Below are 72,089 nucleotides of genomic sequence, written 5' to 3'. Positions count from 1 at the left end.
ACACCATATAACCCGACGAGTCTTTCACGATCTGCACAATATGTAGAAGAGAAAATAACTTTTTGCGAATTAGAAGCCGCACTCAAGCATGCAAAAGGCAAAACTCCTGGTATCGATTGGATATCTTATCCTATGCTTTCTAATCTAACGGTTCTAGCCAAACATAGGCTACTTTCTCTCTATAACTCTATTTTCTCCAAGAGCACGTATCCGCATGTTTGGCGCACAGCCACAGTGATTCCAATAGCCAAACCAAGTACGCCCATCAATTTACCCTCGTCATTCCGTCCCATTTCTTTACTGTCTTGTCTCACCAAAGCGTTTGAAAAATTTTTGGCTAAAAGGTTGATGTGGTTTGTTACTAAAAACAATCTTATCAAACATAACCAAACCGCCTTTAAAAACAATCACAGCACAATGGACTCACTTATTCAACTCCAGCACTTTATTTCTGACTCTCTTTCTACAAAAAACCATGCCTCAATTTTAGCTACCGACTTCGAGAAAGCTTTCGACCGCGTGGGTGTTCATGCAGTTCTAAGCCAACTCGCGTCCTGGAAAATTGGTCCAAAAGCTTTCCAAATAATAAAAGCTTTCATGGCTCACCGACAATTTAGGGTACGCGTCAATAACGTCTTTTCAGATACACACCAACTCAAAAACGGTATACCTCAAGGCTCGCCAATTTCTGCACAAAAAGCAGCGAAAAGGATTTTGACGCGATTGAATTATGAACACCCCGGTTTTGGACAGACCAGGGTCATTTTTTTGAAGCGCCATTGCACAAAGGAGTTTGACACGATTGAATTATGAACACCCCGGTCTTTGACCGACCAGGGTTGAATTTGGGTATATGCTGTTTTCACGAAATTTTAACCCTTAATATAATTTTTTTGAAGGGTGGCCGACGGCTAAATCCACTGAAATTGTATTTCACAGACTCCCTTCACATACCATCTGCAACCCCAACCCCCTCCGAAGTGGGGGTCATTAAGTACATAATTACCTTTAAATATATGAAATAAATATACAATATATGGTATATATAGCTCTTAGCAATTATATGTGTAAAGAATATGTATATACGAATATATGTATGTACGTAATATGAATGTATATGTATGAAAGCATATATATTTTTGCACTAAGGTATGCATATATGTTTGTATGTTTTGTTTTATTTATTAATTTATTTTTTTGTTGAATTTTGTATATTTAAATTACGATGGTAAGCGTATATAAGCAAAAAATGTTATATACAATATATGTATGTGGATACATATATAATTAAAAGTTTATTTAAAGATAAACTGTATTTTCCGGACAAACATATGTATGAGCTCAAATAAATAAAAGTGAAATGAATACGCTCACTTTGAATCTGTGGGGTATTTTTTGGAGGGTGTATGTGTGTATGTTGCCTTTGTGCCTTTTGCGTTTTGTTCCTATTCCTGTGCTCCAGCTGGCTACCTCCTTGTGCTGTTTGTTTATCCGCGCTTTCTGTTTAAAAATTCGCGCCCGTTTGTTTTGTTTTTATTTATGTTATTGTGTATACTGTGTTTTTAAGTTTCGCGCCCGTTTATTGCTTTTGTCTCTTGGTTTCGGGCCCGATTGTGTTGTTTTTTATTTGTCTAAAATGTTTAGCAAATTTTGCACTGTATATTTATGTATTTGTTATTTTCACCGAACTTATTTTCTTACATATGCGTTTGCATATAATGGTAGGTTTGTGTGTTCCCAATTGTTATTTACTGTCACCTTATTTTTTCGGTTTGCACATTTTTTGATATATTATTGTAATCTATGTTTTAGTTATGTATACATATGTACGTATGTATGTATTATATGTATGCATATATTTTTCCGTGTCACTGCACTTTTTGGTGTTTTAGCTCACTGCTCTCTTCCGATTTATATAGGTATTTGTATGTATTTTAATGGACCTGCACAGAACTTTTGTGTTTTGTCACCACACTTTTGTTTGTTTTTGTCACCACAATTATATTATATTCCATATAATTATTTTTTATATTTCTTAGTAATTTTTATTTTTTTTTATAAAAATCCAGAGGTGCCTTTCAGTAAGGCTCGAAGGACCATGAATAAAAATATACCCACTTATTGGGAGCACGAAATTTATTTTCACTAGCTTTAAATAGGATTATAAAGAAAGCACTCGAATTATTAGTTTTATAATTGAACTCCGTTCAAACCAGCAAACCATCTGATTGTGCGAAAATGATGTCCGAACAATGAAGGTTTGAGTTATCGACGCGCTGTACCGCTGAGAAGTCTAGTTAGCGTGTAGGATCACTATTTAATCGAATGTGTATAAGCGAAAGTTGATGTGGCGCTCAGGCTCGTAGACGATAAGCGAATGTAAAGATGGTATGTTGTGTTGTCCCGTGTGGTGTCATCTGATGTGGTGTATTGGTGAGTATGTGGTGGGCATTATTAGGGGGCGTCAGTTTTTCCCGAGTAGAGTGGTGTACTTGGAGGAGGGAGTTTAACTCATTTAAACAGGTATTTATTATAATAATTGTTTGCGGTTTTTCCTTCTTTTTTCTCCAGGTAATTGGATCGGTTGACTTATTGTTGTTATCGACGGTTGGCAAGAAGCATAATCTAACAAGCGGTCGGGTTAGCGTTCTGTTTTGCTTACTTATACCAACCATCCTGATATGACCGCCGGTTCCATCTAGCCATAATTCTTGTGTCGAGATTTTTGCATGTATCATATATAGCAAAAACTATCCTGTGGGGTCTCGATTAAACTCAGTAGTGTATGAAAAATAAATCGGGATACAACTTTGCACGATCACTGACTTTAAAGTGTGCCAGGTTATAACTAAAAATTATCCATATCGAATCAAGATTGTTCAAGCCTCCAAGTACCAAATATTTGGACCCCACTTCCTAATAATAGTATATCTCTGTGCATGAAATGAAAAAAATCGAGTGAAAAATTGCCCTAGCCGCCGTATAACTAATATCAGGAGATTATTTTGACTTTATCCCGCATATATTGGTGATGGTAGGTGAGGTACTTTATGAAACTCAGAGATCATCTTTTTCTGTGGTGTTGGCAAAAATGGATAAAACCAGTTCAATAATAGTCCTATCTCTCATATACCAAATATAAAATTTTCAAAGTTCTGATGGTAGATTATACCGTTTATATTGGTCAATATGTAAGATATCTTAACAAAACTAGCTGAACGGATAATACTAGACATACTATATTTTAATGCGGAAATTATGTGATATTGGTCTACGAATTACCCAAATTTTTTCCTGAAATTGAAGGCTTTAATGACCATAGTTAGAATGATCCGATTTAGGTCAAATATGCGCCGGTTTGTTCGATAACGTTTTGACCTTTTAAAGGGTAATTTCATTATGCTTCTCTCATAGAAGCCTTCGTTCCTACTAGTAAAAAATTGAGACAGTCGATTTTCACAAGCCTCTCTTGAAGCGAATTTTTCACCAGCAAAATTGTTCGCCCTGGTCAGGAACAGATGGTAATCACCAGGTCCGGATTTGAACCGCATAAGGACCTCCCAACGAAGCTCAAGGAACTTCTGGCGAGTCACTATCGATGATCGATGTGTGTGGCCTGGCGTTATCCTGATGGAACACAATTCCGCTCCTATTGGCCAGAGCTGGCCGCTTCTGGGCCATTGCTTCCTTTAGACGGTCCAATTGTTGAAATTACAGCTTCAAGTTAAGAGTTTTGCCGTATGGGAGCAGCTTATAGAAGATAATTCCCTGCCAATCCCTTAAAACACACACCAAAATCTTCCTGGCCGTCAATCCTGACCACCGTTTCCGCCGGCTCACCGTATTTCGACCACGACCGTTTTCGCTTGACGTGGTCACAAGTGATCCATGATTTTACCGACATTTTCGGCAATCAAAAAAAAAACTGTAAAAAACGTCAAATTGTCATCTTTCTTACGCCGTCTAGCTGAACCCGATCTATCTTATACAACGTGAGATACAGATAAATAACGCCATCTATTGGAAAAATAATTGATTTCTTTTTACTTAAGTGGTTACAAACCACTACAAAAATCGATGCGGTTCGGTTCAGTGATTCGAACCACTCGGAAAATTCTTATACCGGTTTAAAAACCGGTTTATGAGCATCTCTGAACCAAGATTCATTCGGTTCAATTGGTTCAGTTTTTATACTAATTGATATCAAAAAACGCACACAAGTATGTATATATAAAAATAAAAGGCTTCGTGATGAGGTCAAATTCGTCTAAAATATTTATTAAAACTTTGATTACGAAACTCAATACATTTACCACACCTACAAGTAGTATGGAAGATACTAATAGTTATTATAATGTACATATAGTATGTATAGTATGTAGCATGGCAAAATGTAGACTGGCAATGAAAGAAACTTTAATGTAGAGCCCTTCGGGAATTTTTTCTCAGAAATTTCGCCGAAACGTCGGCGTGTTTTTTTGTATGTCTCTCACTAATTTTGCCGATAGTATGCATAGCTTATCATAGGGGTTCATGTTTAAGTACGTTTTCATTTTGAACCGAACCGAACAATTTTTTCGAGTCGTTTCCGGTTCGGTTTCCCATTCTAAAACAAAACTGGCTGGGTTCGTGGTTCGGTTCAAGGCCAGTTAAAAGAGGTGGTTCGGTTTGAAAACCGGTTCGGTTCAAAGTCGGTTTGCAGCCCTGATAGAATGAACTAATTGAAGGAATTTTCCGTAGATTTGATCCTTGCAATTTGCAAGAGTATGAAATGTTTTTTAATAAGTTTAAGAATTTTTTTCAACACCTGAAGGTATGGCTTTGAACCTTGCAAGTTGCAAGAGTATAAAATGTTCGGTTTCACCCGAACTTAGGCGTTCCTCACGTGTTCATTATTGTTGGTTTTTGCCAAGATAAGGTCGTAACAGAAAAATGCACCTTAAGGCACAGGCATTCATAATAAACTATGTAACATGAAAAAGTAGCGGAATACGGGATTCAAATAGGTATGTACGTATAAAGGAGATTGCCTAGATTAAGAAAAAAAAAAATATATAGTTGCCGCAGACTTATGGTTTTTGAGATATTTGCATTAAACTTTCGAAAATTCAACCAATCAAAGTTCATGTTTCTTCGATTTATAATGAATTATACACTTATTTTTTTAACTTTAATATCCACTAACATTTCACTTATTTGTTTCTACACATTTATTTTATAATAAATAGTGAAAAATAACTTTAGTTCCACATTTAATATTTGTTCAATTCTTTTTATTCACACAATAACAAAAGGAATGTGTTCTAACAAATAATAAGTATTACCTTATCTACACATTTTACAAAGAAACCACAAGTAATAAAGAAGACATATAATACCCCAATGGCAGGAAATAAATATCACATTATTAGTCTTTCGCGCAGGAATCCCTTCTGCATTGGTGGCCTCTGGCTGCGCTTCAAAAAAACATAATCCCGGTCGATCCAACTCCGGGCTGTCTTCACTTCTTTCGTGTAGAACTCCTTTTTCAGTTGGCGGCCGCGTTTCCAAAACCGTGATTTATCAAGAGAACGGAAATTATTTTTGATTATCAATTTTGTATTGATGGTACAATCCTTTATTTTATTAATTTTTCTTCGTTTCCAAAATATGGTAACATCTATTTTTTGTTTTGCATGCAACTATTTTGTTATTGTATAAATAAATGGACTTAAACAAAAGTTAAATACTGAATTAAAGTTATTTTGCACTATTTAATACAAAACAAACTTGTAGAAGCGACATAACGATGTGTTAATGGATATAAAAGTTAAAAATATAAGTGTAAAATTCATTATAAATCAAAGAAATTTAAAAAGGGGGCGTGGCCCCGCCCTCTAAAAGGTTAAATGTACATATCTATAAAACCATTGAAGCTAACTCAACCAAACTTAATGAGAAGAAGTCTTTTAGGTATTTCTTTACACTGCGAAAATCGAGAAAATCAATTATAATATTAGCTACGCCTACACCCCTTTGAAGCGATTTAGTGACGTGTTAATGGACATAAAAGTTAAAATTATAAGTGTAAAATTCATTATAAATAAACACGCACCTTAAATAGTAGAATGTTTTAACTTTAAATGCAAATATCTCAAAAACCATAAGTCAGAGGCATCTATATATACATATATATTCTAAATCTAGAGAACATTCTCTATCCATACATACCCTTCGCTTTACATTAGCCAATGAGACTAACACATGTTGAAACAATCTTATGGCGCAGTATATAAACACTTTGATTGGTTGATGGCGTTGTGGATGTTGACGAAATCACATTTTAGATACAACAGTTATTGCCAGACGATTTGATGTATTTTAAATCAATGGCTTAATTAAAATTAAAGCTTTAAATTTCCAATTGTACATATTTCTGTATTCTCTAGATATACCTGAAATGCTGTCATATAATCTTCGGTTTAGGTTCACCCATTATTCTTCAGCGTAATTTCAATCCACCTCTATTATGCAACGGTACACGTTTGGTAATACAAAAAATAACATGCAATATTTATATATCAGCTATTTAATGAAGAAATGCCTACGTTTTAAAATGATAATATCAGAATAAACGATATGAATTGAAAAAAAATTAAATTTTAAAATGTTTATAATTATAAACGATGTATATTATTGTTGAAAATTAGGAATGATCTACCCTCTTTCATTATTTCAAATGTAATCAACTAACAAATTTGAAAAATACTAATTTGTTACAAACTTGAATATAAAATTAATAAAAAAAACAACATTACATATTTTATGTTTATATAACAAATCGGAGAAATTAGTATCAATCGTTTTCAAATTTGGTAGCAACCCACTGGGATATTCTTACACCGGAAATAACGTTTTCGTTTTTATTCATAGATACAAATTTACTGTATTCAATAGTTTACAATTAATGTATAACTTAGCTACAGCAACGCGTGGACGTGGTACTCTAGTATATTAATAAAACTAAGTGAGTACATGACTTTCAATATAAATTTATAAGATACTAAATTTGATTGTTATTCATTAACAAATGTGTCGAACAATGAATGTTGAATTCTTTGGCCAAATTTTTATACTCTTGCAACATGTTGCTACAGAGTATAATAGTTTTGTTCACCAAACGGCTGTTTGTATCACCTAAAACTAATTGGGATACATAGATATGGATTTATATATGTATATATAAATAGTCACGTTTTGAAGGTGAGGACTCCTTATAAACTATTTCTATATTTTACTTCCCGTCAGCGAAAACTATACTAAAATCATTTGGGCAGGGGAATGGAAAGGCTGATTGCATTAATTTTTGACATTGAATACTGGAATATTTGAACTCATTTTCAAGCAATTTTATCAATATAAACATATCCATGGAGTAAAGTCAGCCGGACGTTTCAAATCGTAAATATCCGTTATATGGGGCCTAAGGTGAATTTCCGCCCGATTTTATCCATTAACTGTTACACTGTTATTAGAAAAACACACTCTCTCAATTTCGTTATAATAACTCACACATTTTTCGATATAACATATGTGGTCATAAAGTCCACTGAAAGTTCGAAGATATTTACATTAGGTTTGTTGGTGTCTAAAGAAAGTATTAACTCGATTCAACCAATCTTTGACACAAGGGTATATTATAATCAAAAGTATTTCCCGGTATATAATATATTTCACAGAATGGTCTATATTTTTGCTAAAACGGCAGCCATACGGACCGACGGACTGACACGAATTTCAACTCGTCTCGTCATCCTGATCGTTTGTATATGTACACTATATCTAACTAAATTATTTTTAGGTGAACAAAACTATTATAAAGAGTGATACATTTCGAGGTTCCCTATTTTTTTAAACGAAAAATCACAGAAAATTCAAATTTAATGGGGAACGTTTATTATCATTCGAAGGAACATTATTTGGCATTCAATTTTTAAAGATTATCTCTTTCAAATATTGGCCGCGGCTACGTCTCAGATGGTCCATCCGTTGAGTCCAATTTTCGATGACCGGTTCGACATTTCGACTGGTAATTGGCGAATGACACGTGTGATGTTTTACTCCAAGGCCTGAATCGAAGCGGGATTGTTCGCATATATTTTAGACTTTACATATCCCCACAGAAAAAAGTCTAACAGAATGATATATCAAGATTTTGGTGGCCAATCGACCGGGCCAAAAGCTGAAATTATCTTCTCACCGAAATGTACTCTCAATAAATCCATTGATTGAGTTCCAAATTTGAAAATATACTTTATTGAATCAATGCAACAAATATTGAAATAAACGTGTTTTCCGTTCCACCTGGTGCGTCGATAAAGAAGACTCCATCTTTGTCGGATTCTATTCTACGTAAAACTTGATGGAAAACATGAACTTGGTCTGGAGGTAATAAAATAATTAATTTTTCTACTTGTTGCTGCAATGCTATGAAATCATAAATTAGCTCTCAAGCAATTTCATTGTTAAAATCATTCTCATTATCTCTTCGCGGGATTTGCATCCCAAAATCATCTAATTTTTTTCCAATCATTGAAAAATCTTGTTTTAAATTACAGCGTTTTACAAGCATACGAATATATTGAAGTCCCATTTACTATTGCAGACTCAATCTATGGCTCTACCTTTTTCTAGGCAACAGGATTCCACAGAATTCATGTACTTATTGGTACAACATTCCTTCTTGTGTGTTTAATTCGCCACCTAAATAATCATTTCTCAAAAACCAATCATTTTGGATTTGAAGCTGCTGCATAATACATGATACGGGCGCCCGGCAGAGGGCGCTGCAGTCTCAATTTGGTACTTTATCTATACTGCAACTAAACGGCTTGGTGAACTACAGAATATAATAGTTTTGTTCTCCTAACAGCTGTGTGTATCACCTAAAACTAATCGACCTATGGTAGCTGTACAAGGTGCGTTCCAAAGTAAACAGGACTTTTAAAAAAAAGACAGAACAAATAGTTTTATCGGCAAAATCAATTAATTTTATTCAAAATAGTCTTCTTCTGCTTTAATACAGCTTTTTGCACGGTCCAAAAGCGTGTCGAACGAGTGTTTTGGCTTGTTTCCCGGTATGGTCGCCAGTATGCCGGTGCAAGCCTTCTGAATGGCCTCCACGTCTGCATAACGCTTTCCTTTCATCGGCAAATGCATTTTTCCGAAAAGGTAGAAGTCGCACGGTGCCATATCAGGTAAATACGAGGAGTGGTTGATTGTTAGAATGTGATTTTTGGTCAAATAATCGGCCACAAGCGTCGATCGATGAGACGGCGCATTATCGTGCAACAAACGCCAACTTCCATCTTCGCGATATTCGGGCCGAACACGTCGAATACGGCGCATCAAACGCATCAAAACTCCAAGGTTGAATACTGCATTAACGTTTTGGCTGGATGGAACAAATTCTTTGTGGACAATACTTTTGGAATCATAAAAACAAATCAGCATTGTCTTCACTTTTGACTTCTCCAGGCGCGATTTGTTGGATTTCATGTTCATCGTCATTTAAGTCCACTTTGAAAACGTTGAAACCACTCGTGCACTCTGCTACGGGATAGGCAATCATCGCCATAAGCTTGTTTCATCAATTGAAACGTTTCGGTAAAAGTTTTATCAATTTTAAAACAAAATTTAATGTTGGCACTTTGCTCGAAGCTCATTTTTCCACCGATGAAAAAACATACTGAACACTTAAAACGCAATAACTTCACTTCCAATAGATGAAATGTCATGAAATTTTTACTGGAAGTCGATAAAGGATATCAGATTCTAACGCATTATATAAATGACGCCACTAGAGTTTACTTTGTTACTTTTTTACTGTTTACTTAGGAACGCACCTTGTAGAGTCCTAATATTTTATATAAGAGATTGACGACTACTGCCATGCCCGTAAAACATTAGCCCAAAACCTATAAATTGCCATAATTAAGCAAAAAATTAAAATACAAAACTGTAATTTGGTAAAAAGAATAAAATTAAGGAGGGTCACTTGGGGTTTTCAAAGGGTTAAAAAAGTGGGCGAGTCCCCGCCCCCCATTAGGTTTTAAAAATAGATATTCCTATATGACCCAAATTCGCACACGCTAAATACATTTGACCCTTTTACGACAGTGTGAAAATAGTTGAAATTTCATTATCATAACTTGAAAATGGGAGAAACCGAACTACAACCAAGCTTACTTCCCATAAAGACCAATTTAAAATTTCATCTGATTCTTCGCTTTCCAATATACGAATCAAACACCAATGGTATAACATCTCAAATCTAAAAATCTCAAAATCAGATCATATCTGCTCAAGCGCGCAGTTGGGGACTTCGGTGCCTGGTCTAAACTTTTTACCGGAAATAACGGTCAATCTGTGAGACGTATTATTGCAATTCAGAGAGAATCTTTCTGGTAATAGTTTGCCTGCTTGTCAAAAATGGTTGAATCGGGTCAATACTTCCCTTAGCGCCCATATATGTAAACGAAATATTTTGGAAATAGTTTTCTTAAAATTATGCGGCTTATCGCTAAAATTGGGCTAGACTTTGCTCTAAACCTTACATGCCTAATATAAAGAATTCCGATCACATCAACTCATTTTTTTACCATACTCTTGCAACATGTAGTAATATAGTTTTGTTCACCTAACAGTTGTTTGTATCACCTAGAACTAATCGAGATAGATATCGGGTTATGTATACCTGTATATATATGATCAGATAAGACGAGTTGAATTCCGAGTGACTGCCTGTACGTCCGTCCTTTGGTGTCTGTGCAAGCTGTAACGAGAGTAAAAATGGAGATATCGCAATTAATGGTACACGTGTTACTTAGTAAAAAAGTGTGGACGAGTTCGCAGATGCGCGTAATCGGACAAACCCTCTCCCACAAAACACCATTAATCGAAAATTTATAATGTGCCATAACTAAGCACTTAATTATGATATCGAACTTTAATTTAGCAGAAGAGACCGCAGTAGCAAGGGGCAGCTGTGGTATAAAAACTTAAAGAAATGGCTGTGGCACTGCCCTCTAAGAGGTTTAATGTACATATATCCTAAACCATTATATTTATAATAACCACATTCGCTCAGTATAAATCGCTTAAGGACCAGTACTGACACTGTACAAATGGATGAACTTCGCCAACTCCCTATACAACAGAAGTTAGAAACTACTAAAAGCGCGACAAATCTATAAATAAATACGCTAGAGAAATAAAATTTTACATCAGGTACGAGAGGAGTTTTTAGAAACCGGGGTCAAAATTATACGATGGGCGTGGCACCGAGTACATTTAGCTGGAAACTATATCACGGGGCCCGCTCACCGATTTTAACCAAATTCGGTAAGTGGTATTATTCTGACATTCTTATGTCGCAGTGTGAAAATGGGTGATATCGGACTACAACCACGCGAACTTCCCATATTACACAATTGGAAATTCCATCTGTCTCGTTCACTTTCCAGTATATAAATTAAGCACCAATGAATGTATCGAGATAAAATTTTGTACGAATACTGACTTTGGAGTGTGCCAGCTTATGACTAAAATTATCTAAATTGAAACAAAACTGTTCAAGCCCGTAGGTGGCGAATATATGGACCTGAATTTCTATTGCGAACCTATTATCCAAAATATCTGTCACTCTGAGAGATATATTATATCTATATATTATATTATATGATATTATCCCGCATATACTCGTATTTGTGATGGTATGTGAAGTATCTTAATGAGACTCAGAGATCATCTTTTTCTGTGGTAATAGTAAAAATGGATAAAAGCGGTTTAATACTATCCCTACCTCGCACATACCAAATGTAACATTTTCATACTTCTGATTGACATTTTACAGTATGCTGAAAGGATAATCTTTGACATATTATAGTTTAATGCCGAATAAATGTGATACTGGTCTACGAATTACCCAAACCCTTATATACCACATATAATGTTTTTCGTTATTCTAACAAACCCAATGCTCAATATCTCGGTCAGTGTATGAGATATATATTCATAATATTTCCAACACCTGAACATAATAGTGTATTTTTGTGTCTAAAATGGAAAAAATAGCTCCATATAACTAATATCAGGATTTTCAAACATCCGGCTGACTTTACTCCATATCACTAGTGATAGAATGTGAGGTACGTGGATGAAACCGTGGAAGCATTTTAATAGTCTGTGGCATGTTAATAGTATGTGGTATTGGCATAAATAAGTAAAATGGAGTCAATACTATTCCCAACTCCTATATACTGCATATAATGATTTTATTTTTTCTAATAAGTTTCATCCTGAGGATGTCTTCTAGTGTGTGAGTTATATATTTAAAAAATTGCTTGAAACTATGTTCTCAAGTATACCTGAGCAATGTCCAAATCAATGCAATTAGCCTTTCTCTTCCTCCAATATAATACATATAATGATTTCAGATTTTCCACGTGACTAAAAAAAATCGTACAGACTGGCCAAAATGTGACATTTTAATGAAGTTTTCTTAAAAAAATTGTGGTTTAGCGCTGAATTAGAATATATACCTTGGCTAAGCCTCATATCCTTAATACAATGATTTCCGATCCTTTGTTTGACGTTTTTCAAACCAACTCAATATACGTATTAAATTTAGCCTTTTCGGTCGAGTTAATATCAGATGCATACATATACTCATTTGAAGGTATTTTTAATATAATTTTAATTACGCCAACTAAGATATAGCAATAAAACTAAGTTTATGGCCTACAGTATAAGTCAAGAAAATACCAAATTTGATTATAATTTATTCATCGAATATTGAATATTAAATGGTTTCGCAACATTTTTTAATGTAAAGTTTGACAGCACCTAAAGGATTTTCTAGGGCTTTGATTCTTGCAAGTTGCAAGAGTACAAAATGTCCGGTTACATCCTAACATAGCCCTTCCTTACTTTATTTATATAAAGTGTTGCCAACACCAGAATATATTTCCCCGGCTTTGATATTTGCAAGTAACAAGAGTATAAAATGTTCGGTTCCACCCGAACTTAGCCCTTCCTTACTTATGGTGTATGCATTCATTCATTCGTTAATTTTATTTATTTTGTTGTTTCATTTGTTTGTTTGTGTATTCATTTAATACATAGAATTTGTTATGATATTATATGTATCGCATTTGCGTAACAATTGGGCGATTTAGGATTTCGTTAATTTTTCGACATTTTAATTTGTGTGTATTATATTAAGTAAGTCTTTTGATATTTCAGGTATTGCATTTTTGTTAATATTATATGTATATCCTCGTGGACGAGCAAGAAATATTGGTGGATGGACTCCGAATTCACAATTAGACCAGATCTGTCGGATAAATGTTTTGGCAGAAGATCGATTGACGGACAATGAAATTTTGAGAAACAAGGATGCAATCACACGTACTAATGAAAATCAAATTGAGACAAAGACTGGCCTGTTAACGAGTCACCGACACATTCAGAACACGTCAACAACAGCGTTTGCTGTGCGGCGAAATGTCAGTATATAATGTCTTAACACAAATATACGATCCATTGGCATTATCATTCTCCGAGCAGCTGCTCAACATTGGAACAATACCATTGCTGGGAGACACACAATGCATCAAATTTCCAAACAATTTCTACAACATGGCTAATACGAAAAATGCTTTGGTTGAAAGCTTATTTCCAGATTTACACGTTAATAATATTAATCATGCGTGGCTTCGTGAACGAGCTTATCCTCGATAGAAAACTTTCCTGGAGGCCAAACATTGAGGAGAGAGTTAAAAAGGCATTGGTCACTTTAGAGACATGTGGATGGGAAGAAGCCGCTGGAGAAGAGGCGCCGTTCCCACGACAGTCGGGTCTACGTAACCGGAACGGACCCAGCGGCATTTTGTCGCTACAACAACAACAACAACAGGCGCGGTGAGCTTTTTCACGGATGGATCGAGGCTAGGAGGGAAGGTTGGAGGGGGGTTTTCTGCAAGGAGCTCTCCGTCAGTCTTAACTTCATGCTACCGGACCACTGTAGTGGTTTTCAGGCGGAAGTGGCTGCTATCAAGGTGGCGGTCGAAATACTGCTGCGTAGTGCAGCCTCGTATATAGAAGTGAGCATCTACTCCGATAATAGGGCGGCAATAATAGCTTTGAGCGCGCGAACCGTGCAATCAAAGCTAGCCACGGATTGCTGTTCTCACTAGAGATAGCATCTGGCTATTTCAACATCAGGCTCGTTTGGGTGCCTGGTCACAGCGGAATCGCTGGAAACTGCAAAGCCGATGAGCCAGCTAGGGGGGCACCCTTGCCCCGCTCACATCGGAATGGGATCGAGTTGGATCTCCGTTAACGTCTTGCGTTCTAGCTTTGGATCAATGGACCTCGCGTGCACTCAGCAGACGCTGGTCGACGATCAACTCCTGTGCGACCGCGTCATCCTTCTGGCCAAGAGTGAAGCGCAGGAGATCGGGGGAACTTCTCGCCCTGAGCAAAGTGCATCTCGCCGCTATGGTAGGAGTGCTCACTGGACACTGTCCAATGGGCACTCATGCGGTACGGCTTAGAGTACTACCCGATGCTAGTTGCCAAAGTTGCATGGAGAAGGGCGAGGTGGAATCATCCCGGCACTTTCTCCTCCAATGTCCGGCTTTCGCTATGCTGAGATTAAAATATCTCGACAATCATACTTTTGGCGGACCTGAATACTGAGCCACAATATATATTGGCCGTCTTAACAAGTTTGTTGGAAGCACAAAGCGTTTCGTCGACTTCTAAGGGTCTTTTGATCCAGATTATAAGAGTTTTTTAGGTATCACAACGGACCGGCGTCTTAAGCTGTTCAAGTGGGATCCTTCTTGGGATCGACCTCCTCACCTAACCTAACCTCCAGGTATTCTGGAATAGCCGAATGAAATATGTTGTTTGGCTTCTCGTGACTGGATCGTCAATCTAATGTATCAATTTAGTACTTCCATTGAGTACAGAATCTTCAAGCAGTATCCAAACATGGTTATTTTTGCCTTAAAGAACCTCAACAGTTTTGAAAGTAAGGGTTTGCTTACATTTCCAGTTGTCTTATTAAGAAAATCGAAGAAACTGACCGAACTGTAGTCGTCAGAGAACGCAATTGTTAATTTGCAAAAAAATAAAAACATGTTTCCAGGAACTGAGCGCGCAAAGTAATTCTTTAAACGTACTGTATATCTTAAATTCTGAAGTAAGTACATTCAGTAGGATACCAATACATAAAATGAATCACCCACTATCAAGACTCCCAAAAAATTTCCAAATCTGTAACATATTCTTCGGCATGGGCAGCAAATTATCTTTCAATTCGTTTAATGCTTTTGAAATTTAGTGGTAGTCTAGCTCTCTATACAATACAGTACTTCCCAGGGTTTAAAAATTTCGCATTATTTCATGTTATTAACTAATAATTACTTCATAAAGATAGCACAAAGCACTAAACTATTAATTTTAATTTTCAAAAATCAATAAATCTAGTGCTCAAAGCACTACGTTGGGAATTGTGACCTAATGTAGGGATTTTAAAACTTCCAATCGTCTTTATATAATATAATAAAGTAAAGATAATAATTTGTCCTTGTGTCAAAAATGGGTAAAATTGGGTAAAAACTTCCCCTAGCCCCAATATACTGACCATACAGATGTTCAAATTTTCGGTTTGCTTTATAAGGGATATGTCGGTGATATATAAAATGTTTAGCAAAATTAAGTAAACGTATAATTTCGGATAAATTATCGTTTAATGCCAAAAATGTGTGAGATCGGTCCATAAATTTCCATTCCGTTATACTTGTAGTAGCAGATTTTATGCCCAATACTTCGGTCAGTTTGAAATGCGATAATGTTAAATTTAAGAATTATTCTCTATTGGATTCATTTAAAACATCTTTTATAAGTGTTGAATGTTTTAATTTTAGGCACTCCACATGATATTTATTTGAAATATTTTTTTTAATGCAAAGATTTTTAAGGTCATTAAACTTTTTTGTTAAAATGTAACAATTTTTTATCGAAATATTCATATATTAGAAAAATTAAAAAAAGTTGTTTTTTCACTTGTAGCAATTCGAAGCTTTTTAAGTTTAATTTAATGTTTTTTGGAATTTATAGCTCTGTGAATTTCTTCCAAATTTGAAAACCTTTATGATTCATTTCCACATAGCAGTTTCCCGATGGATTGGTGCGGGCACTGCGTATAATTGTGGACCATTCACTTGGAGGCCAAATGGTTCCATTGCGCACAAGTGATTCAAATGTACTATGTACCGAATCTACGGGAATCATGCTATGACTCGGAAGCAAAAAGCAACATTTTTTTTTTTGTATAAAATGGTAGAAAAACAATAAGAACATGCAAAAATATACAGTTCGATAATACTCAGAATCAAACTGTAAATTATGGGACGTATGTTGTAGAACACAGCACAATAATATTAATATGTTCATTCCTTTATACATTACACATATGTAAATATTTCATCATAGTGAGCATAATTTTGTATGGCACATACGATAATATTGCTGCCAAAGAAAATTACACACGCTAAATTGTAACTCTTCATATCTTCCCTACTACAAAGAATATCGTTATAATACTTTACTCTCAATTTAGTCTCAATTTCATAAAAATTGGCACATACGATCATTTCGCAAAAAGGGGACGATATAATGATTTCCTTTGCTCTGGTTGACCTTTTCCAATATATTAAAGTTAGCATCTGCTGGTAAAATTCATATATCACAAAGATCTCATTCCAGTAAATTAGATTGATTAAACGCAAAAAAATGTAGTAACCTGAAAGAATTTCCCCGGTATTGCCCTTGCAATTTGCTAGAGTATAAAATGTTGAAACACAGCCCGAAATTTAATTCGGCTGCATCCGAAAGAAGCACTAGCTTTTTCAGCCCATGGCTTTAATTATAAGAGTCTTAAATAATAAATTTTTGTTTATATGCAATAACAAGTAAGGAAGTTCGGGAAGTTTGAAAATATTCATATTAGGTATAAGAGCATGCATATGGGATCCACTTATTTGGTATCTGGGTCCTTGAAAAGTTATAGTCCAATTTCGACAATTTTTGGGCGTAATGAATAACCTTGAGGACATTTATTTGGTTGAAACCATGTGATTGTCTCACAAAATTTGGTTGAAATTGGTCAAATACGTTGTTCCTGTGATATAGGCATCTCCTAAAGGTGGGCGCCACGGCTTTTACCCAATTTTTACACCTGAACCTATAAAGGCCATCTCTACCATCTTGCATGTGAAATTTATTGCTTTTAGCGAATTTAGTTATCGATTTCCTGCACTTTTAGTAGTTTACAACATAGCCGTTAAATGGGGAGTGAGCGTGGTAATCATATGATTTTACCCATTTTCACAGTGTATGAAGAAAGAGAGTTCTTTTCAGCAAGTTTGGTTGAATTAGCTTTACCGCGTTGGAAGATACGAACATTAAACCATTTAGGGGCGGGGCCACGCCCACTGTTGAACAATTCTTAACCCACATGTGTCTCTCGCTACTTCAATTCCCTGTATCAACGTACAGTTGTACGTGTGGGCCTATTACGCCCATCTGCAATGGCAATCTCCCTTGAGTGCCAAGGAACATATGTATATCTTAATTTTTACTCAAGTTATTGCTCGCAGGGGCAGAAGGACGAACAGACAATCACTCAGATTATACAATACATAAAACTCCATATTTATTTCGATTAGTTTCAGGTGATACAAACAACTGTTGGGCGAACAAAACTATTATACTACTAGCTGACCCGACAGACTTCGTCCTGTCAAAAAGATTTGTAATTTGGCATTTTTTTCGCCTACGTATTTTAAAAAATTCTCCTGAACAGAACCGTCACCCTGGTGATAGGGCGTTGTGAATAAAAAATAATTAAATAAAACATATATAAGGATTTAAAAATAAGTAATCGCTTTATTGTTAATCATGTGAATCATAATTATTATTATTATCATTGTAGTGCCTTGTGGTATACGATGTTTTTTGTTTGATTACCTGGCGCATAGATAAACAAATCTGATGGTTTTCCAACACGGGAACAGGCAACATACAATTGACCATGTGAGAAACATGGGTTTTCTAGATTAATACCACAAACACTTAATGATTGCCCCTGGGACTTGTTTATAGTCATAGCAAAAGCAAGCCGCACTGGAAACTGTAGTCGTTTAAACTCAAATGGCACATCAGTCGGAATCATTGGGATGCGCGGTATAAGAACATCTTCTCCTTTATACTTTCCTTTGAGTATAGTTGCTTCTATCACATTGTTTAGTAATTTTTTTATCGCTAACCGTGTACCGTTGCAAAGACGCGGTTGGTTGATATTTCGCAACATTATAACCACCGATCCAACCTTTAATTGAAGATTGTGAGGTGGCAATCCTGGCAAATCCAGCGAGTTTAAAAATTCCGGTGGATAGTTGACTACATCATCTTGATTAGTAGCCGAATCAACTGATTTATATATCCTCAATTCGCCTGTAATTTGTTCTTGAATTTTGAAATTTAATTCATTTACATCTATGTTTTTTGCAGCCAGTATAGCTCGTTCGCTCAACCAATCATGGTTTCTGTAATTTTGAGAAACATCTGGAAACACCTTCTGAATAAGTTCATCTTTTGATCGAGTTAACTGACAAAAACTTTGAGGAAAGTTAATGCAGCCAGTCAACATGTCTATAGGAAATTTGCCATTACCAATGTCAATGAGTTGTTTAGAGAATATGTTTCCAGATTGGTCATTTTGCAATTCGACACGCATATTCTTACTTAAATGAAGTACTTTGACATGTTTCCACAAATTGGAGGACTTTAGACATGCATTGAGTTCATCAGCTGGCGTTGATCGTGGAATCACTGGCAATGTTTGACGAAAATCTCCTGCTAATAAAATCATTGCACCACCAAATCGGTTATTATTGCTCCGTAGATCTTTTAAGGTTCTGTCTAAAGCCTCCAAAGATTTTTTATGTGCCATCGTGCATTCATCCCAAACAATCAATTTACATTGCTGCAAAACCTTTGCCATTGCAGAGTTCTTCGAAACGTTGCAGGTTGGAGTTTCATTGCTTTGCATATTTAATGGCAATTTTAGTGCTGAATGGGCTGTTCGACCACCTTCAAGCAAAGTTGCTGCGATTCCCGACGAAGCGAGTGCAAGTGCAATTTTATTTTGTGAGCGAATTGTTGCTAATATTAATGAAATCAAAAAAGTTTTTCCTGTACCACCAGGTGCATGTAAGAAGTAAATGCCTCCAGTTTCATCATTTGTTACTTTCATAAGAGTTTCAAATACATACTTCTGTTGTTCATTTAACAGTGGAAGATTTGTTTGAATTAATTCTTTCAAAGAGTTGAGATCATACAGTTTTTCTCGATGCAGCTCTTGGTTAAAAGCGTCATGCATTGGACGATTGGGCGCGGTCAGGCCTAATTGAATTAATAGTTTGTTTGACATTATCAAGCACATGTCCTCAATTGAAATCAATACTTCATTGTAAATTTCTTCACTGATTTGTATATTTGGATTTCCCATTCTATTCCGTATTTGATACAAAATATCATCACACATATAATCTTTGTACTTGATCCACAAATCAATTGGGTTTGATGGGAAGCATGTAGATATGATTATAGAAAACAATGTTCGTATTTGGTGAGCGTGTGATGATATTACAGCATCATTGAGAGTTTGATCCCAATGAGCGTCATTTTCAAGCAATTGCAAACGTTGACAGGCTTCTCTGTAGGATCCACACAATTCACCATCAACAGTTCGTAACTGTTGGAATGATGTTGGGCCACGTACATTGACTAATAGCAGTCGTAAGTAAAAACATTCATCATTGCTTGGATGTACTGAATAAATCCGGCCAATCGCATCGGTGGAATATACATCTGTATATCCTGGAACTGGTTTTCCTTGTTTCCGTCGTATAAATCTCCTTGAGGATTGATTCCAGGTATAATATTTTGGCATTTCAGAATATAGCAATGTTTGTGCGAAATAATCGTTTTGGCATGTCTCAAAAAAACTGGTTAATGTAGTAGATGGTGGCTGAGCAGCTCTTTGTACTGCGTTCTGTGCTGTAAAATACACTCTTTGTCCATTTTCTAAATGCACAGCTAAGTGAACAACAGAAGGGTGTCTCTCATGAATAGGAAAAGAAAATATTCGCCAAACTGCTTCATTACTACTGACGTAGCGGCCCATTTGGTATTGGGTAACTTCATCATTGGAATTCTCTGCACCAATTCCAATCACAGCCATATCACTCCCTTTGGTTACATATTTGCAAATGTATTTAATAGATTTCACTGAATGGCAAGATTCAACGTTGATGTGTGCTTTGAATGTCTTTGATAAAATGGGTGAATATGGAACAATCCAACGATTATCTATTTCAATATCTTGTTGATTTAATTTGACAATTGTTGATTTTCCATTGTCTGCTGTCGATCTGCGACGATACAATGGATAACCGTCATTACCAGTAATTGTTTCCGATATTAATGTCCGTGGATATCGTTTTGAACATTTACCATCCATCATACACGGTGAATTTTGATTAAGAGTTCCACAGGGACCATGTATCATGTTTTTGATAACTACCTCATGCAATCCAGGATCTACTTGTACATTAGGGATTTCAGCTGATATCACTGCATCAACTTCATTTGGCCTTATCTTTTCAACCAACCAAATCAAAATGTGTGCATGTGGCAATCCTCGTTTCTGCCACTCCACAGAATACATCCAGCAGCGTGTCTCACCAAACACATTATGTTTTACGATGAAATCCATTAAAGATTTCAACTTTTGTCTAAAGACTCTGGCTGTAATATCATGACGATCAATGGGTGATTGCCCAGGGAATAACTCCTGCTTGATTTCTATCCATTGTGGATTGCATGTAAATGTGATGAACAAATCTGCTGTACCATAATGACGAACATACGACATGGCATCTTGAGCATATTCGTGCATATGCCGAGGGCTTTCGATGTATGTTGCTGGAAGAATAGTCATCCGACCGACATTCTGTGCATTTCAACAACATATTTGTGATATAATCGCCGACATTTCAATATGTGATTATCTTCATTTTCCCGAATCATTAGGCGGTATGAATAATAGTTCATTGAACTGACTTTTTTGTTGGTTTCAGAACCTGTAAATAGATTTTATTTTAATAACATTCAAAATACATAATATAATGACTGAGATATTTTAGTTACCTGTAATGGGATTTATCATTTTTATTGAGAAATCGTAGCCATCTTCACCTTGCCAAAATATAATGGGATATTGCAGTGCATCATATGAGCGGTGTGTTTCCTTTATACGTTGTAATTGATCATTCCGACGATGTAAAACAATATCACGGGATTCCAAGTTTTCTCCAACTACAACGATAGCAACTTCATCAATAGTTGGTGCATTAAAACGTCTTGTATGTTGACCTGCAGGTGTTTTATCAGCTCTGATTACAATTTTGTGATTATCGGATGGCATCAGATCCAAGGCAGTTTTAAACAATATAATCAATTGATTGTGTTGATGAAATAAAGTTTGTAATTGTTCTACAATAGACCTCTTTACTAAATTGTTATGTGCACAACGCAGATCAATTTCTTGTGGTGAATTGCCCATAAAATAAATTTGCAGGAATTTGTTGTCGTTATCTGACACTGGTAACAGTGAACCTGCTCTGTGATATATTTGCCCTTGTATCTGTAAATAAAAAAAAAATATTATGGTGTGGTATAAATTAATGGATTGGATGTATATATTTAGTTTTAACTAATATCTATTAAATATAAAATATAATAAAAGTGTCACTGAAACTAAATCCCCATATAATATGATGACTAAGTGATATATAAGTGATTAAGAAATTGAAGATTAGTGACACATCTTAACTTTGGTGCCAAAAAATTTTGTTCGCTAAAATAATTATGAGTAACTGCTATAATACATACCTTGAAAGTTGGCATAAAATTTTCCCGAACTACATTTGTTGCCCCAAATGAAGTCATTTGAAAGCAATTGTTATATTGTTGGATATGTGTCAAAAAGTGTATAGAATCTGTTCCTATTCCTGAAACCAATGAGTACAATGGTTCTGGTGGTGGATCCAATGGTATCAATTTCACTTTACCATTTGCGCAACACAATCCATTGGCTTCGTTTTTGTATTTTAATGCCTTACAGTGTGAGCAAACCGAGTTCATAGAACCAATAACAACACATTGGTAGTTACTGTAGTCAATTGACACATCGTAACTGAAAGCAGCTCGATTCAAACTTGCGCGATTATTAGTTGAATGTCGCGCTCGCGCTTCACGCGTTTGTGATATCCGAATTCTTTCACGTTCATTTCCGTCGTCACGTTCTTGTGCAGTACGATTAGATCGGTAATTAGCTTGGTTTGTAGCATTTCTGGTTCTTCTACCTAAATTGCTTCGTCTTATAGGAGGCATATCAAATATAAATTATTTTTTCACTAATCACGAACTAAACAAACACTAACTAAGTAAACACTCTGCACAAAAAACTATATACGAATTTTTTTCGTGTATCAGTCGTCAAAAGCAAACTCAGTAGATTAGGTAACAGACAACTTTTTTCTTTTTAAATTTTATATGACTTGAAGTCAAATCCTTTTAAGCCGTACTTAAAATTTGGATATTAAAAATAATAAAACACTGTTGGTCCGCGAGTTTCGGAACGCCACATTAAACTCCTCCAACTATATATTCTGAGCTCCAACGCACACACGCACATTGTTTTGATAGATATGATCTTTGACGTTAGGAACACACCTACATTGCTTAGACAACAGTGAGTGCTTGTAATTTAATATGAACTTTATACCATAGCAATAAAGCTCAAATTGACTACGTTTTAGTTACAAATCATTTGTATGGGAAAAAGAAAAGGGCTATTTTTAGGGTTTTTCCAGCAATAATTCTAATTTTTATCGCCGTAAAAACCATCCTTGAACTTCAACGAAAATTTAAAAAAAATATTTAGCTAAATTGGTCCAGGCGTTGTTGAGTTATGCGCTTACCAACACATTTTGCGATTCATTTTTATATTATAGGTATACTATGTAGCAACATGTTGTGAGAGTATAAAAAGTTAATGTTCTAAATAGATTTAGAAAAGGAAAGACTAACTTTAATAAATGCTTTTTACTTTGTACGAGATAAAAATTCACAAATCTTAGTAATATTTACAATAGGTGTTATTTTTAACAGATCAAAAGTCTTATAGTTCTGAAAATTAATGGTTCTTGCTGAGTTGAAGTAAGGACATTCATCTAGTAGTTGGATTAGCGATAAGGTCGCGAGTTGGAATTTGGAAAAGGTTGTATTCAGTATCTATTTAATAAATGAGAATGTGCTATTGATGTATAGCCTAGGCGAAGGCGAACAAAAGCAGTAATAACATGTCATGGCAACGACCTGAGGATGGTTAACAGTTTTTTGCCCATCCTAATTGCAGATAGCATAGTGGCTTTGCAAATTTTTCCAAACATTATCTTTGATGATTTTTCGCTGTGAAGCAGCAAGCACATTGAGTCATACCTTACTTTACAGCTTGTGTTCTTTGCAGATTAACATATCTAATAAGTTCAATCCATGAATATGCCGAGGCCTACATCCCTATATGTGCCAATTTACATAAGCTCGGCTTATGATCAGATTTCACCGCAGCAGAATATAACTATAATCGAAGAAATGTAAGTACATCCTATAATACTAACCGGTACTAACTGTATTTCTGTTGCGAATGACATTGAGTATTAAATTATACTTAGCAGCGAGCTATATAAGCCATATCTATAGTCTGCAAATCAAGGTACTTTATAATCGTTGAACTCCACTTGGTTGTCGAGAATTCAATTAAATCGTTAGTTGTTAAAATCTCCGTTAGGTTTAAGGTCAACTTGTGGTTTATGTATACCTTTTTTCTATTGTTTCATAGTTGGTTCAGGTTAAATGTATTTGCATAAGAAATGTAGCTCATTAGGCAAGAAGCACGACTAGCAGTGGACTAATTTTTTGAAGTTTATCTTGTTCTTATCAACTCTAATTTATTTATTTTTATAACTAATGGTATGTTTAATTTTGCGGTACTCTTATATCCTGAAAGCTAACAAACAATTGCTTTTCAAATGAACTATGTTTAATAACTCTATCTAACAACTATTAGGGTATTCACAAAATGTCATATCGTCATATTGTCTTATTTTTTTATGACTGTCATATCAACACTGTTGTTGTTTCCCATGCAAAATTGAAATACGACAAATACGAAATGGCGAGGTATGTTTTTTGAGTGTGCTATCAGCTGTATATCATTATTTTTTTTTTTGTTGTTGACGTTTAAGTATCTAAAATTAATAAATTAACTAATTTCATACCTTTCTTTAATAATATGGAAGGAAACAAGGGATATGTCGGTGATATATAAAATGTTTAGCAAAATTAAGTAAACGTATAATTTCGGATAAATTATCGTTTAATGCCAAAAATGTGTGAGATCGGTCCATAAATTTCCATTCCGTTATACTTGTAGTAGCAGATTTTATGCGCAATACTTCGGTCAGTTTGAAATGCGATAATGTTAAATTTAAGAATTATTCTCTATTGGATTCATTTAAAACATCTTTTATAAGTGTTGAATGTTTTAATTTTAGGCACTCCACATGATATTTATTTGAAATATTTTTTTTAATGCAAAGATTTTTAAGGTCATTAAACTTTTTTGTTAAAATGTAACAATTTTTTATCGAAATATTCATATATTAGAAAAATTAAAAAAAGTTGTTTTTTCACTTGTAGCAATTCGAAGCTTTTTAAGTTTAATTTAATGTTTTTTGGAATTTATAGCTCTGTGAATTTCTTCCAAATTTGAAAACCTTTATGATTCATTTCCACATAGCAGTTTCCCGATGGATTGGTGCGGGCACTGCGTATAATTGTGGACCATTCACTTGGAGGCCAAATGGTTCCATTGCGCACAAGTGATTCAAATGTACTATGTACCGAATCTACGGGAATCATGCTATGACTCGGAAGCAAAAAGCAACATTTTTTTTTTGTATAAAATGGTAGAAAAACAATAAGAACATGCAAAAATATACAGTTCGATAATACTCAGAATCAAACTGTAAATTATGGGACGTATGTTTGTAGAACACAGCACAATAATATTAATATGTTCATTCCTTTATACATTACACATATGTAAATATTTCATCATAGTGAGCATAATTTTGTATGGCACATACGATAATATTGCTGCCAAAGAAAATTACACACGCTAAATTGTAACTCTTCATATCTTCCCTACTACAAAGAATATCGTTATAATACTTTACTCTCAATTTAGTCTCAATTTCATAAAAATTGGCACATACGATCATATCTTCCCTACTACAAAGAATATCGTTATAATACTTTACTCTCAATTTAGTCTCAATTTCATAAAAATTGGCACATACGATCATTTCGCAAAAAGGGGACGATATAATGATTTCCTTTGCTCTGGTTGACCTTTTCCAATATATTAAAGTTAGCATCTGCTGGTAAAATTCATATATCACAAAGATCTCATTCCAGTAAATTAGATTGATTAAACGCAAAAAAATGTAGTAACCTGAAAGAATTTCCCCGGTATTGCCCTTGCAATTTGCTAGAGTATAAAATGTTGAAACACAGCCCGAAATTTAATTCGGCTGCATCCGAAAGAAGCACTAGCTTTTTCAGCCCATGGCTTTAATTATAAGAGTCTTAAATAATAAATTTTTGTTTATATGCAATAACAAGTAAGGAAGTTCGGGAAGTTTGAAAATATTCATATTAGGTATAAGAGCATGCATATGGGATCCACTTATTTGGTATCTGGGTCCTTGAAAAGTTATAGTCCAATTTCGACAATTTTTGGGCGTAATGAATAACCTTGAGGACATTTATTTGGTTGAAACCATGTGATTGTCTCACAAAATTTGGTTGAAATTGGTCAAATACGTTGTTCCTGTGATATAGGCATCTCCTAAAGGTGGGCGCCACGGCTTTTACCCAATTTTTACACCTGAACCTATAAAGGCCATCTCTACCATCTTGCATGTGAAATTTATTGCTTTTAGCGAATTTAGTTATCGATTTCCTGCACTTTTAGTAGTTTACAACATAGCCGTTAAATGGGGAGTGAGCGTGGTAATCATATGATTTTACCCATTTTCACAGTGTATGAAGAAAGAGAGTTCTTTTCAGCAAGTTTGGTTGAATTAGCTTTACCGCGTTGGAAGATACGAACATTAAACCATTTAGGGGCGGGGCCACGCCCACTGTTGAACAATTCTTAACCCACATGTGTCTCTCGCTACTTCAATTCCCTGTATCAACTTACAGTTGTACGTGTGGGCCTATTACGCCCATCTGCAATGGCAATCTCCCTTGAGTGCCAAGGAACATATGTATATCTTAATTTTTACTCAAGTTATTGCTCGCAGGGGCAGAAGGACGAACAGACAATCACTCAGATTATACAATACATAAAACTCCATATTTATTTCGATTAGTTTCAGGTGATACAAACAACTGTTAGGCGAACAAAACTATTATACTATGTAGCAACATGTTGTGAGAGTATAAAAAGTTAATGTTCTAAATAGATTTAGAAAAGGAAAGACTAACTTTAATAAATGCTTTTTACTTTGTACGAGATAAAAATTCACAAATCTTAGTAATATTTACAATAGGTGTTATTTTTAACAGATCAAAAGTCTTATAGTTCTGAAAATTAATGGTTCTTGCTGAGTTGAAGTAAGGACATTCATCTAGTAGTTGGATTAGCGATAAGGTCGCGAGTTGGAATTTGGAAAAGGTTGTATTCAGTATCTATTTAATAAATGAGAATGTGCTATTGATGTATAGCCTAGGCGAAGGCGAACAAAAGCAGTAATAACATGTCATGGCAACGACCTGAGGATGGTTAACAGTTTTTTGCCCATCCTAATTGCAGATAGCATAGTGGCTTTGCAAATTTTTCCAAACATTATCTTTGATGATTTTTCGCTGTGAAGCGATTAAACGGATTGTATCCTTTTTTCGATATAGTCGAAAGCAATCAAGGGCTGTTTTGAAGCCAGCTTAGCATTCTGATCGGCCTATTCATTTCTTGTAATGCCAGCGGGTTCCACATAATTTTTATGCTTATGTTACCAATTAGTAAATAAATAATGAAAAGCGTAGTAAAGCCATCGGTTAAAGAGGGCACCTTTTCCGTAAATATAATGTCTTCTATCATTTTGCCTCTATGCTGAGTACATGTAGAGCCCAAAAATTGAAATCGTCAATTATAATTACGAGTGTTTGGATTGATAGAATTATATCGCGAAATTCTTTGATATTGAAGTTTTGATGTGGGAATATATACTGTTTATTACTTAAAATCGGGAAAACCCATCTCTGTAAGTAACTGTACGACACCCATAGATAAATATATCAATGTGATCTATGTAATATTTTACTATTAACAAAAAACAGAACCTTAATCTTCACTACCTTTATTATTATCAAGCACATTGAGTCATACCTTACTTTACAGCTTGTGTTCTTTGCAGATTAACATATCTAATAAGTTCAATCCATGAATATGCCGAGGCCTACATCCCTATATGTGCCAATTTACATAAGCTCGGCTTATGATCAGATTTCACCGCAGCAGAATATAACTATAATCGAAGAAATGTAAGTACATCCTATAATACTAACCGGTACTAACTGTATTTCTGTTGCGAATGACATTGAGTATTAAATTATACTTAGCAGCGAGCTATATAAGCCATATCTATAGTCTGCAAATCAAGGTACTTTATAATCGTTGAACTCCACTTGGTTGTCGAGAATTCAATTAAATCGTTAGTTAGCCAGTTAGGATCAATTCATGTTTATATTATATAAAATTGTAAAAATCTCCGTTAGGTTTAAGGTCAACTTGTGGTTTATGTATACCTTTTTTCTATTGTTTCATAGTTGGTTCAGGTTAAATGTATTTGCATAAGAAATGTAGCTCATTAGGCAAGAAGCACGACTAGCAGTGGACTAATTTTTTGAAGTTTATCTTGTTCTTATTACCTCTAATTTATTTATTTTTATAACTAATGGTATGTTTAATTTTGCGGTACTCTTATATCCTGAAAGCTAACAAACAATTGCTTTTCAAATGAACTATGTTTAATAACTCTATCTAACAACTATTAGGGTATTCACAAGATGTCATATCGTCATATTGTCTTATTTTTTTATGACTGTCATATCAACACTGTTGTTGTTTCCCATGCAAAATTGAAATACGACAAATACGAAATGGCGAGGTATGTTTTTTGAGTGTGCTATCAGCTGTATATCATTATTTTTTTTTTTGTTGTTGACGTTTAAGTATCTAAAATTAATAAATTAACTAATTTCATACCTTTCTTTAATAATATGGAAGGAAACAACGATATTCCAGTAAATTAAGTTAAAGAAAAGTAAAAACCAAAACGCCACCATTTTAACTTAATTTTTCACTACCAGCTGGTGAAGTGTAGAAATATTACACAATATGACATACAACAATTAAGGGGTGCGCACAAGTGTCGTATTTTGTAAGATTATTGAAATACGACATAAGACAAAGCTTGCCTAAATGTAACTGAATGTTGTAATGATGGATTATATCGGGAAATTGATTTGAATATTCCTTTTACTAATTAATAATTAGATATTACTGATCTATTACTTAAAATATTGCTAATAGTCATTTAGCATCGCTTACATAAATATTTTGCACAACATCTTGCATGTATAAATTGAACATTTTTTGAACAATGAGAGGCTGAATAAAACTAATTTTCATGTGTTTACTTATTACTCTACCCTTGTTGAACAAAAGTGATATTTTATATAACCGTTATTTAGTGACCAAAAAAAACTTTTTTTTGGCTTTTTTGAGAATTCGTTATATACTTTTCGCTGAACGGGTGGTCACTAGTAATTCTTGTCTAGCCACAATATATTTCATTTCGTTTGTTACTATCTTACTGAGGATATCCAATAAGCGTGAAAATAAGGAACAGCTGAAAACATAATTATCTTGCACCCTCACAATGAAGGAAAAACGAGAAAAAATATTGTTATGGTATGTTTAACCGATGTTGACAAACGATAGAAAATGTAATTAAGCCCACGGCACTGGCAGTGGTCGGCCAAAGTTTTTGACAGAGAAGGAGAACGCAAAATAACTATTACAAGAAAACCGCAAAAACCCCCATCAGCACCAAAAATTAACAAATATGAAAACTCAAGACAACACTATAAATCAAGGTGTCTATTGAGATTGATGCTAAGGTGTACCAATATGCACAGTCGCGTACTACTCAAGAAACCACTTATTTCAACTGTAAATAAAATATATATAGTTTAAAAAAGCAGGGAAGGCCTAAGTTCGGGTGTAACGGAAATTTTATACTTTTGCAACTTGCAAGGTGAATACTTAGACACTCTCACTAAGTATTGTAAACAAAAACGCCCCTTTAATTTGTATACATAAGCTTAATAAATTTTTATTTGTTAACGCTTAGGTTTAAATTAATTATAAAATATTTATAATGCTTTTGCAAACGCTGTACGCGTAGAAATACGGATCGAAAACACGGAACGTTGAAAACTGAAGCCGTTGAATCCGATTAGGCGCAAAGATGAGCCAAACTGAGATCGATGTGGTGCTCAGGCGCGTTGACGAAAGGAATTAGATGTAGCGCGCAGGATTGTGGTTGGCGGAAAAACGAATAAAGACAGCAAGCAGAAACCGTGTTGACTGACGTGTATATTCGAATGATGTGTGTGCGATGATCCCGTCCTTTTTGTTAAGTTGCTGTGTGGTGTGTCATCATGTGTAGTGTTCTCAAAAGTTGAGTGTGGTGTGGTGCGTCTGTGAGTGTTTTCAGGTGTGGTGCGTTACATTAGGGTGCGCCAATTTTTTGCGGAGTGTGGTGTGTTTATTTACTGAGGCTTAGCTCATTTAAACATCCTGGGCCCCCTGGAAAATATTTTGCCTAGTATTACCCATATTGGCTGTAAATGTTGGAAGTATTTCGGCATGCTGCTGGTAGAGTAGCCGAGGGCGCAGAATATTAAGTGTAAGATTTTGGTTTAAATCAATTTTAAAGTACCACTAGCTGATACCCGCGACTTCGTCTGCGTTGTTGCAAATCCTTGAATAATCTCTCCAAAATTCGTGACATTCATATTTAGTACGTGTCAATTTCAATACAAATGATGCATAATCGTTCGTAAAACTATTACCTATAGCTGAAACCCGCGACTTTGTCCGAGTTAGAACTATCCAATTTTTATGAATAAATTATGATTTAATAGTTTAAATGAACAATTAACGATATGTACTACCTTGTAATAATAAAGAAAAATTCTATGTGTATTCATCAATGGTACGCATTTTGTTTTTTATTATGAATAAATTAAACAATTAAGTATAAGTTAAAACGTGTTTTTTAGAGATACGTATTGTTTTTAAAAAAGTTAAAAAAATGGTTTTTTTATAGCTCATATAATTTTTTTAATTACACAACAAATAATCTATACAATTTACAAAATAAAATATAAATTTTTTCACTTTCAATTAAATCTATATGCTATTTAAATAAAAACATAAAAACAATAAAAATAAAAACAAATAGATAGGATATATATATTTATAAACTTATAAAAACTTCAAAAATGATTATAATAAACTTATTATAATGCCTCCTTATAAACAATATTAGGTGTACAGTTATCATTTGTTAACATAACAATATTTGAGGCTTCACTTACACGTGAACATGCAACATATAATTGTCCATGACTAAAGCATCCTTGACTCAAATCAATACCAGTTTTCTTTAAAGTTTGACCTTGCGATTTATTAATTGTCATTGCAAAGCTAACATTAATTGGAAATTGTAATCTTTTGAATTGAAATGGATAATTTGATGGAATGATAGGTATTCTAGGTATAAATACTGTTTCGCCTTTACCATAACCAGTCATAACTACTGCTTCGATGATATTTTTTTGTAGAGAAATTACTCGTAATCTCGTTCCATTGCAGAGTTTTGGTGGATTTAAATTTCGCAGTAGCATAATAGGAATACCAATTTTCAAATCTATTTGATGTTGTGGAAGACCAGGTGCGTTTATGCTATTTAAAAATTCTACCGAGTAATGCACGGCTTGTTCTGATTGACATATTGTGTTTATAGATAAATATGTTGTTGAATTGCCAGGAATCTTTTCCATTATAAGCGTATTAAGTAACGATACTCGATCATTTCTTGGTGCTAATATAGATCTCTCGCACAACCACGAATCTTCTTTGGAGATTAGATTGTGAATATCGTCATAAATATCTGATATTAAAGTTTGAGTATCGGCAACGACATGACAGAGAGCAGATGGGATTTCAATGGCGTGGTTAGAATTTATTTCTGGATATTTTCCTTCGCCAATATCTAGGAGAATTTTACAAAATTCTGCGCCACTGGATTGTGCTCTCATATTTTCTTTTAGATGAAGCTTCTCGATATTATTCCATAGTACTGAACGTTTCAAACATGCATTAACCTCATCTGCTCGTGTGCCTTTAGCTATAACAGGTAATGTTTGTCTAAAATCTCCTGCAAATAAAAATACTACTCCACCAAATAATTTATTATTATTTCTTAAGTCTTTCATTGTTCTATTCACTGCTTCAATAGATACTTTGTTGGCCATAGTGCATTCATCCCACACAACAAAAACACAATCTTGTAAAACTTTGGCTTTATAACTATTTTTTGATATACCACAGACTGGATTTTGGATAACTTCTATAGGAATCTTGAACATAGAATGGGCTGTTTTCCCTCCGGGAAGAAGAGTTGCAGCTATTCCTGATGATGCTACCGCTATAGCAATTTTCTTCTCTGAGCGTATTTTTGCTAATATAAGGTTAATCAAAAATGTTTTACCAGTACCACCTGGAGCATCTAAAAAATATACACCTCCATCATTTGTATTTACTTTTTCGATAATAAGTTGATAGATTTGATTTTGTTCATTATTTAATTTTGGTTCATTATTATTTATCGTATGTTGAAGTTCAATTGGATTGAAATTAGTTTGCTCAATATATTCTCTATTTAATGTATTAATAGATTCGTCAACTAAATATGGAGATGGTAAACCATAATGATCAATGGTGTTTCCACCTATTGACAGTACTACGTTTTGTAATGCAAGAAGTGCACGATTAGTTATATCATCAATATAAGAATTTATATCAGCATCTGGGTATTGACGTTCAAGATTTCTTCTAAAATCATCTATAAAGTGACTTTTGAACTTATTCCATAATTCTAGTGGATAAGAAGTATTGCAAAAAACCAATATGATAGCGAATAATTCGCGCAGCTTAGACGCACTGCTGCTTATCGTGGCATCTGCTAATGTATCGTGCCAGTGATTATCATTTTCTAATAAACCAAGAGCTAAACATGCTGCTTGATATGTTGGATATACGATACCGTTTACTCTTCTTAATTTTTCAAATGAAGTTGGACCTCTGACAATATACAATAACATTCGTAGATAATAGCATTCTTGATTGTTTGGGTGTACTGTATAAACTCTTCCAAGAGTATGCTTATGAAAAATACCAGGATAATTATTGACAGGAGTACCACGGCGTCGCCGTTGAAACGTTCCATTGTTCTTGTTAAATGTATAGTAAGCTGGTAGCTCTTCATAAAGTAAGGTAGTTGCGAATTCGTCGCTCTGACATAACTTGAAAAATGCCATCAATGTTGTATTTTTTGGATTGTCCATTGCTTCTTGGATATTACTTGGATCAAAGTAAACTCTTTGACCATTTTCCAAATGTACATCTAAGTGTGTAACTGGTGGAAAGCGTTCATGAATAGAAAACGATAGCATACGCCATACTGCTTCAGAAGTACTAATGTATCTTCCATTTTGATATGAAGTTATTTCATCTTTATCATTTTGTACACTGAATATAGCTAAGTCTGAACCTTTATTGACGTATTTGCATATATACTTTATAGACTTGACACTATTGCAAAGTTCGACATTGATATGTGCCTTAAATACTCGTAATAATACTGGTGAAAAAGGAACAATCCACCGATTGTCGATATTAAAAGTCTTCGTCCGTGACTGAATTGATGCTTGTCTGCCGTCATTTTTAGGTGATCGACGTCTATAAAATGGGTATCAATCTTCACCTGTGACAGTTTCTGTTGTAAACGTCTTTGGAAACTTCTTACTACAGATACCATTTTTCATACATGGATACTGTGGATTATGAGCACCACATGGACCATGCACCATATGCGTTTTTACAATTTCAAATAATTCGGGATCATCTTCTTTATCTGGCAATTCTACAGAAATAACATCATCAATTTGTTCTGCTGTAATTTTTATTTCTAACCATATTAAAATATGAGCATGTGGTAATCCACGTTTTTGCCATTCAACACTGTACATATAACAGCGGACAGAACCAAAAATTTTTCCTTTAACTAAAAGATCTATCATTCGTTTCAATTTTTGTTTAAAAACTCTCGACACTATGTCATGACGATCGGAAGCTAATTGTCCCGTGAATAATTCACGGGTGATTTCATCCCATTTAGGATTTGTTGTAAAAGTTATAAATAGATCAGGCCTTCCATACTTTCTAACATAACAGAATGCATCTTATGTACGTTCATGCATATACCGAGGACCTCCCGTGAAAGATGAGGGCAAAATAACCAACCGTCCTAAGTTATCCGCATCTTCATTTTGATTCAAAGCATCTCGTAGGTGAATATAATTTTCGACTCTGAGTTTTTTCTGATTACATCGAAAATACAATAGTCTTTCTGTTTCAATTTTTGCATATACATCTACTATGTATTGATTAAATAATTGTTTGTACTGATGTAAATGATTGTATTCGTTTTTACGAATCATTAATCGGTAGCAATAATATTGTAGTGCGGAAACTTTTTTATTGAAAACTGTTCTACCTGTATTGGGATTAACTTGATTAATTGTGATATGGTATCCGTCCTCACCACGAACAAACATGAGCGGATATTGTAATGCATCATATGATCTATGTGTTTCTGCAATTCTTTGCAAACTGTCATTTTTTCTATGAAGTATAATATCTCGTTTATCACATTGTTGATCTACCAAGAGTATAGACACTTCGTTTGTTGCTGGTTCATTATGGCGACCTCTATGCTCTGTTGATGGACGATGATCCGCATTTATAACAATTTTGTAATTACATTCATTTGAGTCAGTTGGTAATAACTGAAGCGCCGTTTTAAAATCACGGACGTAAGGATTCGTTTCATCAAGCATTGACTGTAAGCACTCTAGCAACGAAGCATTCAGAACTGGAAAATGATGTAATCTCGTATCCCTTTGCTGCTTATAATCACTCAGAAAATATATTTGTAAGAATGATTCTCGCTGATTATTCTTTGGGAGAAGGGAACCGATTAAGTGATACACTTGTCCTTGCACTTTAAACGTTGGCATAAAATTCCCTTCATTTACTTCTTTTGCACCAAATGATGTCATTTGGAAGGCAGAATTATAACGTCGAATGTTGTTAAGAAAATGCTGCGAATATATGTGATCACGGCACAATAATGATTGAAGTGGTTCAGGTGGCTGCTCAATTGGATCTAGACGTACTTTTCCTCCAGAACAACAAATACCAGTTGATTCTTCTTTCCATTTCAAAGCTTTACAATACTTGCACACGTCAGTCATTGAACCAATTTCTGCTTCAGTGGAATAACTTACATTGGGATCATATTCAAATCCGCTATTATATTTACCTTGCCATAGACTATTACGTCCAGTAGTTTTTCTTATTTGATCATTTCTAAGGCGTCGTGATCTAGATTGATCTGACTCTTGATTTCGTGTATTTGCATGTCGTATACGATCGTCTTGTAGTCGATCTTCTCTTGATTCATCCGACTCTTGATTTCGTGTATTTGCATGTCGTATACGATCGTCGTGTAATCGCTGTTTTTTAAATTCATGTGATTCTTGCATTCGAGTTATTGCATGTCGTTTGCGATCTTCTTCTAATCGTTGACATCTGACCGCTTCAGACTCAGTAGCTCGAATGGATTGTATTTTTCTTGCTTTATTAGTGTTCTTCGAAAGATTCACAAATTTATGTGCGTTATTTTTTAATTTTATTGATTCAAATTTGAATAAGTATCTATAGGAAGCCGCTTAGGCGGATAGTTTTCTGTGAACAGACAGACAAAGAATTTTATAGGTATAGATTATAACAATATAATTTCTTAGAAAGAATTGAATATCGACTCTATTGAATGAATTTGGTTTTTTTTTTACGGAAAATGTTTTCGGTGACTACAAAAGCGTTACTTACATTTGAACTTAACCTGAGGAAAATACTATTTGTCCATATCAATATATTTCGTTATTAAACAATAATTATATGTTTTAGTTCACGTCTCATCGTTTGGTAACTCAACTAAAAAAGCAAACTGCGTTGAAAAAACTTAAATCCGTTGAATAGATCCCGTTATCAAATGTTCTCTTGATTCATCTGACTCTTGATTTCGTGTATTTGCATGTCGTATACGATCATCTTGTAGTCGATGTTCTCTTGATTCATCTGACTCTTGATTTCGTGTATTTGCATGTCGTATACGATCATCTTGTAGTCGATGTTCTCTTGATTCATCTGACTCTTGATTTCGTGTATTTGCATGTCGTATACGATCATCTTGTAATCGCTGTAACTCAACTAAAAAAGCAAACTGCGTTTATTTACATAAAATATATCCTATGTTACTCCCAAAAACTTCCAAAAAAATTTCATTAAAATCGGTTCAGCCGTTTCGGAGATTACGCGGAACAGACAGACAGACAGACAAAGAATTTTATAGGTATAGATAGGTATTAATGCTTAATGTAAGCAAATTTATTTTGCGTGTTTATTGATTCACTATTTTGACGACTTGTTATTATACAATGGTAATAGTACATGAGTTTTTGTGTTTATAATTTTTATTGGTGGTTATTTACCATTTATTTATTATGACTAAGTAAGGATAGCGACTCAACACCTGGCTCAGATATGGCCAGAATGGGTGCTCCTTCGAAAACATTTGAAGAGGGATCTTGCGAGAGTAAGATTTATGATTTTTACCCACTTTTTTGAAGTGTGATTTGCAACTTTTAAAAGTGTTTGCCATAAACTACGCATGTGATGAGCGCTTAGATAGATGGGATAAGTGCGACCTTTGTTCTTTGTAAGATGAGGCACTGTATCGCATTGGGAGTATGGTAATCCCTAAACTTTAGTGTTGAATTGTATTTGAGAATGTGGGTAATTATTCTGAGTGCCCGGGGGAACAGTCAATCGCTCAAGGATGTGAGTATCATCCAATTATGTGTATTGTGTCGCTCATGGACGAGTGTACGTGCAATTGGATACATGTTTTCTAAGCATAGAGTGTTTTTTCCAATCAGGCTAGAATAATTTCCTAATCGGAGTATCGAGATAATTTATATTTTGCCATGTTGAAATGCGTGTGGTAGTATACACAGTACTTATTTGGCATTACCACATAGCTCAATTTGAATTGGTGCGCAGTATGGATTTTCTGAGGCGTCGCAGAAGCAATCTGGTTTGCGTTGGTAATTTGGGAATAGTTCGCTCAACATGGTATTTGTAGCTGCAAAATTGCGGTAAAATTGTGTGTAAAGGGGGATCAGTTTTCTAAGCGAATATGTTTCGCTAGTTCGTCCCAGTTGGTTCCGTCTAGCCATAATTTTTTAATCAGTACTTTTATCATTATTGGCGAAAGTCATCCTGCGGAGTCGAAATTTTGCCACAATTGTATTTTTGTTGTACTGTCCTTTTTAAATTTAAGGAAATTGGTGTACAAAAAATTATCTTTTGGAATAGGTATATTATATTTGGGTGATATGTTTGGATTACATATATTGGTGTTTCGAACATTGGCAAAGGAAACACTGACTTTGTTTTTTGTACCATTATGTAGAGTGTTGGAAAATTGTGGCTTTATTGGTAGTTGTATGACGTACCGGCCATTATTTGATCGAGTAGTTGTGGCTTTGTAGAAGTCTTCACAATACTGATCTTCTGGAGTCGTTATGAGGGGGCGTTTTTCTAACTCCCGAAATTTCCTTAATTGTGAATTAAGCGATTCTTTGGAATGTTCGTCAACTTGAGTTGTTGATGTGGAAACTGGTTCTGTAACTAGTCCACTTAGAATCCAACCAAATATAGTGTTTTGGGCTAGAAGGGTGGTTGAAATTTTTTCAACACCTTCAAGTATTATTTGCGGTGTAAGGTCGCTGCCTATTAGAATATCTATTTGAGCGGGGGCGTTGCAGTTGGCATCTGCTAGCTTTAGGTGTGAAACCTTTTGCCAATGCTTGCTATTTATGTGATAGCTTGGAAGCATGTTAGTAACTTGCGGTAGAACTATAGCTTCTGCTACAATTCGCTTATCCGCTTGGGGGGAAATTAGGGTAATGGGGCAGATTTTATTTGAGTTTTGGACTACTCTTCCGCCTATTCCCGTAATTTTACAATTTGATTGTTTTGTTGGCAGTTGTAGCCTATTTTGTGCCCTAGACGCTATGAAAGATCGTTGTGATCCTTGGTCTATTAGGGCTTTAAGTTTGTAGAGTTCTCCTCGATGTTCGATGGAGATGACTGCTGTGGGTAGTAATACCCTATTTTGTATTTCGCTGTTTAGCGTTTGAGTGTTTTGTGCCTTTGAGCAAGGTGTATTTTGGCAATGTTCGGGATTTTGGTTTTTAAGAGTTGTTGTTACAACTAAACCTGTGGTTCTTTTTGTATAAGCGCTTTTTTGGGGTGATATGGGAAATTGGCTGTAATGAAGCATTGTGTGATGTCCTTTTCGACAGTAGATGCAATTGAATTTGCTTTTACAATTTTTATGAGTATGAGTATATGACAAGCAATTTGTACATAATCTTTTTGATCTGATCTTATAAAATTTCGTGAATTTTTAATTTTTTAAATATCTCGCAAGATTGTAGTTTATGCCCTCTCGTGCATAGTTCGCATGACGTATGATTGTTCAGTTCAGATGTTAACGATTGCGTTTTATACAAGCTTCTGTTTAATTTGTTTTTGCTACTAGCTTGGGGTCTATTGAAGCTTCTTTTTAGGTCGTGTTGTACAATTTTTGTTTTAATTAGCTTTTTGTCTACCCTTTCAGCGATTTCGTACTGGGTAGTAAGAAAGTCTTTCATTTGTTGCCACGTGGGGCATTTCTTTCGTGATGAGAGCGATTGCTCCCATAAAAGTAATGATTTTTTTGGTAATGCGGCGGTGCATATGTTTACCAGTTTAGGGTCCCAGCTGTCTGTGGGAATATTTTGTGTCGATAGAACCGACAAACAATTAGAAACAGTGGATTGTAGTCTAACAAATTCTTCACTTGTTTCTTTTTGAATTTTAGACAAGTTTATTAGTGTCGTTACTTGTTTATCGACCAATATTCTTTCGTTTTCGAATCTTGATTTAAGAGCTTCCCGAGCCAAAATGAAATTGTCGTCATTTAGTGCGAACTGTTTGACTATGACGCCTGCTTGACCTTTTGTTTTGTATCGGAGGTGATACAATTTCTGCGCTTTTGATAATTTTGGATGGTTGATGTATACGGCAGTGAACATGTCCCGGAGGGACGGCCATTCTTCATAACCTCCATAAAATATTTCTGTGTCACATGCGGGCACCTCGAGATGGATGCCTGAACTTGCCTCTTGACTTAGAATTTGTGGCGGCTCTACTCTCGGATGTGGAGTAGGTGCAGTCGCTTTTATTAGCTTTAATTGATCAGAAATCATAGCTTTTGTTTCTTCGTACTGGTCTAAGCAGTTTTCGTATAGTGCATAAGCCGATGCTTTAAAATCGTGTGGTAGATCTGAATTGTCATAATCTACTATGACGTCATGAGCCGTTTGGAGACGAGTCCAAAAATTGTCAATATTTTGTTTTTTTTTTATTTCCAATAACGATTCAGAGATGTCTTGAATCGGTGAGGATGAAAATCGAGTGCAGTATCGTGTTAATCTGTCACTCTCAGAAATGAATTTGGTGGCACAAATATTTTTGCCTTTTATTTGCTTTGTGGTAACCTGTCTTGCGCGTGTAGCTTCTGCAGGTGTAATTTGATTTTTATCGCCATTAACCATTTTTGTTATGTTATTTATTACTATATGTGTCAAAGTTAATTAAAATTTTCTCAGTGTAAACTGATTTAAACGCAGCAATAAATGATGATTAATACCGATTACTCTTTTACGTATTGTAACGAAGCTTTTCTTCTGCCCCTGCTTCTTCTGATTTGCTGAGGTATACTCGCCGTGTCCAGGGTTCGTTACAATAAATTTGTAAACTATGGGGCTCTTTACAAATCGCTCTTTATTTAGAATTGCACACTACCACACGTACTTTATTGTATATTATTACTACACTCTCTGGAACTGCGTTTTAGGAGCGCCGCCCGTTGCTGGCGTTCCGACAGTTTTACCTTCACGATCTCTGGAACTGCGTTGTAGGAGCGCCGCCCGTTGCTGGCGTTCCGACAGTTTCCACTTCCACAATCTCTGGAACTGCGTTTTAGGAGCGCCGCCCGTTGCTGGCGTTCCGACAGTTTCCACTTCCACACTCTCTGGGACTGCGTTTTAGGAGCGCCGCCCGTTGCTGGCGTTCCGACAGTTTCCCTTCACGATCTCTGGAACTGCGTTATAGGAGCGCCGCCCGTTGCTGGCGTTCCGACAGGGTAGTGGTTCTCGAAACTCGTTAGCGCGTCACTATCACGCGGAATTACGGAGGGCAGTGACAGCGGCCGCGATGCCAAACGTGGAGCAGGTCAGAGGATCGACTCACTACCCACTTCACGCGTGACTTCGGGCCTTCCCACGTTAAGGAGTGAAATGCCTGCCAGAGGATCGACTCACTGCGAGACATTCACTTCTTACCGCACGAAACGTCACTTACCTTTCCGCGCTCCCGTTGGATAATTGGTATACTATCGCGTATACTACCCTGCCAGCGTGCGTCCCGGGGTGACTTACCTTCCGTGTTTCAGCTCCGTTGTGCTCGCCTTCGCAGCCCTATCCTTCAAGCCCGCCAATCGTTGTGCTCGTCTTCACGGTCCTGAGTCGATCATCCGGCCAACGTTGTGCTCGCCTTCGCAGTCCGATCCTGAATGACTGCTGATCGGCCTGCTTGCTTTCCCCCAAGCCGTGTGTTGCTTGCTCGCCCGTTCGCAACATGATGCTTAGGATGGCGTGTGTTGCTAGAAGTGGCGTGATTTTCCCGTTGCAGACCAATACTCGCTGTGTCGCTTGCGTGGCGTGATTTAACTGTTGTGTGGCAACATGTTGCCTTAGGATGGCGTGTGTTGCTAGAAGTGGCGTGATGTAACTGTTGTGTCGCAACATGTTGCTTTAGGATGGCGTGTGTTGCTAAAAGTGGCGTGATTTTCCCGTTGCAGCCCAATACTCGTTGCGTTGATTTTATTTAACAGGGTGCGTCTTCATGTGTTGTGTGGGCTAAATTCCCTCTGGACATTTAGTTCTCACAGTATACTTGTATACGAGTTTTTTTTGGACTAGATAAATATTTAAATGCGAAATAAATTTTTTAATTTGTATTTTATTTTAAATATTTTGTTGTGAGTGTAATTTAAATTTTCTTAATTTAGTTATTAAGAATCGCACTTTTAATTTAACAATACTTTTATGTCCTTATGTTGGTGTATTTAGGTACACCCTAATATACGGACTTGTTAGTATATATTTATGTGCTCGTGAAAATGTGAGCTCGTTAAAGAGATCAATACACTTTGTACATAAGTATGCACGGATTGTTTGTGCGTATGTGTATATATTTTCTAATGCAATTGAGAGCTCGTTGAAAAGATCAATGTGCTTTTAGTTTTTTATGTACGCAATCCTGCTTGTTTGTTACAAGGGGTATTGCGGGGTGTATGCCAATGTGGACTTTGAAAATATGTACAACTATAATTGTATATGTTTTAATATTTGTATATTTAAATATTATTTTTATTTGTGTGCAATTGAGAGCTCGTTAGAGAGATCTATGCGTTTTTGTGTGGTTCGCAATCCTGCTTGCTTGTGTTTTAACAAGAACAAGAGGTTTTGCTTGATGAGATGTACATATGCGTATGTACTTTAGTTCTTCTTAAAAGAATATTTTATGTATTTATATACCTATATATATATAATATATATTATATATTTTTTTTTTTTTTAAGAGTTTGTTTTTTTTTTTTTGTTTACGTTTTAATAAAAAATAAAATTAAGGAAATTTTATTTCACTTTGTTTATTCATTCACAATTTGAAAATCACTTTTTAGTGAATGTTTAAAATTTGTATAGTTTAATATTACCCAGCGTAGGGTAGACAGGCAGATTCTATGTCGTATGATTATATTCGAAATTTATGATAATGGTTTCTTTTTTGGAAATTGATATTAAATAACTTTATAAAGTCCCAAAGAAGGGTATAAAGTTACAAATATATTAATTTCCGTTTGTGTATATAAATGTGTATGTATGTAGGTTCGCACAACGAAGAGAGCGCGAAAGCAAAGTAAATAATGTGCAGGTATTTTACCGTATGCACATTGTAAATATATTTTTGTATGTATATATGTTTATTAAAAATATATATTTAACGATATATAGAGATGTAATATATAAACGTTATTTCGATATGCATGTATGTATGTTTGTTTTTTTTTTTTTATTTGTTTCTCTGTCTTGTTTTAGGTTTGCTATTTTGCCTTTGCTTACTTATTATATGCAATCCTGCTTATTGCTTTATTAAACACAAGGGGTATTGCTGGAGAAATTTGCAAGTATATACTTGAATTGGTTTTTGCTTTTTGTTTCTTGATGATGTATTTGAATACACGAAGCTAAGCATAAATAGGCATTGAATTATTTTTTTTGTTAATAATATATACATATATTATATATATTTTACCGAACTGTTGTAGTTTGGTGAACGTATTTGTTATTACAGGTTCTATATATTATATTATATATAAAACTGTAATTTTTACATACATATATGCATGATAAAATAAAGGAATAGGAAACGATACGACTCATTATGGGGTCCGCCAAGGGGTTTTGGGGCCAATATTGTATACCATATGTGTGTATAGTATACTTGTGTGTTGCTTTTTCCGCTTGTGGCTCTCTCTCAGTTTCTGCTTCGCTGTGTTGATTAGGCTGGTGTGGTTGTTGTTGTGTCCTTTTGAGGTGATTATGTTTTTTTTGTTAGTTTTGACTCGCGCCCGTTTTTTTTAATTATGTATGTATTTTTGTTGTGGTTATGTTGCTATTCGCGCCCGTGTGAAATTTTGTGTTATTTCGCGCCCGTTGTTTTTTTTTTTTGATAATTGTTGTTTTTTACCTCTTGTACATATGTTTGTGTCACTCCACACTTTCTTCTTCCTTTTTTTAAATTAACTTTTTAACAATTTGTTTTTGTATATGTAAGTATGTCGGTTCACTCCACAGCACTTTTTTGTCACTTGTTATATATATATATGTGTATATCTATATATATTTTTTTTTGTTCGTTTGCATGTTTTTTTTTCTTTCGATTTTATAGGTTTTTTTTTTTTTGTTACTCCATAGTGCCGCTCACTATGGCTCGAAGGACCATGAATATTTAGACACTCTCACTAAGTATTGTAAATAAAAACGCCCCTTTAATTTGTATACATAAGCTTAATAAATTTTTATTTGTTAACGCTTAGGTTTAAATTAATTATAAAATATTTATAATGCTTTTGCAAACGCTGTACGCGTAGAAATACGGATCGAAAACACGGAACGTTGAAAACTGAAGCCGTTGAATCCGATTAGGCGCAAAGATGAGCCAAACTGAGATCGATGTGGTGCTCAGGCGCGTTGACGAAAGGAATTAGATGTAGCGCGCAGGATTGTGGTTGGCGGAAAAACGAATAAAGACAGCAAGCAGAAACCGTGTTGACTGACGTGTATATTCGAATGATGTGTGTGCGATGATCCCGTCTTTTTTGTTAAGTTGCTGTGTGGTGTGTCATCATGTGTAGTGTTCTCAAAAGTTGAGTGTGGTGTGGTGCGTCTGTGAGTGTTTTCAGGTGTGGTGCGTTACATTAGGGTGGCCAATTTTTTGCGGAGTGTGGTGTGTTTATTTACTGAGGCTTAGCTCATTTCAACACAAGGGTCAAAGCCGGCGAAATATTTATAGGTGTTGGCCAAGCTATAAATTAAACATAAGGAAGGGCTAAGTTCAGGTGTAACTGAATATTTCATACTTTTGCAACTTGCCAGGATCTAAGCTGAAATACATACGTTCAAGTGTAGGCAAAACTTTACTTAAAAATGTTCTCTGAGTTTCATTAAGGTACTTTACATACCATCACAAATATATGCGGGATAAAGTCAACCGGGTGTTTTAAAATCCTGACCTCACCGATTGAGAACCACTGAATTCTATGGTCATATGTTCTAATATATTTTTTGCTATTTCTTGTTTTCTATTTAGTTGCCTAATATTGAAGGGCAAGCAGTAGAAGTCATTTAATTCAATGCAGTTAATAATTTTATTTGCATTTACATACTTTGCTTGCTTGCGCTTGCTTTGTACACTTATGCTACCGCTATGTTTTCGTCCACGCAATTATATGAATATTTGTTATTAGCTAGTCCAATTTAACATGTACTAAGCTTAATATGTAAGCAGCCTTTTGCAATGTTGCGTTTCCATTTTTTACATACATATCTCGTTTTTTTAATAACTACATTATATACATAGGAGCAATAGCGTAAAATATGTACTTGGGATATTCTCCTTTTATGAACTGTTAAAGGTATGTAACTTACATACTTATGTATATATGCCCTAATACAAAAAGAAACTATGTATTTAGCGATATTGAAATATTGCTTAGAATATTATTTAAGGAGAAGAATTTTGCAAATAAAGTTAGTCTAATAGCTGACCACACACAGCCCTTTGTATTTTTATCGTTGCGGCAACTTCGCTTAAATTTTTCGCTTTTTCAATATTTGCGCGGTTACAAAACAAGCTTTGTAGCCCTACAAATATACCATTATTGGAGAAAAATTTTCTTTCATATTCATTAAAATAACTTACGTATTGACCGATATATGCGGTATAAAGTCAACGGGAAATTCGAAAATCTTTATAGTAGGAATATATGAGGGTTAAGAGAATTTTTGACATACAGGCATTATCTCCGAATTTCTATAATATACACAGACCTTATACATAATTTACATATATCTCACATATTAACCGATATTTTCGATAAAATATTATAGGAATGTGTAAATAATATTACCTATTGAATTTCGTTGAAATCGGCAGAGCAGGTCCAGAGATAAGGGTTTCCACCTAAATGTGGGCCACTTTCATCGTCCAAATTTGACTCCGGCTCCTATAAAATTCTTTTGTACTTTCTCGTTTGTAAAATTTTACGTCACTGGCGCATTTAGTTATATAATATATTTATTGCACTTTATGTAGTTTTTACCAAAACCGTTATGTGGAGAGTGGGCGGGGTTATAATTTTACCCATTTTTACAGGATGGTCAGGGATGCCAAAAAGATTTGCCCTGAGCGATTTTGGTTATAAAAGCTGGAAAGGTTTAGGAGATATGTACCATATATTAAACTTATAAGAGGGCAGGCCACTCCCACTTAAAAAAAATTTGAACCATAAGAGACAATAAAACCAAGAGGACCATGCAGTGAATGGAGCTTTAAATTTGGCCTTCTTAAGAAAATTAAGTTTTAATATTAAATCGTGGTCAATTGAGTTAAATTATAATGAATATTAAACACAAAGGTATAACATAGACTATATAACTAAGTGATTTTTATGAAATAATATGTTAACATATTGTTCTAAAATTTTTGTTTTACTAGTAACTTTTCAAGAGATTTGAAACATATTTTTTTTTTGTTATTTTTTTTAAATATTATATTAGTTAATGCTTACTAAGTCTATATAGCTCATTCATCGTTTGTGGCCTTGCCGAGTCAAAGTGGCTTAAGTAAAAGTAATGGGTACGCATATTCGAACAAAGAGGGAATCCCACAACGCCACAATGGGGACATGGATGAATAAACCTTCGGTTCGTACGCCCATCCAATAATGTGGAATTGGGAGGACACCCGCACCAACCCGTGCTGATGGCTTAATGGTGAGTGGGCAAATCTCGGCTCTGCGGACGAGTGACCAACCCTTTCCGGCTGACTCGTGGGAACAGAATGAACACAACAATTAAAGAAACAAAGGAAAAAACAACTACTAACACCTTGGCGATCAGCGCTTTGATGGAGACAACGACTTTCACAACAGACTACAGGACGTCAGGACCCTTAACGAAGTCTGACGAAGATACCCTCCTCACCTGGAGCCAGGAGGCGAATAAGAGTGGTCCCAACTATAGTACGCCGATGGGGACAGCAGTTAACACAGCGAGTACCAAACAAAGTACCCCAAACATAAATATGGAACCCTCCACCTTAAAGCAGTCAAAACAACCAACCAAAGTTCATTGGCTGCTAAAGGAGTAAATCAGCATAAGAAAAGAAAGAAGCCCCTTACTCAAGCAAGGAAAAGCCAAATACCAGGCTGCCGCACCTCAGTGGATGAAGAAGAAATAATCTGAACCTCCTGTTGAAACCAGCGGGCAAAGTGCTTTCCAAAAAAGAAACCGCTCACAAAATGAAGCGACGGGAACTCCGCCCAAAAAACAAAGACAGGAAACAGAGCTGAACAGTGCAGCAGCGGCAAGACACTTCAGCGACGTGGCCCGAGACAGCCTGCAGTTGATGAGAAATCCTCCTCGCCTGGCACCATATAGAAGAGATGGGTGATGATCGACGTCAGATTGTCGAGCCTTGTCTTAGGCTTGTACTCGACAATCCGGCGGGTACCCATCCAAAGTTTGACTCCGCAGAAGCCTTTGGGGGTTACAGGGTCATCAAGTGGCCGGACCAGGCCTCTATGGATTTTCTGACCGGTAGTGTCGCTAAAATTGGCGACGCATTCGTAGGGCTTAAATTGAAGCTTATAGCCGCCAAGCACATCCCCAGTAGACCACGTGAGCGCATTTGGCTGCCCCCTCTGGAAGAGCTAGGCGAGAATCTCAATGCATCAAGCTGCTAAATAAGTCGATACCCAGTGTAGAGGAGTGGCAGCTGATAAAGGAGGAGAAACCAAACAAAGCCAGTAAACCTTTACTTGTGGCCAGATGCGAGGAGTCGATAGGGGCTCTATCGAAAGCTGATAATAAAATCAGCTTCGGTATCCGTCAGCTTCGGTAAGACCAGGATGAAAAACAAAAAACGGCTGACAAAGACGACACAGAAGAGGTCGACAACGCTAGCCGGCTTCTACGGAATAAGGAAATAAGAGAGCAGCAAGAAGTAAATTATTTCTGGTTTCATCATACTTGGCCCACGACGAAGACGCGCCACCAGCAGCACTCTCAAGGCTAACAGGAGAGAACAGTATAGAAGAAATCTAGTACTTCTCTCCAATATCATACTCTCAGAAAAACAGTATGGGAAAAATTTACCAAAATAGCAACAAAAAGCTTAGAAAACAGTAACTATAAGAATACTATCAACAATTTTCAAAAATTAGATGAAGAGGGGGAAAGGTAGAAAAAATCTTAATCATCTCTTTCAACCAATCGACACCGTTAACGGTTCTCAGAAAGAGGAACTCGCCTCCATTGTTGAATGTTGACCTGAAGAGCCTGAGAACAAAAGTAAGGAAAGCCTTCATTGATAGTTATAGGAATAAAATCTGGCAACCCTTCAAAGATATAATAAAGCAAGACTGCAGTCAGTCAGGAAAGCAAAAGCAGATTCCTGTCAATCCCTCTGCACATCTATAGAAAGCTGCAAAGAATCCGAAAGACTAAGTAAGATATTGTCTAAAGAACATATCAATATATTATATTTAAAGACGACGGGTGGTGCTTGGACATCCTTGGAAGGAGAATCACTAGAAGAACTTATAAATACGCACTTCCCTAGTTATCAGCAAACCGTAGCGGAGGTACAACCGCGGCTTCGTACAAATACAACAGACCGAACAGGCCTCATAGCAAGTAAGAAGAAGATTATATACGCTATAAATAGCCGGGATGAAATTATTATTATTATTATAATAATGATGCAAAAGCTCAAGGATAGAGAGGCTAATGGATATACACTTAAGAGCAATCCTAGGGGATACTTTATCGAATGCACAACATGCTTACATATAGGGTCGATCAACCGAAACTGCCTTACACAAAGTGATTAACGTAATCGAAATCACTTCATCACAAACAATATACAATGGTTGCCTTGATATAGAATGAAAGCTCTTTTTTTCAACATTGAGAACATTCACATGCTACATAAGTAGAGGCACTCCACAGGGAAGTGTTCTTTATCCACTATTGTGGGTGGTTGCGCCAAATGGAATACTACTTCAACTTAATGGAGGAGGAGTGAAAGCAGTGGCATATGCAGACGACATAGTATTGATGGTATCAGGGATGTTTCCTTCCACAATCAGTGAGATTATGGAAAGAGCTCTACGAATGTTACTCTTATGGGCCACAAACAATGGACTAGGTGTAAACCCTAGTAAAACGGAACTGATGCTTTTCACGAGTAAAACAAAAATACCTCAATTTTATCTTCCATCACTCAGTGGTACAATAATTTCTCTGTCCACCACGGCAAAATACCCTGGGGTTGAAATCGAATAAATAAAGCACATATAGCCTACTGCACTTGCAAGCATGGTTTCGTTGTTTAGATTCCGACGCGAATAGACATGCGTGCGCATCGTTGTGATTTCATAGTGAGTTTTTCGGTATTCCCTTTTGTGCGGTATTTGTTTACGCGAGTGAATTGGCACCGTTATTGCCTGGCGCGTGTTTGTAGCGGTGGTGCGTTTTGTTGGTACTATCGGTGTGTTTTTTTTTTTGCAGTGCACCCTTTTGGGAGTTTTGTGCATATTTTTGGAAGTGTTTGGCGCGTGGGTAGCGGTAAGTCCACATAGTATAAATTTAATGTACTATACCTTTAGGTACTTATGCTCTTGTTGGTGGACTCATCGCACGGTCCCAGTATATTACTGTGTTGTTGGCATTTTTGCTGGCTGGACTCTCTATTTGGCGTGTTGGAGTTTGGAGGGCATCTGGGCATCAGCTGGCTAGTGTCAGCAAGCTCTGAGCAGCATTTCTCAAGAGCTACCGGCGCTTATCCAGTGAATCGTGTGCAGATAAATGGTCGTAGTAATGCGCGTTTACCCCATGGATCGATTTGGCTCAGCGCCACATCGGGCATTTATCCGTCAGGCGGTCAATTGAGTGACATCTTTCCAGACCTTTGACTGAAGTTGTGGACTGTACCTTAGCGAGAACGCTTTAATCGTGTGCTTGGGTCGTCACTGTTAAATAGCGGGTCTGCGCTTGAGACACTTTCTCCAGCGCGTTCAGTTGCATGTACCTGGCGAGCAGCTGTTTCGGGGTTTGTTTAAACAAGTGCCACCTGCCTCAGTGGTAAGCTTAGCGGATCAGCCTACCAAAGGGCGTCAGAAAGCAAAAATGGCTCCACCACAGAGGAGGAGGATTAAGTCCCTCGCTTTAAGTGAGTAGCCCGAGCCATCGACGGTAATGGCGGGAGACGAGGCAGCGGAGCCAGCACGGAAAGGTCCCCACCACTGCCTTACTCCAGGAGCCCTACGCCACCAATGTGGTGGTTCGGGATATTCCTGGGAGTTTCAAGGCCTTCACGGACCTTGGGGCTAATGCTGCGATTATCGTGAGTTATCCTAACTACGATTGCATAGTTGTGGATTTTTCACAAGTGGGTGTATTTGTCGCAGTAGAGGGGGAGTTCGGTAGGCTGATTGTAGATAGTTTGTACTGAAAATTTAGCAAGCCCCTTGAGCCCTACCTGGGCTACATGCATAAGCTCAACGCACTCGACGGTCCAATTCTAACTGGCTGTTCTAGCTTAGAAACAAATTTTGTTGTGCAACTAGGGAGTACAGGGTAATGTTTGTTAAAAATAAAGAAGAGGAGTGGAAGAATATTTTAGGGGAAAGTAGGACCGACCCGTGTTGGGTGAGGTCTATAAGATCTGTCGGGGTCATAAGAGGGAGGATATCACTTATCTTCTCTTCGCGTTGGTGACACTATGTTATCAACGGGGAGAGAGTGTGCAGGGGCTTTGTTAAGAGCGTGTTTTCCTAGGGCGGAGGTTCAGGTACCCCAAGCAGAAGAGGTACCTGTCCCTCTATTAGATGATGGAAAGTTGGGGTACGCCTTTGGCCTGGTCAGGTATAAACGATCTCCAGGTTTTGGTGCGTGTGGTATAGTTATTTTCGACGCGAGTAAAAAATTGCTAAGGTTGTTCCTATTCTGAAGTCCCCTGATAAAATCAGGAGCGATCCTCGTTCTTATCGAGGCATCAATCTCCTTCCAGTACTTGGAATAGTGCTGAAAAGAGTTATGGTGGAACGGCTTCAGAAGCTAACGCGGAGTATGTGGACGGATTGGCAGTATGGGCTCAAGAAAGGACGCTGCGTAGAGGATGCTTGATTCTACGTTCAGGGTGCTGTTAGGAAGAATGTCAAAAAGTATGTCCTTGACATGGCTTTAGTGTGTAATTGCTACGGGATGATCGGATATCCGATGATGACGTAGAGAGGGAAGGATATCTAAGGAGCAAGGGGCTTCTAGATGAAAGGGTCAGGAGTAGGTGGCGAAACCGTTGGGACAATATTCTTAACGGTTGGGTTAGAATAGAATAGAATAGAATGAATATAAGGTTTGCACTGCGACCCAGGGTCTTATGTGCCCTCTCCTCTATCACATTCTTTCCCAAAGTCCCAGCACCTTGAAAAACTCCAACAACTTGCTGGGTGCTATTGAGGCAATGTGATCCCTGTTCAACCCATGGGAATGGAAAGCTTGGTATGCGGTCCCGCAATGCCAGCTCCAATTCCTTCTGGTGTTTTCGAGCCGTCAGTGTACCACTGAATAGTGCTGCCTCTCAGCAGTAGGTCGAGTGTGGAATCGCTCCATTCCGCATTACTGCCGAGAGTAACCTGAAACTTTTTCGTAAAGTTTACTCTCTTCGTCACCCCGTCTCTTGGAAGAAGGGCTAGTGGCGTGTTGTCCTCTAGGGCCCTCATTTGTTGAGACGAGATTAACTTCTCTTTCCCGTACCCCTCTTCTGTCATCAGCTGCATGGTATGCTTCGCAGTCTGGTTGATAACTAAATGGAGCGGTGGGAGCTCTAGCATGACTTCGAGTGCTGCGGTGGGGCACGTGCGCATTGCCCCAGTGACGCAGACGCAGGCAAGTCTTTGCAGCTTCGATAGTTGAAGACCTATCGTAGTCTGTGCTGCTTTCGATGCCTAGACCACCGCTCCATAAGTAACAATAGGCCTCACGATCATGGTGTACAGCCACCTGATGATACTAGGCTTACAGCCCCAGGATCTGCCGGCCAGGCGTCTGCACACCATGAGTGCCTTTGTGGCTTTAGATATCGTTAACTTCACATGCCTATTCTATTTTGCTTCCCTGGACACTTCTAACTCTCTGCCCCCAAGGGATAGTATTCTAAAGCCTGGAAGAGAACTTCTTTTTGTGAAATGGATGACGGTTGTTTTCTGCGGGTTAATGCTCAATCCTACCGTATCGCACAATCCCTTTGCTAGGCTTAGGCCCCTTTGGACTATGTCGCAGTGAGTGTTCTCAAATTTCCCTCTTGCCATTATAACAATGTCGTCGGCGTACCCCTGGCACCGAATTCCATTGTTCGTCAGCAACTCAAGGAGTTCATCTACTACGAGGTTCCATAGAAGGGGTGACAATACCCCACCCTGAGGGCAGCCTCTCGTAGTACCAAGACGTATCGTGCTCTCACCGTAGTTTCTGCAATCCTAGTATGCAGTACGGCCTTAATCCATCTGCATAAAGGAGCTTCCACGTTCCTTTTCTCCAGTGCTCTGATCACGCTTGCGTGGGACCCATTATCAAAAGCACCTTCAATGTCTAGGAAAGCACATATCGCAACCTCATTGTTCTCCAGCGAGTTCTGGATTTCAGCAGTTAGTTGGTACAGAGCAGTATTAGTAGACCTACCTGCTCTGTACGCGTGCTGATTTGCATGCAGAGGTGCTGTTTTTGGTGCATTCGATCTTATATGGTTGTCTATAATCTTTTCCATACCTTTTAGCATGAAGGAGGTGAGACTAATAGGCCTGAAGGACTTTGCTAGTGAATAGTCCTTCCTTCCTACCTTGGGTATGAAGATTACCTTTGCTACTCTCCATGGTGATGGGATGTACGCCAACGCAAGGCTATCTCTCATCAGCCCTACAAGGTGCGGCAATAGAGCTTGCCCACCTTGCTGTAGAAGTGCCTGGAAGATGCCGTCAGCCCCTGGTGACTTATATTTCGAGAAGGAAGCCAGTGCCCACTTGATTGAGTCTGCATTGAATAACTTCTTTGCAGCTGTCCAATCTGAGCGATCTGGCTTATGTGCGACCACTGGTGGAATTCGGTCGTCCCGAATAGTCTCCGGGAAGTGCTCAAGCAAGAGTGCCATTGCCCTTTCATTTGCGTTGGTCGTATAGGTCCCACCAGATCTTTTTATGGCGAACGCTGTGTCAGTCTTACCTCTGGCCAGAGCCTTGTTCAGTCTAGCTGTCTCAGATGAGAGATCCCAGATTACCTTGCTTGCTCTTGAATTGAGGCCCCTGACCTCCCCTCTTAAGATCCACGGCTCCTGGATCAGTAGGATACCCAGGTTATCCGAAAGGAACCTACTCGCGATAACAGCCGAGGCTGCTGTCGCGTGGTGTAGGTTCACTTGGGCCACTTCAATATGGGCACTGACGGTCACAGGATTGGTTCCAGGAGGGACAGATCGTCGTCGCTGTCCTCGTTATTCCCCTGCTGGTCCTGCCCCTTCAGCCCCTCTAGGAGCTCTTGTGTGGAGGGTAGCTCCCCTTCACACTCCTTAACACCCATGTTTATTGCTCCTTCCGCGACAGCTGTAGCACCTTGCACCACCGTAGCAGTAGCAACCTGCTGGAGTGTTCCGGTACCGGACTGAGTGGGCGTCTCATCCACCAGCATTGCTTCCTCCGCCGTTCCTTCCGCCGGTGTGGTTTTAGGCCTCATTACCGCACTGCTGAATCTAAAATTCAGCCTGAACCCCTCCTTTCGGATGAATTTGTAGGACTCATCATCGATGCTGATGTTGAGCCTCCATCCGGCGTCCTCAATACTGCTGTCTACTACCCTCCAAGCCGATGTACTAAGCCGATCGTTTTGGTTTCGTATGAGACCAAAAGCAAACTCGTAGGGTTTTCCTGCGCTCCTGGGAAGAAACACCGTCATGCTGTTCAGCTTCGGAGCAATCTCCGCAAGCAAAGTGGCCGTCTTTTCGTCCTTGCAGTCGACTAGCAGCATTCCTGACCTGAAGTATACACCATGAAATGAGCCGGTGTACCCACACCCATTGTATACCTCATCCATGATGCTATCTTGCACCGCTGTCAGTTCTTCTGACCCCAGGACCTCCGCCGGGTAGTTTCGTGGCAGCGCCGCCATCCGGATGCTTTAAGGGCTTCCAAATATTTGCGCTGACCACCAACAGTCGGTTCCGCGGTTTGCACTGTAGCATTTCGTGGTTCCGCTCTTCCGCTCCCTCGTTTCCCAGGCGGGGCTGCATTATCTCGGATGACCTTCTGCTTCTCACGTCCCGCGACGGACGCGGCGTTTGCTTGTCTTTTCGCGGCCGGAGATGGGTTGCTGCCCCTGTTCCTGTTCGTGGAGAGTTTCAATGCTTCCTCCGGAGATTTGCCGTCCTGCAAGTGCCTGAGGTACCATTTTAAGGTGGCACCGCTCATGCCTCTCCTGCGTGGATTGTCTGGGCCACCCGGGCATCCCGCTGCTGGTTCTGGGGGCATTCTCCCCCCTGCTTCCTCTTCCTCTCGCACACACTCTGTCCCATCCCGTTTTGGTTCGTCCTCCTCTGAGCAGCTGAGCCTGCTTGAAGAGGTTTCTGTGGGATCCGCCTTATCTGCACTCGTCGCAGTAGCCGCCTTAAGATTGCAACTGAAAGAGGGCACGTCGTCATCATCACGCGCGTGCTCCTCAAACAGTGCGCGCTCTTCTGGCGAAAGAGCGTCCAGGAAGCTGAACTTGCGCCTAGCTCCTGGGCCACTCTTACCTGCAACGGACGCGTTGCAGTCTGATGTTGTTGTCGTTGCCGTTTTAGGTGGTTGCTGTTGTTGTCGTCGTTGTTGCTCCGCTTTTTGGGTTTTTTGTGTTGGTTTGTTGTTGTTTTCGTTCATTCTGTTTCTTAGGACCCTTGGCTCAACCGGGTGAGCTTCCGGGTCTATTCTGTTTTAGGGGGTAACGGTTGGGTTACTTATGAGTACATTCGGGACGTTATATTTGTTGATGGTAGTAGACTTTGTCTGAAGCTGGGTTTTTTTCTTACGGGGCATGGGCCTCTGAATGCATTTTTGTATTAGAGGAATCTTTTTGATAGGTCGGGGTATTTGTGCGGGCCGCGATGTAAAGGCTGGGATGACTTGATCGCGGAGTGCCCGATACACTCGGACATTAAGGATCTCGGATGAATGGGGATTAGCTGGGCTGACGGACGTTTAGACACCGGACGTTACCCCTGCAAGCGAATACCTATCAGGAAATAGGTCCGCAAACCAAAGATATTCATGTGGATGTACACGGCCGTCATTAGACCAATTTTATCGTATGGAGCACTGGTGTGGTGGCCAGCATTAAAGAAACAATACAATATGAGGAAACTAAAGGAAATACAAAGAGCAAACTAGGTGGCTGGAAATGGAGAGTATATGGACATACTGCCATTCTGAATCAGGTTACGTAAGTAAATCAAACCTTATCCTCCCAAGGTTAGATTTCAATAGTCTTTTTCGGGTGAGGATACCTTCTAGACGTGAATGGAGAAAAGGCGTAGTATGGGAGGAAGATATTACCGACGGGTCCAAAATGGACTGCGGAGTAGGGGCAGGAATATACTCCAATAATCTTATCATCTCTCTTTCTTTCCATCTACCAAACTCAGCCAGTATCTTCCAAACGAAAGTACTAGGTACAGAGAAGGCCTGTGGACTTCTATTGAATAACTGCGGAAGGATACAGAAAGCAACCATTTACACGGATAGCTAGGCAGCACTGCTGGCCTTGTTGACATCAAGGATTAATTCCAGTGTAATAAACAATTGCAGGAAGGCATTAAGCTCTTTAGCAGGTCAGCTCGACTCAACCATAATTTGGGTTCCCGGTCATAAAAACACTTTCGGCAACGAAAAGGCAGATGAGTTGGCAAAGCTAGGGGCCTTTTTAGATGAATCCGAAGCGGAGTTAATTTCATGCCCACTGGAAGCCATCAAAAGAGAGCTTCATATGCATATTTTACGAATAGCACAAAGCAGATGGAAATCAATACCAAGCTACAAGATAACAAAACAGATATGGCTCAAGTATGGTAAAAATAGAACCAAGGACTTATTAAATAGGTCCAAAAACAGTATATGTAGACTTACAGCTACTATTACGGGGCACTTGCCTTTTGGAGAGCATGCGTTATAAATGGGCCTGCCATATAACAATATTTATTATTTTAAAATTTTGTTAATGGGAAATAAAAAGGACAAAATTGTTGGCAATGCAAGACGGTAGTATTAGACATTACTAATTAATGGTAACACTGCTACTTGGCTATTAAAGTTCGGTTGACGAACTCAATTAGTAAAAATCCTAATGATTTTAAAGAAGATTATGATTTTATAAATTAAATAGGTATTTAAAATATAATGATCGATAAAATTTTTTTACTCATAATAATTAATATGCCCAAACAGATATTCGAATGCAGACCAATTTTACAACAATTATAAAGGAACCGGACAAAATTACGAATATAAAAACAGTAGTGGACAACATAACAATGACGCTAGCAGAGGACAATATTACAGCAACACCAATAATGAACGACCTCAACAACAACCAGGACAGCAGCGTAATAATAACTTATACCTTCGGTACAGGCGAGGTTTACATCTAATACTCAAAGCCAAAGAATTTTTCCACAAAATCAATATTACTTTACTTTAAATAGTAATATTATTCCGCATAATGAAAATCCTGTTCAGTCAGCAATTAAACTCATGGAAACCGAAGCAGCCGAAGAAAACTACCCTATCTAACTCTAAACACCTATATGAGGAAAATAAGATTCTTTGTTGATACACGAGAGGATTGAGTGTAATAAATCCCTAGTTATGTTGACCCCAATATGCAGTAAAACCAACAATAAGTTCATTAAAAGTTTAAGGAAGATATATTCTAACAAAAAATCAATTTAGTGTACCATTATTTAGGGAATTTATTAAAAGGAACTATTTTGAGAATTTAATAGAATACCCATTTCATAATTATTTTGACCGTATCGTAAGGAACAATATCTGATTTGATTCAAATACAATGATTAATTAGAAAAGTAGGAAACTAACAACAAACGATGCAACTATATACTTTAGTGAAGAAGAAGAAATTTCTTTAGAACACTACATAAGAAATAAAAGCTTACTTGGTACTTGGTTGCGAAGAGGAAATAGAAGCAAACTCAGTGGTAAAGTTTGCCACACATTTAAACTTAAAAGAAGAGGAAGTTTTAAGGATGGTTTTCAATAAAATATACAAGTATGTTAGCACAATAATCGTATCAAGTAATAGTCCCTATAATTCACCATTGTGGGTGGTACCCAAAAAGGCTGATACAAACGGGAAATCGCAATGGGGTGTAGTTATTGATTATCGCAAACTTAATGAGCAAACGATCGATAATATGATTTTTAAAGATAACTGCTTTTTTAGATTTTCAAAATATTGATTTTTTGCACTCTTTTAATATTTTTAAGAAACTTTTAACCAGTGAACCTGTCTTACAACCGACAGATTTCAATAAGAAATTCATACTCACTACCGATGCTTCGCAATTTGCTATTGGCTCTGTTTTAAGTCAAAATATGTTAGTCATCCAATATGCTGCGTTTCTCGCACCTTGTCGGATCACGAAATTCGATACTCTACTATTGAGAAAGAAGCTTTAGCCATGGTGTGGTCTCTGAAACATTTCCGAACTTAATTCTACGGTCGAAAATTCGTAATACAAACGGATCATAAGCCGTTTACTTGGATTAAGTAGCCAAATATGAAGCTACAAAGGTGGAAACGTCTACTAAATGTATATAAATTTGAAATTAGGTACATTAAAAAAACTCTATGTCAGCGGATGCAACTGTGCCTAGCGCGTTAGAAGATAATTTAAATGATAAAGATAATTATGTATATATTTATAACGGAAAGGAGTGTCAGTTGCTATAAGAACCAAATTTACTTAAACTATGGCCAACAGGAAAAATATTATTTAAAATCGTTAATAAAAAGTGTTAAACTCACATTACAGTGACAAAAAATTCTGATCTAAGAAGTATTTTACAGAAGGGTTTGATAAACAAAGGTATTATGTGTATTTTTTTTTTTTGTAAAAATAATGAACTTTTTGAAAAGTTTTAATATTTGTATGTAAATTTATTTGAAAATATCATTCTTAAACCATATATATCAAATATTAAATTAAATGAAATTACTGATAAGAATGAAATATTCACAATCATAGAAAATGAACATCTAAGTAATAATCATAGGGGTATACAAGAAGTTTTCCTTGAATTGAAAAATAAATAACGTTATCCTAAATAATATATGACAATAACATACGTAATAAATAATTGCTCAATTTGCCAAATACCTAAATTTGATAGAAAACCAGTTAAAACTCTATACCAAGTTATAGAAACGCCAACTCATTTTAATGACATAGTGCATATACAATACATAGATATTTGGTTTCCATACAGAAATATAATGCACCTTACAACTATGGACAAATTTTCAAGTTCAATTATAGGTAAAATTAACAAAATTGTGTTCGAAAACGACCGGCGTGCATTTGTTTTTAAGAGCAGATAATATATGCAATTGAATACTACAACTACTACAGCATATTTAAAAACTGGAACCTCAGACGAGGAACGACCCGACCGAGGCCGACAAAGGAAATAGAAATTTAGCTTTAGAAGAAAATCCTTTTAAAATTTTCACTTTCTATAGTAATACAGTTCATACAGAAACAAAAATGAGACCCATTGATTTTTTAATAAAAGTCTTGATAAAGAGACCATTGAAGAGCTAAGTAAATTGTACCAAAAACAGAAATTTGAAAGGATTGAGAAATTTAATAGATATAAATATCATGAGCCAAAGGAATTGCAAGACAATATTTTTCTTAAAAGACTTATTCCTAAAAATAAACCTAAGCCCAAAAACCTTGTTATATAAATGGTATCCCCAAAATTAACTTAAGAGTGGAATTAATTTGAAAACACAGTTTTTAGACTTTCGATTGTAATGTTTTTATTGAATCGTGAAGTACATAGGATAGGGTTATTTATGGAATAACACTTCGAGTAAATGGCCTACATGACTATTCTCCATTTTTACTAAGCTTAAACTGTCAGATGTCGATTTTTTCTTTTTTTTAGGTTTGTCAACATCATACATAAATGGCGGCAAATTTAAAACACGCCTTAATTTTGGGACACCCTTTAGAAATGTAACTTATGTCACCGACAATTTAAATAATCGAAAAAAAAAAATATTATAAGACTCAAATAAAAAGACGGTTCAAAACTCAAGGATACGTACTTATAAATTTAATAAAAATGAAGAAATTGTACTTTGCTTTGCGTACTTTGATTTGCGAGGACGCAAATTTCTTAGGCGTGAAGGAGTCATATATGAGTACTCCCACTGCCAACATATACTCCTCTATTCATTCTTTCTTTACCTGTCCTACTTATCATCTCACATTTTCTTCATTTCATAATTTCCACACTTTCTAATTTATCTTTCCTTTAACTTTTCCTTAAACTAAATTATCTCTATAGTTTTATAGCCTTGACAGATGGCTACTTCTCATCATCTCCTATTTCTTTTTCTCATTTCATAATTTCCACACTTGCTAATTGATTTTTCCTTTAATCTTTCCTTAAACTAAATTCTCTCTTTTCCTTCAATAATAATAACAACAACAATAAACATTTGCACTCATTAGTTTTGAAGCCTTGACAGACAGCAGCGTTATTCCCGATTAACTGCGCACTTCATCAGATCCAAATTTATAGGTGACAGATAGCAGCAATGCGAGTTAGTGAACAGCTGATTGTCATATTGACCCTTTGCACTCGACCGATTTTAAGTGTGAACTCGAGTAGCGCTGCTGCGCCGCAGAGAACTATGGTTTTTTGTAGCTCGATCTCTTTATTTACGATGCGCGATAAGGTATTCTTCTCTGAAGTACTTTCCTGGACTAGGTTCGCCAGGCGTTCTAGCCAAATCTTAGCTCAGTTCAGCTAGTCTCAGCGTAGCACCTGTTTGAATCAGGTTCGGCATCTAAATGAAGAAACTGGTGTAATTTTATTGCTTGTAAACGCTTGTTGGTTTATAAATGTTATTTGTTTTTTACGTACCTGTAAAATGTTGATTTAATTCGCGCAATCGAAAAAGACCTCGAGTGCAAAAGGTTAATATCATTTTTAACCACAATTTGTAAAAAAAAATATAACTTTATTATTTTTAAAACTGCTTCAAAACATTAAACTGATGAATGAAGTGAAAAATGCGATACTGGAACGCGTACCAGAGTGGCGTCTATAGAAATAAGTCAAATTCTTCACTTTGCAGTGAACCTCCCCCGCGGTGTATCTGCTGTCCATATCCTGTGCTTTCTTTTTGCTCTGCGGAGGTCGTGGGAACGCGCCTACCCTTCTCAAGCAGCTTCATTTCATCGTGGAGTGTCCATTCCGAGCGCTTATTTCTTAAAACCATTTCATAATGAAACAAAGGTATTAAATTATATTTAAAATAAATATGTTAAATACTAAAGTTACTTACTTTTTCTTTATGTTCATATCTGTTAACCTTTTAGCTGTAAGGATTGTAAATTGGTGATGACTAATAAAGTTACATTCGAAAATAATGGACTTGTTATTATATTATATAATAAAATTCATTCCTTTTGCCAGTCTCTGTGTTATTCTTGTGTTTGTACCAAGTGTTTTGTGTTGTCTTGTTTATTTTTATAATTGCGTGTGTATGTAACATATGGTATGCACGTTTAAGTTCTTGCTTAGATGTATATTTAGTTTTAAGAATTGACTTCCAGTGAATTCAAAACAGCTACCAACCGAAAAGTCTACATCGATTGTATTCTTTAACTAACTACGGTGGATAACAAAGTCTTCAATGGCTTAACTGAAACCACATCTGCAAAGTGTTACATATGCCAAACCAAATCTACTGAGATGAACGATATTGACAAATGCTTACAAAAAAAGTTCGAAGAGATTGCTACGAATTTGGATAGTTTCCATTATATGCCTACATTCGATTTTTTGAATGTTTTCTTCACGTTTCTTATTGACTTGAAGTCGGACAATGGTATATTGGCTTAAAAGGAAAAGAAGGATTTCTAAGAAGGAAACAAAATATTCAGGGAGAGTTTCGTAAAAAAAATAAGTTTAAGTCGACAAACCACCAAACAGGTGATAGTGGATCTTCAATTATCAGCTGAAAAAGCTGGCATAGAGAATTAGCTAATTGAAAATTGTGCAACATTGCTGTAAGCCTTCTAATTAGGGTATACAATTAATGTGGACAAATTTAAGAAATTTGCTCTAGATACTTCAAGAGAACTAACATATACAGTGGCGAGCAGAATTGAGTGCATGTTTACAAAACTGACTTTCATCACCCATAAAAACAAAACCACACAAGCAAATCCAAATTTTTTTTTTGTTTTATTTTTATTATTTAATTTGTAACAAATTCTAGTAAAGAAACAATGACTAATTAAAAAAATTCGAAGAGTTTGAAAGAAAAAACGAAAGAAACTCGCATAAACTCAATTTTGCACGTTTAAAAAAAGTTCAATAACTAAATAGATTTCAGTATTTTGTCCATAGACCCTTATTGGAAATGACTTCTTTTACGCGGCCTGGCATGCTCTCTACCAAATTTTCAAGAATATCTTTCGGAATACGACTCCATTCTGCTGTTACACGATCCCAAAGTTTGCCCATGTTTGTTGGAGCTGTTTCGTACTGGCCGATCCGTCTTTTCACTATTGACCAAAGATTTTCAATCGGATTGAGGTCGGGACTTTGTGCTGGCCACTCCATCAATTTAAAATGTTGTTTTCCAATCCATTCCTTTACAAGTTTTGCTGTGTGCTTCGGATCCCCATCGTGTTGAAAAAAAATTTCTTGTTCGGGATAAGCACATTTCTCAATAAAATTGGGAAGATTGGTTTGCAGAATTTGAAGATAGTCCTCTTTTCGCATGATACCATCTACTAAACGAAGAGGACCAACATGCCACCATGTAAAGCATCCCCAAACCATAATATTTCCACCGCCATGTTTAACAGTTTGTTTTACGTGGTGTCTTTGTTTACGTTCTCCGGGTCTACGCCAGCAGTATTGCTTTCCGTCTGACTGAAAACGGTTAAATTTGGACTCATCAGACCAGACAACACGTTTCCAATCATCAATGGTCCAATTTTGATGCTCCCTTGCAAATTTCAAACGCGCTTTAATATTCTTATCGGACAATGCAGGTTTGTTTTTTTTCACACTTGAAATATATCCGATGTCTCGTAGCGCTCTTCTAGCAGTCCATTCACTAACTTTTTTGTTAATGACCAGAGAAGCACCCTTTGGTGTCAGTAGCTTGTTTTTTCTCATTTCGGACATCATTAGTCGAGCATCTGAGTCCTTCAATAATTTTTTGCGACCTGCGACTTGCGGTTTGGGAGTCACATTTCGCCTCTTTTGAACTGCGATCACCGCCGATTGGCTAATACCAAGCCTCTTGGAAATTTTCCGCGTAGTACAGCCATTCTCGGTCAGGCTCACAACATTATTTTCCATTTCTTCAGATAATTTTCTCACTTTTTTTAAATATCGACAAATTATTTCTAATTCGAAACCAATTCACAAAAACTGCTTTGCTTCGCCCGAAACACCGTTTAAACTGCACTAAGAACATCAAAAATAGCATAAGAACAAATATAACGGTGAATCTGGCTGATTTATGCTGAGAAAAGAAGAGAGAGGGCAAAATACTTGGAAGTCGTAACACGTGCAAAATTGAGTTTATGGGAGTTTCTTTCGTTTTTTCTTTCAAACTCTTCGAATTTTTCTAATTAGTCATTGTTCTTTACTAGAATTTGTTACAAATTAAATAATAAAAATAAAACAAAAAAAAGTTTGGATTTGCTTGTGTGGTTATGTTTTTACGGGTGATGAAAGTCAGTTTTGTAAACATGCACTCAATTCTGCTCGCCACTGTAAGTATTCCTGGTATTATTTTCATCCTTTAGTGCATACAATTTTCATTTACATTTCCGATGACGTTCAATATGTATTAGTTTCAATTAGAGAGCCCTTTGAAGAAGCTGCGGAGTCAAGAAATAAGGACGTTAAGATGTATCAACTCCATCATACACGAAAGAATTTACGGGTGGCTACAAATCAGGACTTGTTTATCCGCTTACTTTTGAGCTCAGATCACATAACAGGCCAATAAAAAGTACCTTAAAAAAAGAGTCGATTCTATTAAAAATAGTTCTTGAGTTACTTAAATAACAGTAAACCTTTTTTTTTTTGATTTATCAACCTAAACTATTTTAATTTAATTAAAACTCGTTATTATTACAATGATTTCTCCTAAATTTTGTTACTTTAATTAATAAAGAAACTAGTCAAAAGCAAAGAAAAAGATTTTGTGTTTTCAGTGAGAGAGGAGTCTGGAGAGTTTGACTAATTGTAGTATTGTTTTTTTACTAATTCTAATTATATAAAGCTAACAAAAAAATTTAACTTTAGTATAGGCAGTGGAAGTATTTTTGGCCGCTGATTTCATACAAGACCGACCACTGTGCAATGGTCCCATTCCGCTCATCTGTAACTCTCCATGGGTGTCAGGGAACATGTGTACCAAGTTTTATCAAAATATCTGATATAACAATCAAATTTGGCACCTTATTAACTTATATTGAAGGTCATTTTCACACTTAGTTTTATAAATATATTTTAATCGCGTCAACGAAAATTGTATAATATTACAATCATCCTTACATGAGAAATATGTGATATAAACTCATCCGAAGAGGCTAAATTTAATTATCAATTATTATTATATTATTGTATATTCAAAAAAAAAGGACTTGAGGTTTAGACCAAGGTCTAGACCAAATCCATCCATATTCATTGGTAAACTAAATAATTTTCAAAAAAACTTGTCCATTTAATTTCAATAAAATAAAATATGGTATATTGGGTGCAGCAGGTCTAGCTAATTGCACAAACTTTTGACATATAGTCGAGAACCTACATATCTTCAAACAATTTTATAAATATACCCGACATACGTTGTCCTGCATAATATTTCATTATGATATTAAACAAAGTATGGAATGAAAGACAAATAATATAACAATTTCATTATTTTTCATTTTGGAATAACATAAATTTTTCTAAAAAAAAATCGTTATAATCATAATATTTGTTTAATTTTATCTTAGTGCGAGTTGACCATTATTTTTATTAAATTTCTGGGAAGTATAAATGAATGAACTAGATATCCTTGTAACTTCTTAATAGTCATGGCAAATGCTAAGCGAATTGTAAATTGCAGACATCTGAATGGAATGGGTGAGTCTGAAAGGATCATTGGCATAATTTTTTTATGACTAATCTTGTACCGTTGCATATCTTAGGTGCATTTAAATTCCGTAGCAAAATGATAGGTGAGCCAATTTTTAATCCCAAGTTATGTGTTGGCATTCATGGTAAGTCAAGCGAATTCAAAAATTCAATAGGATAGCCACGCATGATTAATATAGCAATTATCTTGTAAATCTGGAAAAATGCTCTCAATCAAAGAACTTTTCATATTCACCATGTTGCGGAAATTGTCTGGAAATTTGATGCATTGTGTGTCTCCCAGCAATGGTATTGTTCCAATTTTGCGCAGCCGGTCAGAGAATGATAATGCCAATGGATCGTATGTTTGTGTTAAGATATTATATACTGACTATACAGAATGCATTTGATCGAAGGCGTTCGTTGCTTTGCTCTTGACTTTCATTAGCACGTGTGATTGTAGCCTGGTTTCTTAAATTTTCATTATCCGTGAATCGATCTTTTGCCGAAGCATTTATCCTACGGTTCTGGACTAATTGTGAATTCCGAGTCAGCCTGCCAATATTTGGTCCTCGTCCACGAAGACGTGTCATTATTTTCTGTATGTAACTTGAATGTGAGTATAATACACATACTTGTAATATTAACATAAATGCGATACCTGAAATATAATATTATATCAAAAGACACACTTTATAAAACACAATCAAATTAAAATGTCGAAAAATTAACGAAGTCCTAAATTGCTAAAAATTTACGAATACATACATATAGTATTAGGTCCAGTAAAAAGTTTATTGATTTTTCAAAAGATGATAACTTTGTGTGCATTTGTCCGATTTAAGTCAAATATGCGCCGCTTTGTTCGTAAACCTGTTGCCAACGAGATGACAACTTTATTATACCCCTCTCGTAGAAGGCTGCGTCCCTATTGGAAAAAAACTCGGAGAGCCAATTTTCACAGGCCTATCTTGAGGCCAACTTTTCACCATTAAGCGCGTTCGCCATGGACAAGAAAATATGGTAATCACTTGGTGTCAGGTCCGGACTATAAGATAGGTGCATTAGAACCTCCCATCCGAGCTCCCGGAGCTTCTGGCACGGCACCAAAGACGTGTGTGGCCTGGCGTTGTCCTGATGGAACACAATTCGGCCTCTGTTGATCAAAGATGGCCTCTTCTGGATGAGTGCTGCCTTCAAGCGGTCCAGTTGTTGGCAGTAGAGGGCCGAATTGAGCGTTTGACCATAGGGGAGCAGCTCGTAGTAGATGATTCCTTGCCAATCCCACCAAACACACAGCAAAACCTAACTGGCCGTCAATCCGGTTTTGGCCACCGTCTGGGCCACTTCCCCGAGCTTTGACCACAACGGTTTGCGCTCGATGTTGTCGTAAGTGACCCATTTTTCATCGCCAGTCACAATCCACTTCAGAAACGGGTCGATTTTGGTACGATTCAGCAGCGATTCGCAGATGGAAATTCGGTCCATCATGTTTTTTTGCGTTAGTTCCTGTGGAACCCAAACGTCGAGCTTCTTTTTGAATCCAAAGCTATGAAAATGCTTCAGACCGGTTTTCTGGATTATCTTTAGTTCGTCAGAAATTAAATAAGTGGTCACGTGACGACAGGCCTCTCGACGCGTGGTGCATCTTTGACATCGAAATTACCGGAACGGAACCTAGCAAACCACTTTTGTGCTACACGTTCGTTTACAGTATCGGGCCCATAAACTAAATTAATTTTTTAGCCGCATTGGCTGCTTTTTCGCCTTGATCGAAGAAAAAATTTTAAAATATAGCGAATTTTCTCTTTGCTGGTGTCCATCTTTGACGAGCGCTCACAACGTACTGAGTCTATCAATCGAAAAACTGTCAAAGACAAACTTTTAGCGCGAATAAACACGTTTTCAGCGCCGTATAGTATGACATGATATATGACAATAACACCATCTCTTGGATAAAAACCGAAAGAACTTTTTACTTGACCTAATATTATATCAAAACATAGCGATGCAAATAATCCTGTGGTGTTATAAAAAATGTCTTACCGGTTTCACATGGATTGAGTCGATGTGAAAACGTCAATAGGGTCAAAATTCTTAATACTCTGGACATGACGTTTAGACGAAGGTCTAGATATGGATGATCATATTTTTTCCGGAAAAGTCCGGGACGGTTTTTTAGTCATCGATTTTTTCCATATTATAATTCACTGAAAATTGCGACATATAATAGATGAGGGAGCAACACAATTTTATTCAAAAAGAATGGAAATGATAAAAGAGAAAGCAAAGTAATTATAAAAATTATTAAAAGGTCTGGTTCGATCGTTTGTATATCAGTTGATGAAGTGGACGGTGTTCCCGGAATTGTTGAAGACGCCTTCGGTCTGATGTATTTCTCTGGTTGACTGCTTTTTCGAGGAAGCTCGGGGTGCGATTTTAAGTATGTGAGAAATTCCAAACAAGAAAATTTTAAATTATTCTCCACAAATAAAATCGATTTCACGGTGCTGACTTGTAGGCGAGTTTTTTCGTATGTCCACATTCAGTTAATGGTGGAAAATATGCGTTCCACTGGTGCCGATGTTTCTTGTGGTATGTTTTGCTTCAACAGAAAAGTAAAACATTGAATGCAACGTTTGTCAACGGATGTCTGCTCTTTGCTCCATTCATGCGAAATATTGTATAAGTGTATAGTTCGAAGTGATTATGTGAAGTAGCATCTGATGCTTTCAAAATTTTCAAAATATTATTTTCTGTGAAGAAAATAAACGTTTTCTCAATTTTTTCCCAGTCGAGGCTATCAGTGAGTAGCACCCAACCAAATATTTTTACATAAGCAAACTGTTAAGTACATCCCTCGAGATATTCGTAACAATCACCTGTTTGACATATTGAAGACAATAAAAAATGAGAAAACGAAAATTGAGGTGTGAAATGACATATTTACTTGGAAAATGTTTCGAATCTACTTCAAATTTTTTTTCTTCAGTTTCTCTATTTCCGCTCTTACTTGCAACGGAAAGAAATTGTGTTAGTTGGATGTTTGCAAAATGTTGCAAGTTTTTGTAAAATGCAATTGCTGGAATATCATCGCCTTCAATTTTCTTTATTTTTTCTACGGAAATCATGGCCTAAAACTAAGGAGATAATAATTAAATAATTTGTCGATTTTAGAAAAACTCCAGTTAATAAAAATAGATTTTCACCTATTCATGAACAAAAATGAACCAGAGCATTGATAGTGGATTACTGAAAAAATGGCGGATACATATGGCTCTCAAGCCAATGAACCAAGTTTTGCAGTAACCAACCAGTTGATCGTATTCTGTGTGAATGTAAAAATGTGTGTAGATCTGAACAACAATGATCTTTACTTTAACATCAAGTGCATTACATGCGTAACGAATCGCATTATGTACGATATGTGCTGCACAACCAACTATGGTCGATTTTAATTTAATTAATTTTGCCAAAACATTTCCTTCACTTTTCCGATCAACTCGACCGAAATTAATTGGCGCATTGTCACCATAGCAAGCTATCAATTTATCAGTCAAATCAAAATTTTCCAAAACTTTTTTAATCAATGAAAAAATCGTATCGTTTTACCTTTTTTTTTGTGTTAAATTATTATATTTTAACATTCACTCCAGATAATGGAAGAAAATAACGATTGACGACAGGAAACCTCTTGATTGCTTTGCGACTGGAATCGTCGGTCGACAAACAAATGAATTGGGCTTTCTGTAAATCAGACGTGAGGCATTCCAATGCGTGTCCATGCAAAAAAATTGGTTATCGCTTCACTTTTTGTTCCAGAACACGAACATTTTTTCATTTGGAAACTGGTTCGAAATATTTTAGTTGCGCAGCCGTTTGATCTACACTAAAAAATTTCAAAAAAAATTTAATGGGACACTAAATGCAGTTTTTTAAATTATTTTTTTATTTAACAAAACTTAAACTGTGATTCTCATCAATTGTGTGGTACACCCACACGTCTTCCATCGTCGATAGATTCAAATTTGGTTTCTCTCCGATGAAAAAATTTTATATGATTAAAGTTTGAAGTGAAGCATTTTCTGCCACTTAGGTTCTTTGTCTTTAAATGATATTCAATATCGTTACCTCCACCAACAGCAACCGAAAAAGTTCCATTACATTTGGCGCAACGAACGTTGGAATCGTCATAAGTGACTCTCAAAAAAGAATCTTTTTTCTTCAAATTATCGTTGAAAACACACTTGCGTTTCGTTATGTTAGTAACTCACTTTACCGACGCCTTTTAACAACCGATCTGAGTATTAAAAAGCTTGTTTATTTTATTTAAAGATTATTTTTAGAAAAAAATTTTTTCTTCAAATATTAATAGGTGAAAATTTAAAAAAAAACATAACAACGTAGAATCGTGAGTGACATATGAAACCTATTTGGGACCCCGCAGGTAGTCGGCCGGATTTTATTGTTCGGAGCCGAGCAGATGCCGTTCGAGAGAGAAAGAAAAACTCAAGGTTATTTCTTTGTTTTCTATCGCGTACTAGATTCGAGCATTTTTTAGTATGTAACAGATTTTTGGTGGGATCAGACGTGTTTCATTTGGTGTTCTCTTGACAGTGAAAAATAAAGCTATGGAACAATTATCGAGAGCTGCCTATGCTCGGTAAGTAAACGTTATATATATTTAACACTTGTAAATATTATATTTTAATTACAATTTTGTGTAATATAATATAATTATAATTATTTACGACGGATATCACATAATATTTAATTTATTAGGTTAAGTGCAACCGAAAGCAATGAGCAAGTAATTCGAATACAGATCATACATTTGGCATGTGGCAATCCAATTCTTATCCGCTGTATCGCGCGACGATGGGATTGACGAGATTCCATAATATTTTGCGTTTTTTGCGATTCGACGATGGTAATACTCGAAGTGAACGTAAAAGAGAAGACAAGGCAGCTCCAATTCGTGATGTGTGGACAATGTAGAATTGAAATTTAGCTCAGATGTACAAACCAACAGCTAACTTGACGATTGATGAACCGCTCTATCCATACCGTGGCCGTACTGGATTTACTCAATATATTCTATTGAAACCAGATAAGTATGGTATAAAGATCTGGTGGATTTGTGATGCAGAAAACGCATATCCTTTGCAAGGGATTATGTACATTGGTAAAACAGATAATACTCGAGAAAAAAACAGGGTGAAAGAATTGGCGGCTCCGTACCAAGGTAGTGGTAGAAACATCTGCATGGATAACTTCTTTACTACTGTACCAGTTGCTAAACATTTAATGTCGTGGAATATTACCACTGTTGGCACGCTAAAAAAGAATAAATATTACATCCCTAGTGTTATGGGGGCGAATAAGACACAGGAGCAGTATTCGACAGCTTTTGGATTTCACGAAAAGGTTACCATGTGTTCCTACGTTCCTAAAAAAATTAAGCTGTCATTCTGATATCTACAATGCATTCAGATATATCAGTTGGTGATGACGCTAAACGAAAACCAGAAATAATAAATTTTTATAACAAATATGAAGCTGGAGTTGACACACTGGACCAAATAGTGCGGAGATACACCAGTCAACGACGATCTTCGAGATGGCCAATGGCAATGTTCTTCAACATGCTAGATGTTTCTTTACTTGCGGCATATATAATTTATTATGAAAATAATAAAATGATTGTCAAAAACAAACGACAGAACGTCGTCAATTTATGCGTAAACTAAGTGAAGAACTAGCATTGCCGATGATTGAACATCGCACGGCGAATCCACAAGTAATGCGGCACTTCTCAACAAAGATTGCCATTGAAAGTGTATTAGGCCATATACTGACAGAAATAGTTGTGATAAATCCTGATCCAGAGACTCCAAAAGATAAAACCGGAAGGAAAAAAGTAACAGGATGTTGTCATGTCTGCAATGCTTTGCCAATAAGAAGACGACGAAAGACACGTAAGGCCTGTGCCAATTGTCACCAACCTGTATGTGACGAGCACTCAGTTAATCGTGTACAATGTGTTCAATGTCATTAATTATAAAAAAAAGTGTAATATTTTTATATTTTTTTAATAAAATTTAGTTGCATGCATTAATAGAAATTATATAAAACTTTTTTCCTACGCTTTCCACTGTGGTACCCGGTTGCTAATAGACGTCGAAAACGACGATTTGAGAGCTTAAAATGAAATATTAAATTTTTTCTAAGCTATTCACACAAATACACCGCGGTGGGTACCCGGTTACTAACATAAGGATTAAATTCACAAAATTATCTTATGTTTCACTTTGAATGTTGATTGGAAGTAATAAGCTGTCAGTGAACAAACCTGATGTTCGCTCCAAAATCTACTACAGAATTCAATACTTTCAAACCGAATGTAAAATTTAGAAATATAACATACATTGTTGTATTTTTGTTCCGTTTATTGAGAATTTTTCTTTCTTTTTTTAATTTCTAAGCCCGGGACGGCCGGGACGCTTAACTCGGAATCTGAGACAGTTCCGAGCAAGCCGAGACGAATGGTCAGCTAAGTCTAGACCAATTCCATTCATATTCAGTGATAAGCAAAATATTTTTTAAAGAAACTTGTCCATTCCATTTCATTAAAACATACATTTTAACCAACCTAAACGGTTTAAAGACAGGTGGGAAGTTGGAAATCACTATATAGGGTATATTAGGTGCAGAAAAGGTCTGGCTGATTGCACAAACTTTTGACATTACTCAGGTGTACTCGGATGCTTGGAATACCGAAAAGAGGGTATGGATAGTGCGGCGGTATCATGCTTTGCAGTCCATCACTTCCCTCCAAAAGGAGTTCAGACGGTATTTTGGCGGCACTCCCCGAGTAGATGGACCATTATCAAGTTGGTAAAAATGTTTGCCGAATCTGGAAGTATCCCAAGAAGACCATACCATCGAGATCCGTATGTTTGTTTTCAAGAAACACTCGCAGCTGTTGCATCGTCAATTCAGGCAAATCCAAAAGTTTCGACTCGCAGCTTTGTCGTATATGGAGTAAATCATAATAATCCAAAAATAAAACACAAGACGGAACTTCACCCAGAACGGATCACTGTGTGGTGCGTTGTTTCATCAAGGTGTATTAACAGGCTGTACTTCTTTAAAGAAAACGGTGTAACAGTGACTGTCAATGAGAATTTTTATATAAAGATGTTGAATGAGTTTTTTTACCCAGAACTGCGCCGAAGACATATCCCTTTCAATGGCGTTGGGTTCCTGCAAGATGGAGCAACTACACACATAGCCAGACCGGTTATTGCGAAGCTCCAACGAAATTTTCATACAAATAAATATCAAACAACTCTACTTTCCACTGGCCTTCAAGGTCACCTGACCTGACTGCACCAGACTTTTTGTTATGGCATTATGTCAATAAGAAGTGTACAAAACAAAACCCAGAAATCTGACTAAGACAGTTCATTGAATCGATAATTGAGACAATACCGACTTCAACCTTTCAGGCCGCAATTAATAATTTTCTAATTAGGTGTCGCATATGCGTGGCTGAGCATGGAGGTCATTTGCTGTCCACAATTTTTTAAAATAATTAATTATAAAAAATAAAACAAATGTTCCATACAATAAAAAAAAATGTTAGGCATTGTTTAAAAAAAAGTGATTACGGTTTGTCTTTGTAGCACGATAACTCATACACTGAACGACATATTCGTCATAAGGCTTGTTAGAAAAACGAAAAAAATTAAATTTGGGAGTTGGGGTAGTTCCTATATATGGTAAAATGCCAACCGGATGACCGGTATTGGTCCGATTTTATTTATTTTTCGCAATACCACATTCTATTAACATGCCACATACTAATAATATGCTCCCTGAGTTTCATTAAGGTACACTTACCATCACCAATACTTGTATATATGGAGTAAAGTCAGTCAGAGAGATTTTCGAATATCGTGATATAAGTTATATCGGGACTAGAACAAGCTTTTACTCGATTTTATCCATTTTAACCACAGAGATGCACCATTAGAAGAAAAACACGCTCATTCAATTTAATTAAGGTAACTAACATATTAGCCGGCATATGCGGAATAAAGTAAATCACAAGTTCGAAAATCTTTGTATTAGGTATATGGCCGCTGAGAGAAGCCTTCATCAGATTCAACATGGAAATTAATTGAATCAGATGGAATATAAAATTGTGTTATATAGATATCGAGAGTGGGCGGTGTTAACATTCGATTTAATCCATTTTTACAGCGTCAGTAGCGTTGCTTAAGGGATTTGTACTGAGCGATTTTATTAATTGATCTTAAGGTATGTACATTAAACCTCTTAGAGAGCGGGATCACGGCCATTTTTTAGCCCACAGGTGTTCCTCGCTACTTCGATCCCCTGTGCCAAATTACAGATTTATATCTTAATTGAGTGCTTAGTTATGGCACTTTATACGATTTTCGTTTATTTATTGTATTATTGTGATAAAGTGTGGTATGCTATGGCACAAAGCTTTCCTGATTTTCTCACAATAATACAAGTAGTTTTTGGTTAATACTCGTATTACTGTCAGTTAATATTAAGAACTAGAAGATTCCGGCCACGCCTTGCTGTGGCTAAGGTATAATTAAATTATATTGAGTAAGCAGTTTAATTTAGTAAAATGCTATTATCAAAACTAATTTCAGCATTTTTTTCTGTCTATATAGCTCGATTACCGAGCCAGTTATGGTTTAAATAATTATTTTGTGCGACTGGGAAAATACGGGCAATTAAATAATTTTGTCACTGTACAATGGCGCTAAAATTGGCTGGAAGCTTGGGTATTTCGTATTTGGTTGC

The 72,089-nt window shown here is 36.5% G+C and overlaps 2 protein-coding genes across 2 annotated transcripts; both read right to left on the bottom strand.

Moving 5' to 3' along the window:
- Positions 1 to 17,843: 17,843 nt before the first annotated feature.
- LOC138858127 (uncharacterized) lies at positions 17,844 to 21,067 on the bottom strand. The gene has a single exon (XM_070112604.1). The coding sequence runs from the start codon at positions 21,050 to 21,052 to the stop codon at positions 18,038 to 18,040; it is 3,015 nt and encodes a 1,004-aa protein (XP_069968705.1). The 5' UTR covers positions 21,053 to 21,067; the 3' UTR covers positions 17,844 to 18,037.
- Positions 21,068 to 33,420: 12,353 nt separating this feature from the next.
- Positions 33,421 to 35,274, bottom strand: LOC138858103 (uncharacterized). Its single transcript, XM_070112568.1, has 2 exons — positions 34,224 to 35,274; positions 33,421 to 33,620 (listed from the first exon to the last, which is right to left on the bottom strand). Exons 1-2 carry the CDS (start codon positions 35,272 to 35,274, stop codon positions 33,421 to 33,423), a joined length of 1,251 nt encoding a protein of 416 aa, XP_069968669.1.
- Positions 35,275 to 72,089: the final 36,815 nt, after the last annotated feature.

This window comes from Bactrocera oleae, chromosome X (genome assembly GCF_042242935.1).
Source record: "Bactrocera oleae isolate idBacOlea1 chromosome X, idBacOlea1, whole genome shotgun sequence".
In the NCBI taxonomy this organism is placed as follows: domain Eukaryota; kingdom Metazoa; phylum Arthropoda; class Insecta; order Diptera; family Tephritidae; genus Bactrocera; species Bactrocera oleae.
Note: the sequence above shows the minus strand (reverse complement) of the source record. Positions and strands in the feature narration are given on the sequence as shown.

What these genes read in the sequence shown, in the direction of transcription:
- LOC138858127 (XM_070112604.1), bottom strand. Translation starts at nt 21,052, where the DNA reads ATGTCGTATGTTCGTCATTATGGTACAGCAGATTTGTTCATCACATTT.
- LOC138858103 (XM_070112568.1), bottom strand. Translation starts at nt 35,274, where the DNA reads ATGCAAGAATCACATGAATTTAAAAAACAGCGATTACACGACGATCGT. An exon ending in TCAAGTTAATCCCAATACAG is followed by an intron (nt 33,621 to 34,223) that starts GTAGAACAGTTT and finishes TAAAAATTACAG; the next exon opens with CAGAACAAATTGATGATGTT.